Below are 60,948 nucleotides of genomic sequence, written 5' to 3' on the forward strand. Positions count from 1 at the left end.
TGCAATCCAAGGGACTCTCAAGAGTCTTCTCCAACACCACAGTTCAAAAGCATCAATTCTTCGGCACTCAGCCTTCTTCACAGTCCAACTCTCACATCCATACATGACCAAAGGAAAAACCATAGCCTTGACCAAACGGACCTTAGTTGGCAAAGTAATGTCTCTGCTTTTGAATATACTATCTAGGTTGGTCATAACTTTTCTTCCAAGGAGTAAGCGTCTTTTAATTTCATGGCTGCAGTCGCCATCTGCAGTGATTTTGGAGCCCCCCAAAATAAAGTCTGACACTGTTTCTACTGTTTCCCCATCTATTTCCCATGAAGTGATGGGACCAGATGCCATGATCTTAGTTTTCTGAATGTTGAGCTTTAAGCCAACTTTTTCACTCTCCTCTTTCACTTTCATCAAGAGGCTTTTTAGCTCCTCTTCACTTTCTGCCATAAGGGTGGTGTCATCTGCATATCTGAGGTTAGTGATATTTCTCCCGGCAATCTTGATTTCAGCTTGTGTTTCTTCCAGTCCAGCATTTCTCATGATGTACTCTGCATATAAGTAAAATAAGCAGGGTGACAATATACAGCCTTGACGTAGTCCTTTTCCTATTTGGAACCAGTCTGTTGTTCCATGTCCAGTTCTAACTGTTGCTTCCTGACCTGCATACAGGTTTCTCAAGAGGCAGGTCAGGTGGTCTGGTATTCCCATCTCTTTCAGAATTTTCCACAGTTTATTGTGATCCACACAGTCAAAGGCTTTGGCATAGTCAATAAAGCAGAAATAGATGTTTTTCTGGAACTCTCTTGCTTTTTTGATGATCCAGCAGATGTTGGCAATTTGATCTCTGGTTCCTCTGCCTTTTCTAAAGCCAGCTTGAACATCAGGGAGTTCACGGTTCACGTATTGCTGAAGTCTGGCTTGGAGAACTTTGAGCATTACTTTACTAGCGTGTGAGATGAGTGCAATTGTGCAGTAGTTTGAGCATTCTTTGGCATTGCCTTTCTTTGGAATTAGAATGAAAACTGACCTTTTCCAGTCCTGTGGCCACTACTGAGTTTTCCAAATTTGCTGGCATATTGAGTGCAACACTTTCACAGCATCATCTTTCAGGATTTGAAACAGCTCAACTGGAATTCTATCACCTCCACTAGCTTTGTTCGTAGTGATGCTTTCTAAGGCCCACTTGACTTCACATTCCAAGATGTCTGGCTCTAGATTAGTGATCACATCATCATGATTATCTGGGTCATGAAGATCTTTTTTGTACAGTTCTTCTGTGTATTCTTGCCACCTCTTCTTAATATCTTCTGCTTCTGTTAGGTCCAGGCCATTTCTGTCCTTCATCGAGCCCATCTTTGCATGAAATGTTCCCTTGGTATCTCTAATTTTCTTGAAGAGATCTCTAGTCTTTCCCATTCTGTTGTTTGTTTAGACAAGTGAAATATTGTTTTCATGATACAATTTTCCCATCAAGGGACAAGGAAGAAAATACATGTTAAACAACTTTAGGAAAATAATAAATATTAAAACAGCATAAAATGAATTTAAAAAATTTATATTGACATTGTATATTTTGATTTATAGATCTGCTTCTTGAGAGCCACCTTAATTGTTTGTATGCTTGATATTAGAGATTTTAAATATTAGCTTACTAAACCATGATTTCCAGGTATTTCCCTGCTAGGCTTTCAAAATTACATGTTTTTAACATCTAATATTTTTCAAAAGTTTTTCATAATTTTACTTTATTTTTTTTTTACCAATAAACAAGTTCTTTAGAAATGCTGCTTTAGGTTGGAGAGTCAAATATATGTTATAATTAGATAAGTGTCAATAGCGTAATGACTACTTGTTCCTTAATGTTTTTTATTCATACTCTTTCTAGAGCTTGACTAATCAGGCCACTGTAGTCAGTCTAATCAGACTAATCAGAATATCCTATTCTAGAGAATCATACCTAACAGACATCACATTGACAGGTTGTTGTCATACATATTTCGTCCAGATAACTAAGTTTGCTGTTTGTTGAATTTCACGGACATCTTTCATGCCAAAATATAAAGATAGATAGACTTTAAAAAATACATAATATTCTACTGAAATGAATATCATAATTGAATTAATCAATCCACTGTTGATGGGTCTTTAGTTTTTCCAGTGTTTCATTATTAAAAACAGTAATACGTATGCATGCCACACTTGGCATCTTACAACCTTAGAATAAGTTTCCAGATCACAGTTTATGTACACTTTACATTTTGTTAGATGTTCTCAATTTCTCTCTCAGAAGACTGCTCCATTGACAGTTCCACCAAGAGGAGAAGAGTTTTTTAGCTACTGCTTCAGCTTCTAGAAACCTGCAAAGTAAAATATTTAACAAAGGAACTCTTAAATATTCACTAGAGGGACATTTCTCATTCTTCATTTAGCAGAAAGACTCCCGGCCATTTCATTCAGACTCTATAGAGATTGCTTCAACTGATGCTTCTTTGTCATAATTAGACCCACACATTAACTTCCCAGGGAAACGGTAACCCACCTTACTTTTAAAAGCCTATGTAGCTCTAAAAGCTTTTCAACAGCCATAAGAAGAAAGTCCTTTTGATGGCAAACTTCAAAGCTTTGTTTTGGTTAAGGCTCTTTTCTTTTCTGTTGCAACCTCAGTGAAAAAATGGAATTCCTTTACTTGAAAACTCGATTTTCTGTCCTTAAAGGCACACTTCCATCAGCATCCCTGAATCCAACAGGATTGAGATGCTGCATTTATGATTAAGCCTGAGCCCTCTCCTCCTGTTTGGGAAGCTCTGCTGGCCACTGAAGGAAGGAGGAGGGGGAAGAATAGAAAAAGGTGTGTGAGGAAGAGGGAAAGGGGGTACCGCAACCAAAAAAGTAAGCTACTCAGAGCTTCTAAAGAACTAGGAGCTAAAGTGAAAGTGTTTGGTTGAGTCACAAATGGCATATCTGTGTGGCTGGAACAAGAGCCAGAACCCCAGATGGGTCAGTGAACCAGAAAGTCTAATGCGCCATGAAACTACCTTGTGCAGTGTCAGCTATCCCAGGCTCTGTCCAGTCAGCCAGAGCTCAGGGCAAGGAGAGGCTCAGCAACTTGCCCAAGACCACTTGTAAGCAGATCCCTGCTCCAGCCAGAGTCTCTCTAACTTTTGGGCCCACTGCGCTGCGTGGCGCCTACTATTTTATACAAGTGCCAAAACAACCTTGTAAAGTAGTTAGCATCAAGAGTGTTTATGCAAATGATCTAATTGTGATAAACTAGCTCACAGAGCAGAGGTCAGCAAAGCATGGCCCAGGGGCCAAATCCAGTGCTTCATTTGTTTTTCTAAATAAAGGTTTTGGGGGGAAGAGGAGTAGCCACACCCCTTTGCTGAGATGGTGTCTCTGCACGACAGAAAGGCAGCAGGGTTGGGTAGCTCCGAGAGAGACATGTGGCACCGCCACCCCCCATCCCCCTCCCCAGAAACTGGACAACATTCAAACTCCGTTTTATTAAATTAATAAAAAAACTGTGCCCCATTAAATCATCTCATTATGCCTGCTCCTTGTGTAACAGGATTCTGCAGTTTGAGACAGTATTTTGAGTATCCTTATGGATGAGTTAGAGTCATGGACAACAGTATAATTAGTCACTAATTCATAGTCTGTGGGGAAAGGTCACCCCAGCCAGTCACATGGAGGTCATACGTATGCCATGGTCTTGGAACTGAGAGGAGGTTGCTTAGGGGACTGTAGCAAACTTGCTGGGAGTTCTTTTTTTGAAAATATATATATATATATATTTATACACACATATATTTTAAATTTATCAAAGTACAGTTGATTTATAATGTTGTATTAATTTCTTCTGCACAGAAAAGTGATTCAGTTTTATATATTATAGTCTTTTGCATCTTCTGTTCCATTATGGTTTGTGGCAGGATATTGAATACAGTTCCCTGTGCCATACAGCACGACCTTGTAGTTTATCTATCCTATATATACTAGTTTGCATCTGCTAATCCCAAACTCCCAAACCTTCCCTCCCTTACCCTCTTCCTCCTTGGCAACCACACATCTGTTCTCTGTCTGTGAGTCTTGCTTTTGTTTTATAGGTACTTCGGCTGGTGTCGTAGTTTGGATTCCACGTGTAATATCATGTTGTGTTTGACTTTCTCTTTGTGCTTTACTTCACTTCGCATGATAGTCTCTAACTGCATGCACGCTGCTGCAAGTGGCATCACTCTGTGCTTTTTGTGGCTGAATCATATTCCATTGTGTGTGCACCACATCTTCTTTATCCATTCCTCTGTTGACGGGCATTTAGATTGTTTTCATGTCTGGGCTTCTGTGAACATAAGGGAGCATGGATCTCTTTTAATTATAGTTTTGTCTAGATATATATCCAGGAGTGGGATTTCTGGGTGTCTGGCAACTCTATTTTTAGTTTTTTGAGGAACCTCCAGGCTGTTCTCCATAGTAGTTGTATCAATTTGATTCCCACCAACAGCATAAAGGGTTCTCTTCTACACACCATCTCCAGCAGTGTTTGTAGATTTTTTGATGATGGCCATTCTGACTGGTGTGAGGTGATATTTCATTGTACCTTACTTCTACACTTTGAAATGTAGTTGGACAGCTAAGAATCACCAAGCATTTGAGAAAAATCTCTCATATGAAAGAGACAAACACAAACAACAGCCACAAAACTAAAAAAAAAAAAATCACAACCTGAAGAACAGCCATAGATTATGCAAGGAATATACATACTTTCATTAGTCTCTGGATGATCAGACAGGTTATTGCATCTCCAGGCAAGAATACTGGAGTAGGTTGCCATTTCCTTCTCCAGGGGATCTTCCCGACCCAGGGATCAAACCTGGGTTTCCCGCATTGGAGGCAGACGCTTTAACCTCTGAGCCACCGGGGAAGCCCAAGAATAGAATAGGATACGAAATAAATAATTAAGAGAAAAAGAATAACAAAAAAGGCAAAACAAAAAGAAAGAGCCCTTGGAAATTAAAAGTATGAAACCAGAAATGAAAAGTTCAATAAACAGGTTGAAAACATAGTTGGAGAGGTTTCCCAGGATTTAAGTATAAAGACAAAGAGATAACAAATAGAAAGTAAGACTCTAAAAGCAGAGGAGAAGTATGAAGACTCGATATAAATGAGAGGAGTTACAAAAATAAAGAATAGAACAGTGCAGGAGGAAAATCATGAAATAAATACAGAAAATGCCAACAACGGAAGTGCACAAGTCCTCAGTTTGAAAGGGCCCATTAGGCACCTCACCCACACAAAGAATAAAGCTAATCCTAGCTCAGTTTATAAAAACAGGAACAAAATAGAGAATTTTAAAATATTTTTTCCTTAGAGAAGGGGGAAGTTGAAGTTTTTTTTTTTTTTTTAACAAGGATCAGAAATCAAAAAAGCATTGGCTTTTTTCATAGTAACACTAGACGGTGGGAAGACAGCAGCCAAATTGTCAATATCTGAGGTTAGACCTGGTCCAACCAAGTCAATTAATTGTCAGCACAGAAAAAAAGATAACTTTAAGATACGCAAGGTCTCCAAAAAGTGAATCTCCACACATCCATTCTCTAAAGGCTACTGGAAGATGTGCTCTGTGGAAAGGAAAGAGTAAACTAAGAAAGAGTAAGACCAGGAAAGAAGGGTTTGTTGTGGGCTAGATTCACATGTTGACCTCCTAACCCCCAGAAGCTCAGAATATGTTTGTATCTGGAAGTAGGGCCTCTAAGGAGGTAATCAAAGGAAAATGAGGTCACATGGGTGGGACCTAATCCAGCATGATTGGTGTCCTGATTAGAGGAGGGGACAGACACGTACAGAGGGACAATCGAGGACACGGGGAGGAGACAGCTGTCTGCACATCTCAGGAGAACCACCCTCCCCACACCCTGATGTCTGACCTCTAGCCTTCACGACCGTGCGAAACTAATGTGCTGCTGTTCATGCCACCCAGTCTGTGGTGCTCTGTCATAGCAGCCCTAGAAACTACTGAAGGATCCAACATAGCAAGACAAAGGGAAAGCCCGGGATGCTGGTGAAGGAATGCCTGAAGAGGACGGCAGAGGCCTACAGAGAGCAAGTCACGGAGACGAGCAGCTCACAAGTTCCTGGAGAGACATCTCAAGAAGCAACAGACATCTGGGTGTTTACATACACAGAACACACAACTCAGAGGAAATTACCTGTAAGTACATTGAAAACTAAATAATCAATCAAAAGCAAAAAAGCAATCACCGATTCTTCAGAAAATAGAAGGTACAATAAAGGCGAGGCAGTCCTGGCTCATTACATGGCACACTTGAGATTAGCCCTGGGCTAGACTCAGTAATCCCATGCATGGAGGAGCCTGGTGGGCTGCAGTCCACGGGGTCGCTAGAGTCTGGCACGACTGAGCGACTTCACTTTCACTTTTCACTTTCATGCATTGGAGAAGGAAATGGCAACCCACTCCAGTGTTCTTGCCTGGAGAATCCCAGGGACAGAGGAGCCTGGTGGACTGCCGTCTATGGGGTTGCACAGAGTCGGACACGACTGAAGCGACTTAGCAGCAGCAGCCAGACTCAGTCATATAAATACTGGGTCAGACCCAAATGATTGCATTGACTCTTAGAGAAATCCCAGCATCTAAAAGTATGTGATAACCTTCTATGACATTTTCTAAAATTTCATTTTCACTTGTATCAATTATCCATACACAGAAGCTGTATACAGTTATAGGATAGACACTATCCAAGAATATTTGCTTAGTGGTGTGTCTGCTATCACATGGAGAGAGGCTGTCAGAAAATGAATCCAACACAAAGGAGAACCAAAAGATGGTAAGGGACAGTCCTCAAGATGCATTTAAAGCCCTAAAGCCAGCAGTGCAGAGAGTCAGTATCTTGGACTTCTTGCTTATGTGTGTGAATAAATTCTCCTTTTTTGTTTAAGCAAATCTGAATTGGATTTCTATCACTTGCCACCAAAAAGAGTTTAACAGCCTCATTGCAGAAAAATTTATTAAGCATCTATTATGTGCCAGGCACTCTACCAGTCATCAGAAGTAGAATGGTGAACATGCTTAATTTTTGCTCCTGTACTTACTTCCACAGTGTTAGCCAAACCTGAGATACAGCTGGTTTAGCAAAGGTATCAATCACAGTGACTTATCACAGATTCTTGGAGGATATAAAATCATTCCTTAGAAGCCAAGGAGATTCAAGAGTTCTTGTCATAGTTTGCAAATAAATGGCACAAATTCTTTCCACTGCCTCCCATCTGGAGGTGGAGTCTATTCTCCATCCCTTGAGGCTGGGACTTGGTGTGTGACTTGGTTTGGCCAGTATCTCATTAGTAGACGACATGCAAATATTTGAAAAGTGCTCGTGCATTGAGAATGCAGCCTCAGTGGGAAGCTGAGAGTCCGTAAGAGAGGCTCACCATTGTAGCTGCTCCAAGCGAGCCCACCTCCACTTAACGCTGACTACAGTCACAAGAAGAGCAGAAAACTTTAAAGCCATTAAGTTGTGGGGCAGATTGCTGCAAAGAGCAAAAATGAACTCATACAGTTCTGATGCTTATTTTATTCAGTTCAGTTCAGTTGCTCAGTCGTGTCCAACTCTTTGTGACCCCATGGACTGCAGCACCGCCAGGCTTCACTGTCCGTCACCAACTTCCGGAGTTTACTCAGACTCATGTCCATTGAGTTGGTGATGCCATCCAGCCATCTCATCCTCTATCATGCCCTTCTCCTCCCACCTTTAATCTTTCCCAGCATCAGGGTCTTTTCCAATGAGTCAGTTCTTCGCATCAAGTGGCTAAAGTATTGGAGTTTCAGCTTTAACATCAGTCCTTCCAGTGAACACCCAGGACTGATCTCCTTTAGGATGGACTGGTTGGATCTCCTTGCAGTCCAAGGGACTCTCAAGAGTCTTCTCCAACACCACAGTTCAAAAGCATCAATTCTTCGGTGCTCAGCTTTCTTTATAGTCCACCTCTCACATCCATACATGACCACTGGAAAAACCATAGCTTTGACTAGATGGACCTTTGTTGGCAAAGTAATGTATCTGCTTTACCATACATTTCAAAAATATACAAGCAGAACATTTCAATCATGTAACAATGCTATGACCCAGTGAACTGTTTAGGAATCAAGACCCTAGTGCCACTCCTGAGGATATAGGCAACAGGTGCTGAATTCTTTCACTCTGTTCATTGAAAGGTAGGGTTTATCTTTAGGATATTTCACTGAACACTCATATCTTAAAAAAATATAATGGCATTATTAAGATGCAGTTCACATACCATAAAATCAATCCCTTTAAGATGTATAATTTATGAAGGATTTCCATCTGTACTTCTGTATTTTTTTATGATGCTCTTGGTTTTGGTACCGGGGTGATTTGGCCTCCTAAAATAAACTGGGAAATATTCCTTATTTCTCTGTTTTCTAGAAAGTTATTATTAGGATGAGATGTTTGGATGGCATCACCGACTCAATGGACATGAGTTTGGGTAGGCTCCAGGAGTTGGTGTTGGAGAGGGAGGCCTGGCATGCTGCATCTCATGGGGTCGCAAAGATTTGGACACGACTGAGCGACTGAACTAAACTGAACTGATTATTAGGTTGAGGGTTCCTCCCCCCTTAAAATATTGATAGAATTCATCTGTGAAGACATTTGGACCTGGGCTTTTCTTTGTGGTAGGTTTCCCTGGTAGCTCAGCAGTAAAGAACCCGCCTGGGATGTAGGAGACGTGGGTTAGAACATCCCTGGGCTGGGAAGATCCACAGGAGGAGGGCATGGCAACCCACTCCATTATTCTTGTCTGGGAAATCCCCTGGACAGAGGAGCCTGGAAGGCTATAGTCCATGGGGTCACAAAGAGGCAGACACAGCTGAATGACTAACACTTTTGGTTTTTTTTTTCTTTGTGGCAATATTTGTATTTAGTGATTCAATTTTTTTTACCTCAATACATAGTTGTTCAGATTTTCAATTTTTTTTTAAGTTTGGTAATTAGTTCTCTGTAGGAATGCCTTCATTTTCATCTACCTTAAAAATTATTGGAATTATGATGCTCATAATACTTCTTTATAATCCTTTTCATTTCTATAATTTGTGTTTGTATTATCCTTTTTTCCATCAGTGTAGCTAATGGTTTATCAGTTTGATCTTTCAAAGAATCGGCATTTGGGTCCTTTTCTCTATGTTCTTATTTTTTTAATTCATTGATTTCTATTCTGATCTTCACTATTTCCTTGCTTCTCTATAATTTAGGCTTGATTCATTCCTTTTTTGCTATTTTCTTGAGGGGGAGCTTAGTGGAAATATAAACTGGTAATTTAAGTTTTTAAAAGACTATTAATTTCCTTCTAAGCACACTTTTAGTGTGCCATGTCACTTCAGTTGTATCCAACTCTTTGTGACCCTATGGACTGTAGCTCTCCAAACGCCTCTGTCCATGGGATTCTCCAAACAAGAATACTGGAGTGGGATTGCCATGCCCTCCTCCAGAGGATCTTCCCGACCCAGGGATGGAGCTCCATGTCTCCTGGGACTCTAGCACTGCAGGCAGAGTCTTTACTGCTAAGCTGCCAGGGAAGCCCAAACACACTGATAGAGGCAATTAAATCTGATTCCCTTAGATTTGATGTTTTTCTTTTAATTCAATTAATTAGATAATTTCTAACTAAATTAAAATTAGGTATTTTCTAATTTTCCCTGTGATTTCTTTTTTGGCCCGTATCTTATTTAGAAATATATTAATTTCTAACTATTTGGAGATTTCTCGGATTTCTTTTCTGTGGCTTTCTAATTTAATTTCTCCTTGTAGAAGGAGAACATATTCTGTATGTTCTTAATTCTTTTCAATTTGTTGACACGTGTTTTGTGACTACCATATGGTCTATTCTGGAGTGTCATTTGCACTTGAAAAGAATGTGTATTCTGACACTGTTGGATGGTCTTCTATAGTTGTCAAGTATTACAAGTTGGTTGATGTTTGTTGGTGCAAGTCAGATTTTCTATACCCTTGTTGATTTTATCTTGTCCAATCAATGGCTAAGATTAAATCTTCAACTGCAAATGGTCAATTTCTCCTTTCAGCTCTCATGATTTTTGTTTTACATTTGTTAAGCATTTCTTTCCTTTTAAAGGCTATATAGTGTTTCACTTTATGTATGTAGCACATTTTGTTTACCCATTCATCCACTAATGGACACCTGAGTTGCTTCCACCTTTGAGTGAAGTCGCTCAGTCGTGTCCAACTCTTTGCAGTCCCATGGACTGTTGCCTACCAGGCTTCGCCGTCCATGGGATTTTCCAGGAGTACTGGAAGAGTACTATAGTACTTTCCAAGAGTACTGGAGTGGGTTGCCATTTCCTTCTCCAGGGAATCTTCCTGACCCAGGGATTGAATCCGGGTCTCCTGCATTGCAGGCAGACACTTCACCCTCTGAGCCACCAAGGAAGCCCTCTACCTTTCGGCTATTGCAAATAATACCTCAAATATGGATTTACAAATCTCTCTCTCTCTGGTTTCATTTCTTTGGGGTATGTACTCAGAAGTGCAACTGCTGGATCAAGCGGTAGTTCTATGCTTAGTATTTTGAGGAACCACCGTGCTGTCTTCCATAGCAGATGCACTATTATATATTCCCTTCAGCCATCAAAGCCATGGGTTTTGACCTCCCACAGCAAATCGAGTCCATCCCCTCTGGGAGCAAAGCTGCTAGTTTTCTTGGCTAGCCCCACCTACACAAGTAAAATTTCAGTTCTGGGCCAACAGGGCAGCCTTGGGCAAGGTTACAGGTATCTACTCTTCCTACTAGAATCTTTAGCAGTTTTTCAAGAATAGCTGACTCTCAAATTGACTGTGTGTGATTTCCAATGCCCTGAAATGGTTGTGTTTGACAATTTTGTCCAAGTTATACTTGCTTTGTGTGCAGAGGAATTGTTGACCATAACATATAACCATAGCTGAAAGTCTATTCCAGTTTCTCTTCAAGTAGGAACCTGTATTAGTCAGGGCCTTTTGACATCATGTAAAGCAAATCCAACAGAATCAGTTAGGACTTTTAGAATTTTGAGTTACAGAAAACTCCCCAGTGTAAACTTGTTGAATCAACACAGGAAATTCTAAACAGTCTATAGGACTGTCTACAAGACAGGTTAAAGGGGTGAGGTTTGACAGTGCAGCTCTAATGGTGCAACAGGACACATTTGACAGTACTGACCTCATTTTCAGGCCCAACTGTTGCCTTTTCACCTAAACCTTTTCCCTCCAGATTTTCTTTTTGTAGGAGCAAAATAGTTGCCACCTGTCCAGACTTCACAAATGTACACCCTGCCAGAAGAGCAAGGAGGCTGCAGTTTACTAGAAGCCCCAACCCACGTCCCATTGAGTCTCATCAGGTTCTGATTGGGTTACCACCTCTGAAAGGCTCAGCTACCAAAGGGGATGATTACGCTGCATGGCTTAAATGGGAGGAATGACTCTCAAGAGGCAACCAACAAATATGTTCCATAACCACAGAGTAATTGCACTGGCTCACTTAGCTAGCTTCACATACTCAAAGCACTTCAAATGAGCTATACAAACCATGGCTTCTGAAGCTGAAGCCAGTCTGCCTAGTGCCAGTCCTGGTTCCTCTCCCCCTGTTCCCCAACCCCCCACTTTTTTTAGCCTTTCATTGCTGCTGCAAAAATGCCTCTTTTTAAAACTATTTACTTATGGCTGTGCTGGGTCTTCGTTGCTATGTGTGTGCTTCCTCTAGTTGCAGCAAGTGGAGACTAGTCCTCCCTGAGGTTCACAGGCTTCTCATTGCATTGGCTTCTCTTGTTGCTGCAAAGCACAGGCTCTAGGCATACAGGTGCAGTTCTGGTGCATGGGGTTGCCCCGAGGCATGTGGGATCTTTCCCAACCAGGGATTTAAACTGTGTCCCCTGCATTAGCAGGCAGGTTCTTAGCCACTGGACTACCAGTGAAATTGAGAAAGGTCATATTCTTTGTGAATAACATAACCATCAATAAGATGCTACCTTTCCTCCCTTTTGTGTGTCCATGTAGCAACTTCCAACAACGATTCAATAGCCAATATGGTCAGTGCCCATCCCTTGGCCCAATCAATGTTGCCAGAGGCAGAGTACTGTAATTGGAAAGATAAAATGCCCATCCCAGTGGACAGAGGACACCCTTCTGTTGCCAGAAGGGCAGTAAGAAAGCTTTTCAAAAAGTCAGAATACAATGGCTACCGCAGACCATCTTGGTCTGTTGTGGGCCAGTTGTGGGTCCTTCCTGGGCGTCAAGCCAAGGGGGCTGAACTTTTGAGTGGGAAATGCAGGGTACAAGGGAGGGATCTACCGTCAGACTTGAGGCGGGCTGATTTGGAACAGGATACGGTGGATCACAGAGGTCAGTCTAAATATGTAAAGTTGTAGGAAGAGGTGCACAGGCAGGAATGGAGGTGATAGGCAAGGGCCATCTATCCCCAATCTTGGGGCTTCCCCGGTGGCTCACATGGTAAAGAATCTGCCTGCAATGCGGGAGACCGGGGTTGGATCCCCGGGTCGGGAAGATCCCCTGGAGAAAGGAATTGACAACCCACTCCAGCATTCTTCCCTGGGGAATTCGATGGACAGGAGACATCCCCCAAGTCAACTGCCAAACTTTATAAGACAAGAACATTTGCAGGACAATTCTTGAAGCCTTTGTGAAGGGTTTCTGGAGGAAATGCAGTTATTTCCGTCTTCCTTCAGATCCAGTTCTGTGTGCACGCCTGCCGTGCGAAGGGCAGCTCTGACTCAAGAGCTCCTCGGTACAAGGTGCAAGGATCTAGAGAGACTCTCGTCTACCCCCGTTTAAGGAACGCTGAGGCCAAGGCCGACACGAAATTCTAGCAGGTTCCTCTTTAGAAGCCCGGGGCGCTTCCTTTGTCCAAATCCCCAGCAAAAGTCCCCACCCCAAGCCAGACTCCCCACCCAGCCCGGGATGAGCCCCACCCCGCGGCTGCTGGGCCCCACCCCGCGGCTGCTGGGCTGGCCTCCGGGCCGGTTTAACTGGTTGGGACTGAAACCCGCGGTGAAGACGGTCTGCGCCTCGGGAGCTAGGGAACAGGCTATGCGGAGCGTGGACAGGACAACTCCTGCCCTTCTCCGGTGTTCGGCCGACTCTGCCCGCAGCAGTCCTCCCGGAGCCCGCGCTGGAGAAGTACGCGACCACCCGGTCCCAGACCACCGAGAACTGCGCAGGCGCCGGCGGAGCTCAGGCGCGACGCGTTCTCTCGCGCGCTCCCGGGTCTCCCCCGCGGGCCACTGGGCCCGGCAGGCGTGATGCTTCCTGGCTGTTGTAGTGCGCCTCCCGCGGAGGGCCGCCTGAGGACTGGGCACTAGGTTTCCGAAGACTACTATTCCCAGCGTGCCCCGCGCGGGGGTCACGGGGCCCTTGCCCTCACGGCCCCGGCCGTCTGCGCTGGGAGGAGGAGCCGGGAAGCTGGCTGCGGCGGGTGGAGGGAGTGCGCATGCGCGGTGGGCCGGCTCGCCCGGTTCTGTCCCAATCATTGTAAACAGGCGGAGGCTGGGGCGGGGTGGGAATGGGGCCACCGAGGCCGGCCGGGGGCGCAGCGCAGGAAGCGGCCGCGGCGGCAGCGGCGTGAGAGCAAGGAGGCGGCGGCTGCGGCGCTGGCGGTCGCGCGGCGGCGGCGGCGCAGGTCAGTGGCGGGCGGCGGTCGCGTCGGGGCCCGGTGCCTGCAGCCGTCCGCGCGCCTCCCCGCGGCGTCTGTCAGGCAGCGGGCCGGGCTCTCGCGGCCGGGCGGCGAGGCGGGGGCGTGGCTGCCGGGGCGGCGGGGCCGGGCGCTGGTCGGCGGCTCCGGCCCGCGCAGCCCATTCCTCTGCTCGCCGGCCGGGGCTCTTGGGTCCGGGCGAGGAGGGTGGAAGCCGGGCCCTTCCCCGGGGCGCGGGCCTCGGATGGCGGAGAGGGACTCGGGGTTTTACGTAACCGCGGCCGGGATGCTGGAGGGTCTCCGGTGCGCGCCCGGCGCGGAGGGAGGCTGGTGGACGCGGGGGTGCTCCAGGGACGCCGACAAGTCCGAGCTGGGAATTCTTATCAGAACTCCTCATTAGGTGGGCTTGTGCCCACAGGCTCTTGTGGAGGTCAACTGTGGGGTGGCTTTCGGGTTTTGTTTCTTGTTCTAAACGTTGTGAGAGTGAAACAGGTTTCCCCGCATACCCCACACCCGAGCCTCCCTTAGTTCCTCACGCCCCTCGGGTTTGGGAGTCGTGACTCCAGAGCCTCCCCGCTGAGCAAGCAGAGCATCTTCTCCTAAGGCCTGGTTGAGTGCTCGAAGGTGATCAAGTGTTAACCCGAGCGGTTTTGACGGTGCGGGTGAAAGTGCTGTGGTTCGGACGCCGCGTTCACGTGGACGCGCCAGGTCAGGAGCCGGTCACCGCGGGCTGTGCGCCTGGAGCGGGCGGGTCTCCGCCCTGCGGCCCCGGTGTTGGTGCAGGTGCTCGGCGGAGAAGCGCTCACGTTCTCCGGAAGCCGCCGGCCACAGGCGGTTCGCTGGTCACGGAGTCTTGTCTGGAAATGAGAAAGGTAATCCATTTTCCGCCTTCCGAATTAGCTTGGCCACTTGGTAACTCCTTTCTGAGTGTCTTCCTAAGGACGAGTTAATTGCTGTCAGCTGTTTCGGCAGATGGTGCCGGCAGGAAGAAAGTTAGTTAGCAGAGGGGCTTCCACTTTTCAGAGTGACCCATAAAAGGAAGCGAGGTGGGCTAGCTAAACAGGAGCCGATGGGAAGTAATTTTTTAAACAGTATCTTGAAGCTGCGAGAGATAATTTATTATCTCTTTAAAATAGTATTGCTCCTTTTAGGTCTTCTAGGGACCATTTCTCCCTTGATTTAGAAAAATAGTGATATCAGAAAGTGCATAATAACTTTAGTTATGGTGTTTCCTTTACAAAGAGAGATTGGGCCCAAAATGTAACCCAAAAGTATGTTCTTTCTTTTTTGGAAGAAAATCTCCAATAGAAGCTTTTGTTAGTATATGTAGAGGAAATAAGTAAGAGTGCAGGTCATTTAGTTTAATTTCTGTGTAGCAGGTACTGTGAAGACTTACAGATGGATAAGGTAGTGCCCCTGCCTTCAGGATGCTAAGACTATCTCTTACTTGAACTTCCATGAAGACTGTGGTTTTGAGATTGCTTTGACTGGAGGAAGGCCAGGGGCACGGTGGGTATACAAGGGAGGTAGTGGTCAGTTTTAAAGGGGCAGGGAGGAGAGTGTGGAAGGGGGCAGTGGTAGGGAAAACTATGGGAAGGGCTGAGAACAGTGAGGAGACAGGCTCAGACAGGATGGGCATTTCGGTAGGAGGATCTGTTTGAGAAAAGCCAGGAGTCCAAACTTACAGAGTGAGTGTGGGATCTGCAGGTATGGCCCACAAGGGTGGAGGGTGGTGGCAAGCTGTGAAACCCAGGAGGTAGGCAGAGGCCAAATTAGGAAGTTTTGTAGACAGGTGAAGTAATTTCAGCTTTATCTTGAAGCAGACGGGAGTCACTGAGACAGGATAAAGAGGCCTAAGCCTCTCTCATAGGGACTAGAGTTACAGAATTACATTGTAACTCTTCCCTGTGTGTCAGGCCTTGTATTAGGTGTTTTAGACTTGATGTCCTTAAACTTGAAGAAGGCTTTGGCATGAAGGAGGCAAAAATTGCAGGAGAAGAGGTTAAGGCCAAGGGAAAGTTGAACCAGAGGACTGTGAGGGTGGAAAGTCGTTCTCTGCAGCTGTAGCATTGGGCTTATGGGATCAGTAGCAGAAGGTGAGGCTGCACAGATCGGTCCCCATGCCATCCTAAGGGTTCTCGAGGGCTTTTTCTCTTGGTAATAATAGAGCATATGGATTTTAACCAGGCAGGAGTCATAAGGTTTTCATTTTAGGACAATCACTCTGGTCTCATACAGATGTCAGAAGGGATGGAGGGAGGACAAGGCAGGATGTAGGAGGACGGTGAGCAGTTTTTGTAATATTTGAGGTGACAGATAAGGGCCTAAACTAAGGTAGGGTCAGTGGAGATGCAGCTGCTGCTAAGTCGTTTCAGTCATGTCCAACTCTGTGCGACCCCATAGATGGCAGTCTACCAGGCTCCCCCGTCCCTGGGATTCTCCAGGCAAGGATGCTGGAGTGGGTTGCCATTTCCTGCTCCAAAGCGTGAAAGTGAAGTGGCTCAGTCTTGTATGACTTGTAGCGATCCCGTGGACTACAGCCTACCAGGCTTCTCCGTCCATGGGATTTTCCAGGCAAGAGTACTGGAGTGGGGTGCCATCGCCTTCTCCGGTGGAGATGCAGAGGAGTAAGTTAATAGCACAAATACTAACAAGGTAGAATTAACAGGATTCAGTGAGAATTGGATTTGGGAAGTGAGAGAGAAATAGTAGGACAAAATAACTGGATTTTAATTTGGGTGATTGAATAGACAACAGGAAAGTACACTGAGACAGGGAATTCAGGAAGATCCGCAGATCTGTGGAGGAACAGTATTTTGGCTTTTGGATACATTGAGTAGGAGTTACCTATAGAACATGCAGGTAGAAATGCTACAGGGTCAGGTGTGTGGGTTTGGAGCACACGGGAGAGGTCTTGATAGAGTCATCAGGATCTATCATAGGTGGTACCTGAAGCTTTTCATTAGGTAACACGGCATAGGAAGAGTTTCCGCATGGAGAATAGTTGCATTTGAAGCCAAATTGAAGAAGAACTGAAATGGGAAATTCCCGTGTGTTTAGAAATGTCGAGAAATTGTGAGAAAATGGTTTAAAAGCCCAAATGGGGTCATTTCAGAAGGAAGCTGTACTTCACAACTGCCTCTCCAGAAAAAAAATAAAAAATAAAGGAAGCTATATGTTGCCTTTGAGAACTTGAGGAAAACTGGGTTGTTGGGAGTTTGTTGAGTTTGATAACTGAGAGCACTTTCATAGCATCCTACTTAGTGCTATCATCTGGGGAGGGAGCTGTTCGATTGAATTGAGAGGTGTAAATGGAAAGTCAGAGTGGAGAAAGCCAATGTAGGTTATTTCAAGTATAAACAAATTTTCAGCTGTTAAGAGAAGAATAGGAAAAAGTGTTACCAGAGGTTAATAAAGGGATAGGAAGGAGCTTTTAAAGACCTGAGCCTGCTTTTTCCTTGTTGTTCAGTCGCTGAGTCGTGTCTGACTTCGTGACCCCATGGACTGCAACATGCCATGCTTCCCTGTCCTTCTCTATTTCCCAGAATTTGCTCAAATTCATATCTGTTGAGTCAGTGATGCTAACTATCTCTTCCTCTGCTGCCCTCTTCTTTTGCCTTCAATCTTTCTGAGCATCAGGGTCTTTTTGAATGAAATGGCTCTTCTCTTCAGGTGGCTAAAGTATTGGAGCTTCAGTGTCAGTTCTTCCAATGAATATTCAGGGATGATTTCCTTTAGGATTGACTAGTTTGATCTCCTTGCTGTCCAAGGGACTCTCAAGAGTCTTCTCCAGCATCACAGTTCGAAAGCATCACTTCTTCAGCACTCAGCCTTCTTTGTGGTTTAACACTCACATTCGTACATGACTAATGGAAAAACTATGGCTTTGTCTATATGGACATTTGTCGGCAAAGTATGTATTTGCTTTTTAATACTCTGTCTAGGTTTGCCATAGCTGTTCTTCCAAGGAGCAAACGTCTTTTAATTTCATGGGTGCAGTCACCATCTGCAGTGATTTGGGAGCCCAGGAAAATAAAATCTGTCACTGCTTCCACTTTTTCCCTTTCTATTTGCTATGAAATGATGGGACCAGATGCCATGATCTTAACTTTTCATTCCAGTCCCAAAGAAGGGCAGTGACAAAGAGTGTTCAAACTACTATAAAAGTGTGCTCATTTCAGATGCTAGTAAGGTTGTGCTCAAAATCCTTCAAGCTAGGTAGACTTCAGCAGTACATGAATGGAGAACTTATAGATATACAAGCTAGGTTTAGAAAAGGCAGAGGATCACATTGCCAACATTCGTTGGATCGTAGAGAAAGCAAAGGAATTCCAGAAAAACATCTGCTTCCTCAACTACATGAAAGCCTTTGATTGCATAGATCACAAGAAACTGGAAAATTCTTAAAGAGAGATGGAAATGCCAGACCACCTTACCTGTCTCCTAAGAAACCTGTATGCAGGTCAAGAAGCAGTAATTAGAACCTTACATGGAACAACTGACTGGTTTAAAATTGGGAAAGGAGTACATAAGACCGTATATTGTCACCCTGCTTATTTAACTTACATGTAGAGTACATCATGCGAAATGTCAGGCTGGATGCATCACAAGCTGGAATCAAGATTGCCGGGAGAAATATCAACAACCTCAGATATGCAGATGATTCCACTTTAATGGCAGAAAGCAAAGAGGAACTAAAGAGCCTCTTGATGAGGGTGAAAGAGGAGCGTGAAATTGCTGGATTTTTCCTTATGGTACTTTTCTTGAGATATCCATATCATATAAAATTGATCCTTCTAAAGTGTACAATTCAATTTAAAGTGTTTTTAGTGTGTATAGGGGTGCAGTCACTCCTACAATCAATTTTAGGATCTTTCATTTCTGCTCTTCTTCATTATCAGCCACTCACCATTCTTCCTGCTCCCACTCACTAGCAACCGCTAATCTGCTTCTGCCCTGTGGGTTTGCCTGTTTCGGGCATTTCACGTGCATGGAATCATATATGTGATCATCTGTGACCAGGTTTTACTCAGCATCATGTTTTCAAGACCTGTCCATTTTGTAGCAGGTGTTGGGACTCCATTCCTCTTCATTGCTGAGAATATTCCACTGGCTGGAATATTCCACATTTTGTTTATTCATAAGTTGTTGAACGTTTATGTTCTTGCTGCGTTACGGCCATTTTGAATAGCGCTGATGTGAATAATCGTTTGCAGCGTTTTTTGCAGATACATGTTTTCATTGTTCCTGGGTACATACCTAAGAGTAGAATGGGCCAGATCATGTAGTGACTTTTATGTTGGAACAGTTTGAGGAACTTCTAAACTGTTTCCCAAAGCAGCTGCACCACTTCACTCTCCAGTGTAAAGATTCTCATTTCTCCATATCCTCACCAACACTTGTTATTTTCTGATTTTTGAAAATTTGAGCTATCCTGGTAAATGTGAATTGGTAACTTATTGTGGGTTTGATTTGCATTTATTTTGCTGGTGGCTGATGATGTTGAACTTCTTTTCATGTGCTTATTGGCCATTTGTATATTTTCTTTGGAGAAATCTTTATTCAGGTCCTTTTCCTAGCTTCGCTTTGGGTTGTCTTCTTGTTGAGTTGTGAGAGTTCCTTTGTATATTCTGGATGGTAGACCCTTATCAGTATATGCTCAGTTGTTTACTACTGTTTTGCGACCCGGTGGACCATAGCCCACCAAACTCCTGTCTGTGGAATTTTCCAGGCAAGAATCCTGGAGTGGGTTGCCATTTCCTCTTATAGGGGATCCTCCTAACCCAGTGATCGAACCCACATCTCCTGTGCCTCCGGCATTCCAGGAGCTGAGCCATCTGGGAAGCCCCTTATCAGTATATGTGACCTGCAAATCCTTTCTTCCATTCTCTGGGTAGTCTTTTTTACTTTCTTGATAATGCCCTCTGATCTACAGAAGTTTTAAATTTTGATGAAGTAGAATTTATCAGTGTTTTCTTTTGTTGCTTGTGATTTTGGCGTCATATCTGTGAATCCATTGCCAAATCCACAGGTGTGAAGATTTACACTGTGTTTTCCTCTAGGAGTTTTATAGTTTTAGTTCTTATATGTAGGCGTTGGTTCGTTTTGAGTGAATGTTTGTATATGGTCTGAGATAGGGCCTGTTTTTTGTATGTGGAAATCTAATTATCCCGTTCCTGTCTGTTGAAGAGACCATTTCTCCCCCATGGAGTAAAAATGGACGCATTTGTTGAAAATCAGTTGACCGTAGATGTTTGGGTTTGTTCTGGACTCTTCAGATTGATTCTGCGGGTCTGTATGCTTATCCCGATGCCAGTGCCACATTGTTTTGGTTATTCTAGTTATGTAATTGCTTTTGAATTATGAAGTGTGAGTCTTCCTCCTTTGTTTCTTCATTATTTTTGTGTGGGTATTCGAGGCCCATTGCAATTCCATACTGAGGCTCAGATTTCCATTTCTGTCATCTTAACAGTACTGAATTATCCCATTAAAAAGGAGTTTATTTAGGTCTACTCTAATTTCTCTCAGCAATGTTTTGTAGTTACAGTGTATGAGTCTTTCACCTCCTTGGTTACATTTATGCCTGTTTTATTCTCTTGGCTGCTAATGTCCAGTCATTAGCAGACCAGTAAGCTACCAGAACAGCTGTGTATCTCTTGGTAGTAGCTTCAGCACTCAGCCACTTGACAGCTTTGGTCTTAGCCTTTGTTTCTGTCTGTGCAGACGTCAAGATTATCCAGAGGTGAGTGGGGAGGGCTTTCTCGGGTGCGATGAGCTCAATGAGATCCACCTAAGACACTTCTTAATCGACTGGTTTAAAGACAAGGAGAGAATCTTGAAAGTAGTGAGAGAAGTGGCTCGTCACATACAAGGGATCCTCAGTGTCATCCTCAGCTGACTTCTCATCAGAAACCACGGGAGCCAGAAGGCAGTGGGATGACACAGTCACACTGCTGCAAGGAAACAGGATCAGCCAGGAATTCTGTGTCCTGAGCATGTGCCTGGCGCTGGGCATCCACGTTTCTCCTGATTTCCAGGAATTTGTTGCAGCAGTTCAAGGTCTTTGTTCCCTAGAACATCTCCCTGCTCAGCCTTTCTTCTCATGGTTTGGAGGGAGTGTTCACTCCAGCTGTTGCCTGTTGCTTCAGGGGGCAGCACTGCTAACACCTCTCTCTGGCTGCCCCCTAGCAGGCGTAGCCCTGGGCATGGGGGAAGTTCTGAGGTAACTGCATTTAGGTGAGATAAGGCTGGCTGCTTCTGCAGGTAGGTCTTCCAGAGACCCTGGAATAATAATTTCAGTTTGTGAATGAGGTTTGTTCTGCTGTGCCAGTGCTGGGAATGTGGGCTGTTATTTTCAAGGCTGCCACTGATCTGGGAAGCCTAGGATAGGATCAGAGTGAGTTAAATATCACAGAATCCTACGTTCTGACTAAGATTCAACTGTTTTTCCTGAATAAATGCTCCCTAAATTGCTGCAAGCTTCTGGTTAGTTTCCAGGGTTAACGTGGATTCTAACTGGTTTTAGTTGGCTCTTCTGAGGGTGAACTTTTGGAGCTCCTTAAGCTATCATTTTTGGAGAAGGAGATGGCAACCCACTTCAGTGTTCTTTCCTGGGACATCCCATGGACGGAGGAGCCTTGAGAGCTACAGTCCATAGAGTTGCAAAGAGTTGGATACAATTTAGCAACTGAGCACTCAGGCTATTGTTTTACCAACTTTCCTCCATCTGTTTATTTAGCACTCCATTCATTATTAGGCTGCCTCTGTTACTATAGTTCACCTGAGTCTTTTGTAGACAGCATATAGTTGGGTTAGTATTTTTCTCTGTTCTTTGCTTTTTTCCTAAAGAATTTGAGGTGCTTGTAGAGATGCAACATAATAAAGGTTTTTTGGCCATCAAAAACGGTGCTTTGCTTACTTTTGTCTATTTGGGGGACGGGGTTTAACAGTGGATTTGCTAGGTCGGAGTGTTAATTTTTGGTGGATGCTGCTGAATTGCCTTCTGAATGAGCCCGTTTACACTTCTTCCAGCAGCATGTGACTGTCTCACCACACCCTCCAGTGTTGGGTATCAGACCTGTTCCTCTTTAGAAAATCGGTGGGTGAAAAACAGAATCTTTAAATTCCGTTTTTGCATTTTAAAACTATTTGCTTCAGATTCAAATCCTCAATTGCTTTTTGTTTTTGTTTATTAGTTTGCAAAGTAATTGTCATGTCGAGTGCCAGTACTTTTTCTCCAGGTTTCTTCTTGGCTTCTTATATTTGTTTATGATTTTTTTTTAACAGTGCACTTATGATTTTCTGAATGTTATTAAAAATGGGAGTCAAGGAAAGAAAAAATAGTGAAATTCTTCCTTTTCTCACTTTTATGGGTGGAGGATATAGTTTATAAAATCTCAAGTTTTGTCCAGGAATTTAATATTCTTGCTTTTATGTAGTTATTATTGTTGCTGCTTACTGAGTACCTGCTGTAGACCACGAATACTGCTTTGTTTAATCTTGGCAGTGCTGTGGCAGGTCGGTGTCAATATTGACAGATAAGGAAACCCCTTATCTGTCTATGAAGGGTGATGGTACTTAGACCCGCAGCTGTGCCACATTCTCTCTCCCCATCAGGGTCTCTCCCGATTTCTTTACTGAGGACTGGGGGCCTGGATGAGCCATTAAGGATAACGCTGAAGAGATCACAACTTAATCTTTTCTGGTATATTCCTCCAGAGGCGTTTTATACACGTATGAGCAAAGAATGTATAAACATGTATGCCCTCTGTTCTAAACAATCCTAGTGTAAATTGTGGAATGAGGCTTTTATTTTACTGTACACCAGGCGCTAGGTCTGTTTCTTTGCAGTTGATCAGTTTGAATGAAGTCCATCAAACTGATCACCTTAAAGGGTTGTATAGATATTTAAATGTGAAGCTTTTGCCTTAAAAGTAATTAAAAACAAAAATACTAGCTGAACAACAAAAATACTAGGGGAACTTGTTTGGAGTTGCTTTCAGAGTATACCTTGATAAAATGAAGCATGATCATAATCAGTTGGAGGCTAAATTAAATCAAAAGCACTGCAAATTGAGAGCCAGATTTGGTATTTGTATATATTATGAAATGATCACCACAGTAAATCTAGTTAGCATTCATCATCACACACAGAAAAAATTTTTAAAAATCTAGATTTATTTTTGTCATGTTTATTGCTGTTTTAATTTATAATTCCCCAATGCTATATGATATGGAACATCTTTTCACGTGGTTATTTGTCATTTGTATCTTTTTTGGTGATGTTTCTGTTCTGGTCTTTTACCCATTTTTAAATTGTTTGTTTTCTTATTGCTGAGTTTTAAGAGTTCTTTGTGTATTTTGGATAATGGTCCTGTATCAGGTATGTCTTCTACAAATATTTTCTCCTAGTCTTCTCATTCTTGGTCTTCAGTTCAGTTTAATTGCTCAGTCGTGTCTGACTCTGCGACTCCATGAACCACAGCACGCCAGGCCTCCCTGTCCTTCACCAACTCCCGGAGTTCACTCAACTTCATGTCCATTGAGTCGGTGATGCCATCCAGCCATCTCATCCTCTGTCGTCCCCTTCTCCTCTCAGTCTAAGTCTCTTAATTTTTATGTTCATTCTCCTACTCTTCCTCCTTCCCCCCTCTTTTTCTTTAGTATTAGCTAAATAAAATACATTGTATGTCTATATTTTGAGACTTAATCAGAATAAGGTTTTATCAGTTTAGTTTTTCTGGGCTGGTGTCTTTTTTGTCTGTGATATTAACAGCCATTGATCGTTGCCAGTATCTATTTTTAAATTGCTGATTAAGTGGTGATAGTCTTTTATTTCTTTGTTTATTACATGGAAGATTTTGATAAAAGGAAACTTGGCTGAACTATACTTTGTATAGGAGGTTCAGAATAAATGCTCCCCCTCCTTTACTTGCCAGTTATTCCAAACAATTACAAGGTTCTTTAGTTCTCATATCCTCCGAAGTGATCAGTGAACTTTATTTTTAAATGTCCTCATGAACTCATGAATTTAAATATACTTGATACTTTAGTTCAGGGCAGTTATTAATGTTATTGGTTCTTTGGCCGGTGGGAGCATCTTCTAGTTGACTTCTGAGTCCTTTTGTCTTGATTCCAAGCATCTTTCATTTCTTTTATGACTTGATAGTTCAGCCTCATACATAACTTATGTATTTGACCTGGCGTCAGCCTAATGGAAATGTTTAATAGTATGTTAAATTATATTGTTAGGCTCACACAACTAAATACGTATTTATGTCCTAGCAACTTTCAGTTCAGTTCAGTTGCTCAGTCATGTCCAACTCTTTGAGACCCCATTGCCTGCAGCACACCAGGCTTCCCCGTCCATTACCAACTCCGGGGCTTGCCCAAACTTATGTCCATCAAGTCAGTGATGCCATCCAAACATCTCATCCTCTGTCATCCCCTTTTCCTCCTGCCTTCCAACTTTCCCAGCATCAGCATCTTTTCCAGTGAGTCATTTCTTTGCATCAGGTGGCCAAAGTATTGGAGCTTCAACTTCAGCAGCAGTCCTTGCAGTAAATATTCAGGGTTGATTTCTTTTAGAATTGACTGGTTTGATCTCCTTGTAGTTCAAGGGACTCTGAAGAGTCTTCTCCAATACCACAGTTTAAAAGCATCAATTCTTCGGCACTCAGCTTTCTTTATAATCCAACTCTCACATCCATACATAACTACAGGGAAACCATAGCTTTGACTAGACGGACCTTTGCCTTTTCTAATTCAGGTTGAACATCTAGAAGATCACGGTTCATGTATTGTTGAAGCCTGGCTTGGAGAATTTTGAGCATTACTTTGCTAGTGTGTGAGATGAGTGCAATTGTGTGGTAATTTGAACATATCTTTGGCATTGCCTTTCTTTGGGAGTGGAATGAAAATTGACCTTTTCCAGTCCTGTGGCCACTGCTGAGTTTTCCAAATTTGCTGGCATATTGAGTGCAGCACTTTCACAGCATTGCCTTTTAGGATTTGAAATAGCTCAAGTGGGATTGCATCATCTCCACTAGCTTTGTTCCTAGTGATACTTCCTAAGGCCCACATGACAGGCAACTTAGCCATTTGAAAAAACATAATACACATAAGCTGAAAGAGAAAATAATTTTTATCTTAAATAACTAAAATTAGTGGTCTGTGTGTGTCCCTTGAGCACTGTGCTGCTTATGATACTTTGCAATCAGACTAAACATCACAACCCTTATTTCTTGTTCTCTGTTGATTTTTTAAAAACCCTTAGAAAACTCTGCTTTATGAAGGTATGCTGTTGAAGGGAATGTGCAGTTGAGTGTTGAAAGCCACCATCTTTTCTGGTAGCTGTGCAGTGTCTGACAGGTGCCGAGTAGCACTGTGCTTCCCTCAGTTTGAGCTACCCCAGACCCGTGGAGTTTGCTCGTAGTGCCCTGGGTCCCTCTGCGCACTGTCGGGCAACAATGGACTAGATGCTTTTACCCACTTTCTATTGTAATCGATGGCGTGCATTTTAAAAATCATTAAATGAGGCTTATTGGGCTCCCCTGTTTCCAAGCCAAGTTCTGATTTAAGATTTACTTGAGATTAGATCATGTGATTATGAGATATGGCAGGAAAGATACCACCTGTCTTCCAGCCAAAGGATATACTGTTACTTTAAAAATGTGCTGTTTTACTGTTAAGTTCCAAATGATATTTATTATGTTTTTTAAAATTTAATTTTTATTGGAGTCTAGTTCCTTCACAGTGTTGCGTTTCTGCTGTACAGCGAAGGGAATTGGCTGTACGTATACACATACCCCCTCTTTTTTGGATTTCCTTCCCACTTAGGTCACAGGGGTTGTTTTATAAGAAAATTTTCTTTTTGGTCCTCGGTGTTTGTGACTGCTGATGATATAGCACTTTGGATTTTGTGTAAAGGCAGTGGACTTTTCTCTCCATACTTTTACATACATGCCCTTTGATTTGGACAGCTGTGTGCAGAGCTGAACTGTGTCCTCCCCGGCCTTTCAGCCCAGGCAGAGGTGGAATTATTTCTGGCTGCTAGATACTGTATGTTCTGGCTGCTCGTTTCCTGACACCTGGAGTTCTGAACATCAGAGTTTTTATGTTCACCTAAATAATGGGCACAGTCTGTGCTTTGCAGATTTGTGTTTCATCCAGAGGTTGATTTCGTATTGCGTTATATCAGTTTCCTAAAATGTGAATTTTTCTCTTTTCTTGTTAACAGTCATGTAATAGTTATTGTCAACCTTAAAAAGACATTCGCACGTTCGTATTCATTATCATGAACTTTGGAATTTCACATCTTTTAAACTGATTTTGATAACATATATCTTAGAGATTTTTATTAGTTACTCATTTACTTTGGGCTGTGCTGGTCTTCGTTGCTGTTCATGGACTTTATGTAGTTGCAGCAAATGGGGGCTGCCTGCCAGTGGTGCCTGCACTTCTCATTGCAGTGGCTTCTCCTGTTGTGGAGCACAGACCGTGGCTCCCGGGCTCTAGAGCCCAGGCTCAGGAGTTACGGCACACAGGCTTAGTTGCTCTGCAGCATGTTAAGTCTTCCAGGTCAGGGATCAAACCCGTGTCCCCTGCTTTGGACACTGGACTACCAGGGAAGCCCTCTTAGGCATATTTTAATCAGCGACACTGAGAATGTTGAGAAGCTGAGTGGAAAACATAAATCACTGTGTCTCAGTGAATTTCTCTATGGCATATGGGACACTAATTAAAAGTTTTTTGGCTAAGCCCCTGGGGGTTGGGGAGAAATTAAAATAAAGGTTAAGTTTGATGATATATAAGACAACTACAGAAAAGAAACAGTAACTCGAGTAAAATGTCTATTAAAGTACTTGTTGTTTAGTCACTCAGTCGTGCCCAATTGTTTGCGACCCCACCAGGCTCATCTGTCCTCACAGACCTGAACAAAAGTTGGAAGTTTGGAAAGGACCAATTACATAACAATCCAGAGGGCTGACAGTTGGTCTGTGGGGGTGTGCGTGGTTCTGTACCTCTGGATACTGCTGTGCGGCACGGGCACAGCCTGTGAACCTCGCTCGTCTTAGCATGGCAGGGACTTCGCTGTGGACAATAGGAAACTCCCTAAGCCTTATCTGCTTGGTCTGAAGGATTTATTTGCCTCATCTCAGCTTGTAAACTTGGTTTTGTTTTTTTTCTTGAACAGTAATATTCATGTCTTAAGAGAAATCCTTTAATGAGTAGAGTTCCTTATGGCCAATAAAATTTTGTGTAAGTGAGAAGTGTGGTTACTGGGCCTCAGCGGATTGTAGAATAGCCTGATTGACACAGAGTGCCTGCCTTCTTTCTGGGAGTCTGGGACTTCAATACCCGCTCCATAGAGAAAGCCGCTATGACCGGGCTCCTCGGGGACCTTGGGCTGACGGAGGAGCAGCCAGAAACCCCTGGTGCTTCATATGTGTCCCTGTGTCTCCCCTGCCAGGGGGCCCTTGGCATACGCCTGGTTCCTCTGGACTCAGCCCCTTGTCCTTTGCTTTTTCTGCTCTGTATCCTTTCTCTGTAATAAATCTTAGCCTGAGTGTGATTGTGTGCTTACTGATTTGAGTCCTCCTAGTGAATCGCTGACCCCGGGGTGGCCTTGGGGACTCCAGGCAAAATGCTGGTCCCCACCTTGCCCCCGCCCCCCACCCCCGAGTTTTATAGCTGAAGCTTTCCTTTCACCTATTTCTTTTGGTGTTTATTTCCTTTACCTAAGTAATACCCTTAAACTGCTGTTTTTGAAGATGGCAGTTCTGAATGTCCTCTGTTACCTAGGCGTTAGGTGGATGAGGATTTGGGTCTCTGAGACCCTCCCCCGGGTTCGCTGCCCCCAGCCCTCCAGCATAGTCATGCCCTGCGCAGTGTTTGGTTCCATCAGTCAGCATCCATCGTTTTCATTGTGATTATTACAGAAGCATTGTGTAATCCTGCGCCAGGCAGAGGACTACGGTTTCATTTTCCCATCTGCCTTTTTTCTTAAAGTTAGTGGTCATCTCTTACTGTTATTTGTTTTTTACTCTGTTCTTATGATGGATTTGTTCCCAGAGCTCCAGTCTTGTTCTTCTTTTCTTCACAAGCAGATGTCTTGGAGCCCTTCTTCCTCTGGGTCACAGGGACTGTGTCGCCAGCTGGCCACCGGCCTGCTCTTCCTGGGCTCCTTGCTGCCCATTGGGTAGCGTCTCAGGCTGCCAAGTCTCTAGGGCAAGTGTACAGGGAATACAGTCCTCGCCGCTGTGTGTCTGGAGTATCTTTATTCTACCTGTACGCTCGGGTGGTTGTTGAAACTGGTTTTCTTATCAGAATTTTGAATATGTTTGTTTATTGTCTGTAAATTTCCAGTGTCCTATTGGCAAATCAGTTGTGATCTTTTGTAGTTTGCTTGTCCTGTTCCTGCCCGCTAGGAGTCCTTCAGAATCATCTCTCTGTCCCTTGCGCCCTGAGACCTCATGGGGTGCTCTGGTGGGTCTCTGCATGTATGGTGCTGGGTGCTTAGTGGCCGCTTGTGATCTGGATGCTCTTTAATTCTGAGAAAATTTGAAGAACAAGAATGTGTTTTGCTTGCGCATGTGCTTATGGAGTTGGCCATCCCCAGACAGTAGGTTAATGGGGGTCGGCGCTCAGTGTGTTCTAATGAGCCAGTATCTGGATTCCCTTGTAGAGATTTAGGTTAGAGACTTTTAATTTACAGATTGTTTTTAAAAACCGTAAAAACAAGGAAAAGCTGCTTCCAGTGACTTTTAGGCTGTATTTAATAAAAATCCATTTATAAATACTGGACTTGTGTAACTTGTGAACTAGTTAAGCAAGCTGTTAGTTTTTTGGAAGAGGCCCTTGTCTGTGTAGATATTATCAAGTTTAATGAATCATGGGAGTTATTTTCAAAACCTCATTTCAGGAGACTTCAGTTTAGCAGTCGGTCTTTCCTGCTGATACTGCTTTGTCCTTTGGCGTGGGTGAGTGGTTCCTCTTACGTGTGCTGGTTAACACTGGTACGTGAGCAGCGGAGACTGTTTGAACAGTGTATATCCTGGTTCTTTAGAGGAGCGAAGCTTTTTAAGTCTTTATTAAGTTTGAGTCTGATTTTGTGAAACTTAATTTTGGCTTTACCCCAGTTAAAACTGTCATAACTATTCTTTTTACATGAAATATTTAATTTCAAAGGTATAATTTGGGGGGATTCTAAAGTAAATTTCTAGATGTATGGAAATACTTTTAATAGTTTTTGTTAGTTATTACAGAAGTCACATATTTTCCCTTAAATTATCTCTGGAGAGAGATTTTTTCCAGATAGCCAAAGGCTTTCATTTGGGAAAGACTGGAAATAGAAATTCCTATTGCAGTGATTTTGGGTGTAGGGGGCTGGGAGGGGATGTCAACTATTAGGGTGAGAGTTGCAACATTTGAGGAGAGTTCATATTTTTAATGTCTCATGATCATCTCTGCATAGCATCTGTGTTTTTTTTTTCCCAAATCTATGAGATTTTATTGAGGTATAATTTATAATTCAGTGATAGGCACAGTTTAATGGTTTTTTTGTGTGTGTGTGACCCCCATGGGTAGATAGATCTAGAGGGCATTTTGCTAAGTAAGATAAGCCAGACAGAGAAAAACAGATACCATATGATCTCACTTATGTGTAGAATCTGAAAAATAAGACAGAATGAAAATAGACTCATAGATACAGAGAGCAAATGTGTGGTTGCCAGAAGGGAAGGAGGTGGAGGGTTAAATAGATGAAGGGGATCAGGAGGTGCAGGTTATTAAAAGAAAAGCCTCGAAATGTAACGTGCAGTGTAAGGAATGTGGAATAATGTTGAAATAACTTTGTGTGGGGACAGGTAGTTACTAGGCTCACCACTGGTCCTCATTTCAAAATGGACGTAAATATTAGAGCACTAGTACACCCGAGACTAACACGATCGTGTGTGTCAGCAAATGTGTGTGTGTGTGTAGCCCTCATGCCTGTCAGGACATGGAACACAGCCATCAGCCTGGAGGGTTCTCTCTAGCTGCTCTGTACTCTGTCCCTGCCTCTTCCCCAAACCCCAGGACCACAGTTGTAGATTCTTGTGATGGAGATGAGCTTACCTCTTCCAGAGCTGCATATGAATAGTCATACACTATGTAATCTCAGGTGTCTGCAGTGCTGTCCTGAAGTTCATCTGTTTTGTTGTATGGATGACTAGTTTGTTCATTTCAAAAAAAGCTAGTATTCCATTGTGTGAATATATTTCTGCTTGTTTATCCAGGCTTGTTAATGGCAATGTGTTTCTGTTTTTTATCTGTTATGAATACAGTTACTCTGATCATGTGAGTATGTGTGAATATGTTTCCATTTCTCTGGGGTAAATACTCAGGAGTGGAATTGCTGGGTCATATGGTAAAAGTTTAACTAGATACTGCCAAATAGTAATACTTTTCCAAAGTGGTTAAATGTTACATTCCCACCAACAGTGCATTAAATTTCTAGTGCCACACATCCTCACCAGCATTGGGAATTATAGTTCTGTTTGCACTTCAGCCATTCTGGATGGTGTCTGTTGATAGCTCATTGTGGTTTGAATTTCCATTTCTTTGATGTTTAGTGATGTGGAGGTTTTTTCATGGGCTTATTGACCAGTCATAGATTTTCTTTTCTAAATTGTTTGCTTGATTTTGCCCAGTTTTGTTTTGGGTTATTGTTGAACTGTAGAAGTTCTGTATATATCCTGGGTTTAAGTCTTTTGTGAGACACACATACACACACACACACTGTAAGTGTATTCTCCACGTCTTGGCCTTGACTCTTAATTTTCTTCTTACTATCTTTTGATGAGTGAAGTTTTTGCTTTTGATAAAAAGTCTAGTTTGTGGACTTTTAATTCAGTAGTTAATTGCTTTCTGGTCCTGTCTGGGAAATTCTTCCTCCAAGGGCTCACAAATGTGTTCTATTTAGAAGTTTTAAGTTGTTAGCAGTGAAGTTTTGTGTCTAGTTTGTCATACACACTTCGTGGTGATGCGATGGAGGGCTGACCTCTCTTGCCCCCATGGTTACTCTGCACCCCTTGCTGAAGACTTTCCTTGTCCATGAATTCCTTTGGAGCCTTTGTTGACAGGCAGTTGACTGTGTATATGCGTGCCTCTGCGGAGTTTCTGTTTTGTTCACTAACCTGTCCACCCTTGCTCCAGCGCCACACTGTCATGGTTACGTCTCTGTGCTGGAGGAGACCGCAGAGTAGACTCTGTTCCAGGCTTCTGTCTGGAAGGACCGCCCCCTTCTGGTCCTTCAGCTGAGAGGGCTGGCTTTTGTCATTGCTGGGTTTCTGGCATCTTTTGCTGCAAGTCTGCGATGCAGAGGCAGAAAGCGCCCTCTGGGATCAGTGTTGGTCCTCGTATCTCGAGGCCCCGTCCTGTCTGCCTTCTTTGCCTGTCAGTGTGCGGTCTTTTTCTTAGCTGTGCTGACATCTTTCTTAAATGTTGACAAGTTTACATCACTTGTCCTTTTGCCTCAGAAGTAGGAATTTCTTTTTCCCCCCTCACCTTTGGCTGTTTATGCTGAAGTGCCTGTGGGCCTTTCAAGGCCTGTCTCTCTGCCCACTTACTCAGGACGCTGAGGGGTGCTGTGGCTCCCTGAGCTCAGGATTGTCCCTGCACCTCCGTTCCGGCCTCGCTCCATCCTGTGCGCCAGTGGCCGCTCCTCCCAGCCATGCGTGGCTGAGTCAGGGCAGCAGCTGTTCCTCTGGAGTGGTTTTCGCAAAATCATCTCTTCAGTGTGTCAGGAAGAGGACTCTTCCTGGTCAGTCCAGTGTGCAGGACCTGCGTATGGGGCCATCTTGCCCAGTAATTAGCAAGAGTACAGAGTAAGGGGCAGTCCAGACCCACCTGCGTTCTGTGATTCGTGGTCCTGCCCTCATGCCTCTCAGCCCCAGCGTTGTCGCTTCTGGACTTGAACTTGGTGGTGACCTCCTCAGCTCGCACCAGCTGGCTTTCAGTTCAGAACCATCTTGTCTTTCCATGTCTTTTCTGTTGCTTCTTCATGAATCTGCTCCCATCAGACCCGTCTTCTTGCTGTTCTCATAACAAGCCCCACGTTTCTGCTTGTGTCATTAGTATGCTGCTCCTCCTGGCATAAGTGTGCTCTCGTGTGTGTGTGTGTACACGTGTACACAGAGGGCACTTCAGCAGAAAGAACGTGTGTTTCCGTCCCAGTTTTACCTCTTGCTGTGTGGAGTAGGATAAGTGACTTCACTTCTCTGAGCCTTAGTTCTACAGTTTGTAAACCTGGAAAAACACTTTTCTCACAGGACGTGTCAGGTGATGTGAAAGTTCCTGAAGCCACAGAACTCAAATAAAATGTGTGTTTCCTTTCTTTGTTTCTGTAATTGAAAGTTGAGGCTGAGGGCCAGGTCATTTCTCCTCATCTTTGTGTCATCAGCGGGACACAGCATGTTGAGAACACTGAAGAGACTTGTTAGTGGGTTTAGTTGGTTAAGGAAACGTCTGGCTACTTCCTGTGCAGCCTGTGCTGTGTTAAATGTTCAGTTCAGCTCAGTCGTGTCCGACTCTTTGCGACCCCATGAATTGCAGCACGCCAGGCCTCTCTGTCCATCACCAGCTCCCGGAGTTCACTCAGACTCACGTCCATCGAGTCAGTGATCCCATCCAGCCATCTCATCCTCTGTCATCCCCTTCTCCTCCTGCCCCCAATCCCTCCCAGCATCAGAGTCTTTTCCAGTGAGTCGACTCTTCGCATGAGGTTGGGCTTGCTAATTACTGGGCAAGGTGGCCCCATGCACAGGTCCTTAAGGCCCAGTGCGGTGCCCAGGTGTGCTCCTTGATTCTGTAGCTCGGGAGGCGGGCACGGCTTAGCCTGGGCCGTGTGAGGCATGAGTGGGGATTCCTGGAGAAAGGGGTGCTGGTACTTGATCCTTTTTTTAACAGCTTTATTTAGGTGTAATTTGCATACCATAAGATTTCACCCACTTAAAATGTCAATTTACAGTTTGTAACCATCACCACAATCCAAATCTAGACTGTTGCCGTCACTCCAGAAAGATTCCTTGTGCCCATCTGCGGGCCTTATGCGGAAAGACAGGTATGAGTGGGCCGAGCAGGACTCCTGGGAGGAAGGAGGGTTCCAGCGCGGAGGAGACAGCGCAGGGAGGCGTGCGGCCCGGGCCAGGGGCAAGCTGCTCCTGCCTGCTCCCGGGGTTTCGCTCTCCGCTCTTCAGACCTCAGTTTCCCCACCTGTGATACATAACCGATAGGCTGGTGGCATCTTAGCTCCCTTTAAACTCTCATTCCTTCAGTTAAGAAAAGAATGTATTTAAAAAAAAAACCAGCCGTCAGGACCCATGAAGTAAAACCAGAGAATTGGAGTGATAGCGAGGCTCACAGTTCCTTTGATGAAATTTCTCGTTTAATGTTTTTCCTGCTTAGGCAAGTAGTAGTGTATACTGTCGTGGTAGAAAACTGATGAAACGTAAACAAGTGAAAAGATCACTTATAACCTTTTAATTCAGAGATAATTGTTCCCAAGGTCCCCTTGTTCTCACATTTTCTGTGTGCTTGTATATTTAAAAGTCGATACTGTGCTGTGAATTGCTTTCCTCAGACTATTAAATATCGTCAGAAACATTTTTATGAGACTTAAAAAATCATGAAAAACGTGATAATAGCAGTAAAGTGATAGATGGCATGGTAAGGCTCAAAATAAAAGGAAATCTTTCTCTCCCTCCTCTTTTACAGCTTCAGAGACTTAACAATGGTTTACTATGTCAGAGATGGCTTGTGTGTGACTTTACATTCCGTTATTTGGATCAAGCCTAATTTAACGTGTCTTTTATTGATAGCCATTTAGATTTTGCTGTCTTTGCTTTCACAGTGCTAATATGATTATTTTCATGTGCCTATCTTTGAATGCTTATAAAGGGATGTCTGAAGGATAAGTTCCTAAAAAGAGGAATTCTTAGATCAAAGAGAGCACATTTAAAATTTTGCTAGATTTTGCCAAGTTGCTTTTCAGAAAAGACTGTGCTGGTTTATACTTCAGCTGTTGGTGGGTATTCTCCCTTAGTGGATATTCACACCCTTACCAGCACTTGGTATATTATAGACCTTTTTTGTTCTTTGCCAGTCTGATGTTATAAAAATTCTAACTTACTGTCTTATGTTCTTAAACATTGCAATTGTACTTGAATGTTATTTTCATGTGGATATTAGTCATTTTCCTGTGAACTGCTTCACATTCTTGCTGTGTTGAAATTTTCATTGATTTGTGAGAACTCTGCTTTTTAGAAAAGTTCGCTCTCATATTTTACACTTTTTTTTTCACATTTGCTTGTCTTTTGACTTTGTTTATGGTCAGATTTATCAGTTACCACTTGTGTTTGTGTGTTTTTAAAATTTCAAAATCACCTTCACTTCAGTTCAGTTCAGTCGCTCAGTCGTGTCCGACTCTTTGCGACCCCATGAATTGCAGCATGCCAGGCCTCCCCGTCCGTCACCAACTCCCGGCGTTCACTCAGACTCACATCCATCGAGTCGGTGATGCCATCCAGCCATCTCATCCTCTGTCGTCCCCTTCTCCTCCTGCCCCCAATCCCTCCCAGCATCAGTCTTTTCCAGTGAGTCAACTCTTCGCATCAGGTGGCCAAAGTACTGGAGTTTCAGCTTTAGCATCATTCCTTCCAAAGAACACCCAGGACTGATCTCCTTTAGAATGGACTTGTTGGATCTCCTTGCAGTCCAAGGGACTCAAAAGTCTTCTCCAACACCACAGTTCAAAAGCATAAATTCTTCAGCACTCAGCTTTCTTCACAGTCCAACTCTCACATCCATACATGACTACTGGGAAAACCATAGCCTTGACTAGACGAACCTTTGTTGGCAAAGTAATGTCTCTGCTTTCCAATATGTTATCTAGGTTGGTCATAACTTTCCTTTCAAGGAGTTAGCGTCTTTTAATTTCATGGCTGCAACCACCGTCTGCAGTGATTTTGGAGCCCAAAAAATTAAGTCTGACACTGTTTCCCCATCTATTTCCCATGAAGTGATGGGACCAGATGCCATGATCTTCATTTTCTGAATGTTGAGCTTTAAGCCAAGTTTTTCACTCTCCTTTTTCACTTTCATCAAGAGGCTTTTTAGTTCCTCTTCACTTTGTGCCTTAAATCAGTGCAAAGAGAAACAAGTGATTCTGGTAGCTTTTCAGATGAATATTATAAAAACATTAAAGAGGAATAAGAACTAACGCAATTCACTTTTGAGCGTGGTACTTAAACTGTGTACCGTTGTGTAGTGAAGAAGAAAAATGTGAATAGATCTTGAGCTTTTCTTACATTTGTACCTTTTTATTATTTCTTTAAAAATTTTTATTATTGAAATATAGCTGGATTACAAAGTTGTGTTAATTATTGCTGTGCAGCACCGTGGTTCAGTTATACACATATACACACACATATATATTCTTTTTCATACTTTCCGTTCTGGTTTATCACATGATATTGAGTATAGTTCCTGTGCTGCACAGTAGAACCTTGTTATTTATCCACATTTGTCCTTTGTGATGTCCATTCTAGCAAAACTGTTTTGTGTATAGTTTAGGAATGAGCAAGTGAGGTTCTCCCTTGTTAGCTGTATCAACACGTGGATTGTCTACTGCAGTGTGTAACTGCAGCTAATGATCTGAACCTGTGTGAGTCAGTACATCTGTCACTGTTTTGTAAATTTTACTAATGACACTGAACTATTCATGTGTAGTTACATAGAGTCTTGTTATTCATGGTTGTTTGGTCATAACTTAAGAAAAATTAAGGTTTCTGTTGGATAGCAATCAAAATGAAACCTCTTACAGCGGTGGGCTCTTTTTAGGAGAAACTCTGTCCTGCCTTGATGTCCTATGTCCTTTCATTTGGTTAATTTTCCTCACACTTGAAGATCCAGTGCTTTCAGCTTTTTGAGAACTGACGTGCATGTGTGAGGCACGAATGCAACTCAAGATGACAAAACCAGCGACGGTTCTTGAGGGGGGTTTGCCGAGCTGTGTGTCTGTCTGCTGCCCCTGGGCGCTGGTGGCCACTAGGTGATTGTGATGCTCTGTCTCCCGCAGGTGTGATGGATAGGTGACCGAGAAGCCCTGCTCGCTGTCATCAGGGAGGCAGCATGACCGAGTGCTTCCTGCCCCCCACCAGCAGCCCCAGTGAGCACCGCAGGGTGGAGCATGGCGGTGGGCTTACCCGCACCCCCAGCTCCGAGGAGATCAGCCCCACCAAGTTTCCCGGGCTGTACCGCACGGGCGAGCCCTCACCCCCCCACGACAGCCTCCACGAGCCTCCCGATGTAGTGTCTGACGATGAGAAGGACCATGGGAAGAAGAAAGGAAAGTTCAAGAAAAAGGAAAAAAGGAGTAAGTGCCGTTTCCTCTGTGCTGTGGCTTTATTCTAGATAAATATCTGCTCTAGCCACGTGTGCCTGCCATCCTATATCCAGGGACTCCTGCTTTATATTTTCTTTTCAGGGTCTCAGTTTTTGTATTTTAGGGTCTTACTGTCGCAGTGGTAAAGTTTTCTGGTGGAGGTTTCTTAAGTTGGTTTTTTAAAATAATGTATGAAAAATAATTGTTGAAATTTTGTGCTTATGGAGTCTCACTGTCTTGGTGAGGTTGTGTAGGCCAGTTGGGGCACATGGTAAAAGATAGTGTATTTGTTTTCTTAAGCAGATGCCACGACACACCCATATGGGATTCCTGTTCTGTAGGGAGGATGATAGCTTTCTATTATTGGGTTGGCCAAAAAGTTCAGGTTTTCCTGTACAATGTTACAGAAAAACTCAAATGAACTTTTTGGCCACCCCAATATCATGTTCTTTTGCCATTCTGGTTGGTGTGGAGTTCGTGGTATTTTAACTAGAGGGAAATTTATGCAGTACCTTTAATCTCTGTTATAGAATTTCTATTATAGAATCTCTATTATTAATTTCTATTTTAGCTTGTAAGATATTAGGGTAAAGAAAAGAACAGGAGAGTTTTAGATGTTTTAAAAAAAACCCAAAAAACAAGGAAGCCAAACTAGGGCAGCCCTGATATTGAGTAGCTGTCAGTGTGAAACCCAGGCTTCTGACTTGGGCATGGCTGACACTCGAGGTTAGGGGTTTCCTGGTTGGGCCTCCCCAGAGGAAGCTCCATCCCTGCTGGTGCCCCAGAAGGAACTTACCAGCCAGAGACCTGGGAGCCAGATGCGGTGGGGAGGAAAAGAGCACCTACACAGTCCTGCATCTCCAATTGTGACTGGAGATGGCTTCAGATTCCAGGCACCAAATAGAAAAACCTAAGCTGAGAAAAGTGTAGGTTAGAGGATGTTCTTCCGACTGTGCAGGAATGTTGTGTGTGATGGTGGGATTCTTTCCAAATAATTTGAAATATAAATGATTATTTACAGTAATTTGGTTTGTAAAAGTTCCTCTTGCACATATGTATAAAATAAAACCTGTTGCAAGGGTAACTAGCTCTGGTCACGTTGCCCTCTTGTGGTTGAGGGATGTCATAGCAACACCGTTCAGCCGAGATGAGTGGCTGGGAAAACAGGAGGGCTGGGCCACAGGTGGAAAGCTAGGTCGCCAAGGCCAGGTGACTCTTCTTTGGTCCTGTTTTAAACATAAAAAACGGACAGTGTGACATTCAGCAGACTGTGACTCACGCTTCCTGCGTTTCTTTGGCAGCTGAAGGCTATGCTGCCTTTCAGGAAGATAGTTCGGGGGAAGAAGCTGAAAGTCCTTCCAAAATGAAGAGGTCCAAGGGGATCCATGTCTTCAAGAAGCCCAGCTTTTCTAAAAAGAAAGAGAAGGATTTTAAAATAAAAGAGAAACCCAAAGAGGAAAAACATAAAGAAGAAAAGCACAAAGAGGAGAAGCATAAAGAGAAGAAGTCGAAAGACTTGACAGCAGCCGACGTGGTTAAACAGTGGAAGGAGAAGAAGAAGAAGAAGAAGCCGATTCAGGAGACAGAGGTGCCTCAGCTGGATGTCCCGAGTCTCAGGCCCATCTTCGGGGTCCCGCTGGCCGACGCGGTGGAGAGGACCATGATGTACGACGGCGTGCGGCTGCCCGCGGTCTTCCGGGAGTGCGTGGACTACGTGGAGAAGCACGGCATGAAGTGCGAGGGCATCTACAGGGTGTCAGGTGAGGGCCGCGCTGCTTGCTGCCGGTCGGCTTGCCTCTGTGTTTCACAGGAAGGCGCAGAAGACTTGGGAGCAAGATTGTGACCTGGGTCCTAAGCCTCATTCATGTCCTTGGTCCTTCCAGTTGAACAAAGGCTCCACACTGTGTCCGTGTGTGTATGTGTGTGTGTGCGCGCATGCTGCCTTTTTACTCGATCCCCACACCCCCATTAGGAGGGCTCACAGTGGGTTGATTGTGCAGTGCCTGGCGTGTGTGGCCAGCACCCTTCACCTGGGTGCCCCCGAGAGGCTGGGTGCTGGGAGGAGGTCAGCGGGGAGGACGGGCATCTGGCGTCTGCGTCCAGGATGTGTCTTGGCCACGAGACACCGTGACTGACGCTGTCTTGTGAGTTTTTCCTCAGTCCAGCTGAGGGATGGGCTGTTCTTGCTAAGTGTTTAGACCCCAGGGGTGGATTCCTCTAGGACAGCTGTGGCTCTGACATAATGTTAGTGAAGTCTACGTTCCATTTTCCTACATTCCGTGTGTGTGAAAACTAACATCTCGTACTTGGCAGGAGTGTGATTCCTATTGGGTGTCTAAAGTTGAACCAGACACGTGTGGTCCAAAATTGAGACTCTGTTCTTACAAAGCGGTGTGGCTTTGATGTTGGTGCAGGATGCAAGTCCTACCTGTGCGACACCCGTGCTGTCGCTCCTCACCTCCCCATGACTGAGGCTGTAACATGCATTGTTGCTCATGCATATTCATGATGAGTTAGATCATACACATTTAGAATAAAGAGACTAGATTTAGTTTTTCCATTTAATTGGTTCATGCACATTTCTTGAAGGTAATTTGATATGCCCTTTCTTTGTTAAGAAAGAGCAGGCATGTTTGATAACTGGGGAGACTGTTATGTAGCCCACAGATAACATGTCGTTTAAGAGTGTTTTGGCTAATATGCTGCTATTTTATAGAAAATAAGAAAATGAATTAGGCACTGAGTTTTAACTTATAACTTCTTAGTTACATAAAATAAACATATTTAACTGAATGTAAAACTTGCCTTTTAAGAAAAATTAATGATGGATTTTTAAAGATCTACACAAGACTAACGTAGCTGCTTCTCGCTCGTGATTCTGATAGGCATGAGGAAATTTCATTTTAGGTGAAAGCTTCTCTGAAGGTTCCTACAGCGTGTTCAGAGGGCTCTCTGAACTTGGTCCTGATTTTCTATGTTTGTATTCTTTTGCCACTGGAGGTGTGGGATGTCTGCTCTGTTCGGCACTGAGCTGCACCCCTGGTCCTTGGCTCCTTGGAGAGCAAGCACCCGCTTTGATCAGTTCTGTGTTTATCTGTGAGGCTCTGGCAGAACACTGCACTCAGCATTCGGGACTGCAGAACCATGACTGTGACTTTTCTTTTCGAATGCTAGTAGTATTGCTTTTTCATGGATAACTTTGATTCACACTTATTCATGTCCAAGTTCTAGTTTTAGAACGAATCTCTTGTCATCTGCTGTTTCTGTACTTGAGACTTTGAAGTGTTCAGTTTTTAAAAGGAAAGCATTTTGGTAACAATTTCTGAGTAACATACTAAACACATACTCTAATTGTTCACTTGTGCCATTTTCTGGGCAGGCACTGCTGGGGCAAAATTACACATCTACAAGGTATTCATGAGAGAGGAGGTCATCAGGAATTTCAATTAAAGTTATCACTCACCATATTTTATTCAAAAAAGTAAGAAAATAGGAATTATTTTCTAACTTTTCCACCTCAAAATGAAGATTATAGCAAAATAAAATCCATATTATTATTTTCCTATTTGGAATTGCTGGGGGGGTTTTTTGTCAGTGCTGGATTAAGTTACTGATTTACTGTGATGCCATTAAAAGGGTTTGTAATGTTTACCATTACAATGTCAGCCTCAATTCATGGCTTGTTTTTAATAACTGGCCTAAAGTTTTTTTTTAATTGAAGTATAGTTGATGTACAGTTTCTTTAAGTTTCAGAGATACAACAGTGGTTCGCTACTTTTAAAGGTTATACTCCATTCATAGTTGTTGTGAAACACTGGCCGTGTTCCCTGTGCTGTACTGTGGAGTGTGTTTACTTTGCACATTGAGTTTGTGCCTCTTAGTTCCCCACCTCTAACTTAGCCCTCAGGCTTCCTCTCCCCTCTGGTGACCACTGACTTGTTCTCTATGTCTGAGTCTGTTTCTTTTTTGTTACTTTCGCTGCTTTGTTTGTTTAGATTCCAGAAAGGAAGTACTTGTCTTTCTCTGACTTATTTCATGTAGCTTAACACCCTCCAGGTTAAGCCATGCTGTTGCCAGTGGCAGGATTTCATTCTTGTTTGTAGCTGAGTAGCATTCTGTTGTGTGTAGTGTCACACCTTGGCCTGAAGTTTCAAGTATTGAAGACAGCTGAAGCTACTTTGTGCTCTCACGAGTGAGCACTCAGTGTCACTGAATTCTGTCTTAAATGCAGATTGGAGTCAAGACTTACATACTTAGTATCTTAAAAACATTTATGTGTATTTCTTTCTCACCAGTAAGAAAAGCAAAACAATTTGATTTTAGTAACCCAGATTTCACTTTTTTTTTGGTTCTAGCCCTGTTTTAGATTAAGAAAACATGTAAAGAATTTAAATGTAGAAATTAGATATTAGGTATTATTAGAAATTAGGTATTTATTGGGGAATAATTTTCAGACACTTTGTTTAGATGGTGAGCTCACCTTTTCCATTTGATACAGTTTTTATTTATAAAAAAGTACTCACCCACACCTTTTTGCAGCGTGCTTGTGTGTACTGAGTTGTATTTTATATTGTCAGTTTTGTGACTGGTTAGAAAAAGCAGTTGGCCACTCATATAGAGGAAGGCTTATGCTCGAATTATAGTTTAACTTTTGCCTACGTAATCTTTAAAAACATATTTTCCCTTAATTGATTGGCATATTTGCTTAATGTTTCTGTGTTTGCTGTGATATTTGTTCTGAATATTGTTTTTCCATTGTCATTTAGCGTTTGGGTAAATTCGTCCTCAGAGTGTAGCCTTCTCTCTTATTTACGGAGGAATTGTGTGAACAATATGCAGACAAACAGTTAACATGCCAGGTTGGCTCTTTTCCCATCTCCCCCAGGGGTGATGGTGGGCATGCTGGGGAAGAAAGCTGTGTATTTGATTTTTTTTTCCTTGACACTTTTATTTGTTCTGAATTTGAATGTTCTCAGGAATTAAATCCAAGGTGGATGAGCTGAAAGCAGCCTACGACAGAGAGGAGTCTCCAAACTTGGAAGAGTATGAGCCGAACACGGTGGCCAGTTTGCTAAAGCAGTACCTGCGGGACCTGCCTGAGAACCTGCTGACCAAGGAGCTCCTGCCTCGCTTCGAGGAGGCGTGTGGCCGGAGCTCGGAGGCCGAGAAGGTGCAGGAGTTCCAGCGCCTGCTGGAAGAGCTGCCCGAGTGCAGCCGCCTTCTCATCTCTTGGCTCATCGTGCACATGGACCATGTTATTGCCAAGGAACTGGAAACAAAAATGAACATCCAGAACATTTCCATAGTGCTCAGCCCCACTGTCCAGGTACACGGCCTTCCTGGCACACATGTGGGCCCTTGGGGTTGGGGCGAGGGCGCTTCCTGTGCCGAGTCATACACCAAGCAGTGGACCAGGGACAGTGGGCAAGGGCCTGGCCTGAGTGTTGCTGTTTTCTTTCACAGTGTGGATGGTGTTGATGTGAAAGGTGGTAAGCATGTTGACCTTTTAGCTGTGCCTGTGAAATCTGAGTATTGTTCAGGTTTGGGTGTAGGTCTATAAGCAGCTCCTGATGACAGTGACCTGTCCTTAGTGGAGGAGGAGCCTGGGTACCTGCAGTCCCAGTTCATCTGCAGAGTTTTAAAGATTTCAGTTACTCCATCAAATAGCATTACTGCTCAGTCATGTCACACAGACATACAGACTCAGGCCCAGGGGGGCCTAACATTATTCATTTGGTCAGGAACATAACCTGAAGGTTTCAGTCATGAAGCTTATATAAAGTATTTTAAAGAATCTTAACCTGGGGAGGCATTTCAAGGAGGTGGGTGGTGATTCTTTGTAACATAAATTCCTGGTCTTCGTTTCCTGCTGCTCACTTGGTGCTGGCATAGAATGTGTGGTGAGTTCCTTTATTGGAGTTACTGATATTTCACTCTGGCCAGAAATAGAGGGCAGAATAATGAGGGGTTATAGTTTTTGTTTTAAGCCCTCTTGGTGAATACACCAGGTCACTTGTTGGTCATTGTTACAGCACACTGTTACGTATAACAGTGTTTTTTCTTTCACTGAAGATTCCTTCATTGCTCATTGCTTATAGCTTGGAAACAAGATGTTCCTTAAATTTCCTGTTAGTTAAGTTTCAGAATTTGGTAAATGTTACATTATTACTTAGTATTTCTATAATAGGGATGGTGGTGTCACAGAAGATGCACGTGTGTCGTCAGAGTAAGTTAGGTAGGAAACAGTTTCTTTTACTAGCTATTTAGCCACCTAACATCCTGGTGTCTTAGCATCTGAGCTTTGGAGTTTCCTGGAAGGTATTTGTCCCTGGAGTTGGGGTTCCCATGCTCAGCCCAGCTCTGTAGCCACAGGCTCGCCTGTTCCTCAGTTGATCCAGTCGCGTGTGTTAGAATGCCTCATAGTAACTGGAAAATAAAGAACGTAGGATTTAAAAAATCAGTTAATGCTCTAGTGCTGCTGCTGCTAAGTCGCTTCAGTCGTGTCCGACTCTGTGCGAACCCATAGATAGCAGCCCACCAGGCTCTGCCGTCCCTGGGATTCTCCAGTCAAGAGCACTGGAATGGGTTGCCATTGCCTTCTCCAATGCATGAAAGTGAAAAGTGAAAGTGAAGTCGCTCAGTCGTGTCCAACCCTCAGCGACTCCATAGACTGCAGCCTTCCAGTCTCTTCTGTCCGTGGGATTTTCCAGGCAAGAGTACTGGAGTGGGTTGCCATTGCCTTCTCCGGCTCTAGTGCTAAAACAGAATAAATCAATGATAATCAGCCTCTGCATCCCTTTCTTGGCTTTTCCCCCAGTCCCTCATAGTGCTGAGTCTACCACTTAATCCGTACTTTCTCATTCTCTTCTTTAAATTGGCCATTAAGTAGCAAAGCATGTCTTGTGACTCCTGAGGATTAAAGGAGGTACTTAGGCAATAGACACAAATGAAATGAAATGATTTTAATATTTTTCTTGTAAATCCTTTTTTTTTTTAGATTAGCAATCGTGTTCTCTATGTATTTTTCACACACGTGCAAGAGCTCTTTGGAAATGTGACACTGAAGCAAGTGACGAAGCCCCTGAGATGGTCTAACATGGCCACGATGCCCACACTGCCCGAGACGCAGGAGAGCATCAAGGAGGAGATCCGGAGACAGGTGTGTGCCTGCCACCCTCCGGCCCCCGAGCTGCCCTCGCGCTGACCCTGCGGGAGATGGGTGCTGACGGCCCATGAGTCCCTGGCCCTTGAGCACTTCTGTGTGTGTGTAGCTTTCGGGCATGTTCTTCATGGCACACCAAGGCCAGAACTTCCCATGTGATGCTGATTCATGCTTATTAAGTCAGGATATCATGGTACACAGAGCACAGGTTTGGAAATCAAAAGACCTGGCTTGAAATTCTTGCTCTGCTCCTGAGTGACCAAATGAGGCACATTGCTTAACCTCCTTAAGGCTTGGGGATTGCATTTAAAAGTAAGTCCTCTTCTAGGTTTGATCAGAAGATGACGTTAAATGAAATAATGTGTTAAAAATGTTCAGCAAGGTGCCAGGTATGTTTTAAGCAGTCCAAAAATGTTGCCTTATCTGAACAAGGCTGCATTTATTGGCCTTATTTTACAGATGAGAATAATGAAAGTTGGCAGAGGTAAATAACTTACTCTGTATCACCTGGTTTATTACCAAGTTTTACAACCAGGATTTAACCCCAGATCCTGTGCTTTCCTGAAATAGCGCTGGTCAGTTGTGTGTGCTTGGCAAGCCCAGTAAGAAACTCAAGACTAAGACATTTACTTACATTTGATTATTATTGCATCTTTTGTTCGCATGTAACACATCAGATCCCTGCTTGCTTTTCTTCCCTGTCCCTTCCAAGTTCCTGTTTCTTAGTAGTTGATACTGTTGGGGGAAGGGATGTGAATTGACTGCTGGGAACCAATGTGTGCTGATGGATTAGAACCTAGTGCTCAGGCAGAAAAACTATGGAGGATTTTTCAGTCATAGCCTTGAAAACACAATCTGTGCCATTATGTCATTTCTTTAATGACAACTGAAAAGTAGTCGATTTTGCATCTTTAGAAATGGCATGTGGGTTTAAGATGATAAGACGTGAAATCCTATTCAGTGTGTGGTGTATTACTTTCTAGGAGTTTCTTTTGAATTGTTTACATCGAGATCTACAGGGCGGGATAAAGGATTTATCGAAAGAGGAGAGATTATGGGAAGTACAAAGAATTCTGACAGCCCTCAAGAGAAAACTGAGAGAAGCTAAAAGACAAGTGAGTAAATTTATTATTTTGGTATATCATGTTTATGATGAAGTGTAAAAAGAATGCATTAAAATCTTTTATATACTATTCTAAGTTATTTTTTTTAAGTATGTCAACAAATCCCTTTTGAAGGGAAGTTCCCTGATGGGAGATTTGTTCACGTTTCCAGTTCTGGACTATTGATCCTTCAGCTTGGTATCAGGGAAGTGTTTCCTTTAATTTAGGAAGTTGAGTTTTTTAATTACACTGTTTGACTAAAAGATGTCAGTTTTGTTGTTTTCTGGCTTGGTTGGACCTGTAAACAGGTTTCCAGGGTGAGAAGCAGTCCAGTGGTGATATATTTCAAAGGCTGCAGGGGAACTGGAGGCCTTACACATGGAGGTATCAAAGGTCAGGAGGGGTTTTCTTTTCCTGGAAACAGGCAGGTGACACGTTCTGCTCGATGAGCTTGGGGTTTGCAAGCCAGACTGTTGGTCTCCCTCTGGCTCAGTGTGTTGCTTGGCGCTGGGACTCTGTGAGTGTTCTGGCCAGTCTGAGGTTGAGGTCCCACATCTTTGGCCCCTCCTACACCCATGTGCAGATTCTATGCCAGGGTCCAAGAGCACTTCCGAGGGACACAAGTTGGCATCTGTCTGATGGACCTCGTGGTGCGTGGTGGTCACAGCTGTGCTTCTGCTGAGAGACCGGACAGTGCAATGCTCTGGCTCGAGGGCTGGCGGGCTGCATGGGCGTGGCAGTGGCTTTGTCAGAGAGGAGGCAGCAACAAGGTGTCTGCCATGCACTCCAGGACCTGCAGATGCCCTCTGTGCATTTTCCTTTCTCCTTTTCCTCTGCCTACCAGATTATCTATCTTTTGCTTACAATGCCTGTTTTTAATTACTGCCTTCATGACTTGGCCTGGAATCAGGTTTTAGTGACAGACCAACCAGGCCTTGTGTGGTCATTGTCCACTGTGTGGTGTCACCCATCAGCCTTTAACACAGGGTCTTGACCCAGGTGGGTGTGGCTTCCTTTCTCTCGCTTCTGCATCTCTCTTGGATAAAGGAACTGTGACAAAACAAACCAGAGCCAAGACAGAATGGGATGGCTTACCTCTGCTTTGCTAGTTTCTTGAAGCTGTCTTCATGTCTGCTTATTAATTCACAGAATGCTCCAAAGGTTCTATCAAGTTGATTTCAACTTTGAGGAATACATGACTTTTAAAGATTCATTCTATTAACAGACTAAAAATAAGAAAAATGATAAGATCATAACAAAAGTATGTAGCGGAATTTGATATTTATTTCTTGATAAAAACTCTTATCTTTTCAGCCTGATAAACAGCATTTACAGAAAAAAATCTGTGATTTACATTGTACTTCATGGTAAAAGTCTGAATGTTTTCTTCTGGAATTGATTGGGTATACAGGCAAGGATTTCTGCTTTTACTGCTCCTGTTCAACATTGTACTAGAGGTGTTTTAGCCAGTGCGGCAAAACAAGGAAAAAAAAAAAAAGGCATACGCATTGGAGAGAAATTAGTCTTTATACACAGATCATGGGATCGTCTCTGTATAAAATCTTAAGGAATCTGTACAAATTGAATATGTGAGTTTAGCAATGCTGTAACATACAAGATCAGATATACATGTCTGTTGTATTTCTGTATGTTTGCAATGAACTATGGGATCAGTTCAGTTCAGTCACTCAGTCGTGTCCAACTCTTTGCGACCCCATGAATCGCAGCACGCCAGGCCTCCCTGTCCATCACCAACTCCCGGAGTTCACTCAGACTCACATGCATTGAGTCAGTGATGCCATCCAGCCATCTCATCCTCTGTCGTCCCCTTCTCCTCTTGCCCCCAATCCCTCCCAGCATCAGTGTCTTTTCCAATGAGTCAACTCTTCCCATGAGGTGGCCAAAGTACTGGAGTTTCAGCTTTAGCATCATTTCTTCCAAAGAACACCCAGGGCTGATCTCCTTTAGAATGGACTGGTTGGATCTCTTTGCAGTCCAAGGGACTCTCAAGTCTCCCCTCCAACACCATAGTTCAAACGCATCAATTCTTCGGCACTCAGCTTTCTTCACAGTCCAACTCTCACATCCATACATGACCACAGGAAAAACCATAGCCTTGACTAGACGAACCTTTGTTGGCAAAGTAATGTCTCTGCTTTTCAACATGCTATCTAGGTTGGTCATAACTTTTCTTCCAAGGAGTAAGCATCTTTTAATTTCATGGCTGCAGTCACCATCTGCAGTGATTTTGGAGCCCAAAAAAATAAAGTCTGACACTGTTTCCCCATCTATTTCCCATGAAGTGATGGGACCAGATGCCATGATCTTAGTTTTCTGAATGTTGAGCTTTAAGCCAACATTTTCACTCTCCTCTTTCACTCTCATCAAGAGGCTTTTTAGTTCCTCTTCACTTTCTGCCATAAGGGTGGTGTCATCTGCATATCTGAGGTTATTGATATTTCTCCCGGCAGTCTTGATTCCAGCTTGTGCTTCTTCCAGCCCAGCGTTTCTCATGATGTACTCTGCATATAAGTTAAATAAGCAGGGTGACAATATACAGCCTTGACGTACTCCTTTTCCTATTTGGAACCAGTCTGTTGTTCCATGTCCAGTTCTAACTGTTGCTTCCTGACCTGCATAGAGGTTTCTCAAGAGGCAGGTTAGGTGGTCTCGTATTCCCATCTCTTTCAGAATTTTGACTGTGTGATCCACACAGTCAAAGGCTTTGGCATAGTCAATAAAGCAGAAATAGATATTTTTCTGGAACTCTCTTGCTTTTTTGATGATCCAGCAGATGTTGGCAATTTGATCTCTGGTTCCTCTGCCTTTTCTAAATCCAGCTTAAACATCAGGGAGTTCATAGTTCACATATTGCTGAAGCCTGGCTTGGAGAATTTTAAGCATTACCTTACTAGCATGTGAGATGAGTGCAATTGTGCGGTAGTTTGAGCATTCTTTGGCATTGCCTTTCTTTGGGATTGGAATGAAAACTGACCTTTTCCAGTCCTGTGGCCACTGCTGAGCTTTCCAAATTTGCTGGCATATTGAGTGCAGCACTTTCACAGCATCATCTTTTAGGATTTGAAATAGCTCAACTGGAATTCCATCACCTCCACTAGCTTTGTTCGTAGTGATGCTTTCTAAGGCCCACTTGACTTCACATTCCAGGATGTCTGGCTCTAGGTGAGTGATCACACCATCGTGATTATCTTGGTCGTGAAGATCTTTTTTGTACAGTTCTTCTGTGTATTCTTGCCACCTCTTCTTAATATCTTCTGCTTCTGTTAGGTCCATACCATTTCTGTCCTTTATTGAGCCCATCTTTGCATGACATGTTCCCTTGGTATCTCTAATTTTCTTGAAGAGATCTCTAGTCTGGCTCTAGGTGAGTGATCACACCATCATGATTATCTTGGTCGTGAAGATCTTTTTTGTATAGTTCTTCTGTGTGTTCTTGCCACCTCTTCTTAATATCTTCTGCTTCTGTGAGGTCCATACCATTTCTGTCCTTTATTGAGCCCATCTTTGTGTGAAATGTTCCCTTGGTATCTCTAATTTTCTTGAAGAGATCTCTAGTCTTTCCCATTCTGTTGTTTTCCTCTATTTCTTTGCATTGATCGCTGAGGAAGGCTTTCTTATTTCTCCTTGCTATTCTTTGGAACTCTGCATTCAGATGCTTATATCTTTCCTTTTCTCCTTTGCTTTTTGCCTCTCTTCTTTTCACAGCTATTTGTAAGGTCTCCCCAGACAGCCATTTTGCTTTTTTGCATTTTTTTTCCATGGGGATGGAATTGATCCCTGTCTCCTGTACAGTGTCATGAACCTAGTCCATAGTTCATCAGGCACTCTATCTACCAGATCTAGGCCCTTAAATCTATTTCTCACTTCTACTGTATAATCATAAGGGATTTGTTTAGGTCATACCTGAATGGTCTAGTGGTTTTCCCTACTTTCTTCAATTTAAGTCTGAATTTGGCAATAAGGAGCTCATGATCTGAGCCACAGTCAGCTCCTGGTCTTGTTTTTGTTGATTGTATAGAGCGTCTCCATCTTTGGCTGCAAAGAATATAATCAATCTCATTTTTGTTAATTGTATAGAGCTTCTCCATCTTTGGCTGCATAGAATATAATCAATCTGATCAATCAATATAATCAAAGAATATAATCAACCAGTATATATAATCAATATATTTCAATCTGTTGACCATCTGTGGATGTCCATGTGTAGAGTCTTCTCTTGTGTTGTTGGAAGAGGGTGTTTGCTATGACCAGTGCGTTCTCTTGGCAAAATTCTATTAGCCTTTGCCCTGCTTCATTCCATATTCCAAGGCCAAATTTGCCTGTTACTCCAGGTGTTTCTTGACTTCCTACTTTGCATTCCAGTCCCCTATAATGAAAAGGACATCTTTTTGGGTGTTAGTTCTAAAAGGTCTTGTAGGTCTTCATAGAACCGTTCAACATCAGCTGCTTCAGTGTTACTGGTTGGGGCATAGACTTGGATTACTGTAATATTGAATGGTTTGCCTTGGAAATGAACAGAGATCATTCTGTTGTTTTTGAGATTGCATCCAAGTACTGCATTTCAGACTCTTGTTGACCATGATGGCTACTCCATTTCTTCTGAGGGATTCCTGTCCGCAGTAGTAGATACAGTGGTCATCTGAATTAAATTCACCCATTCCAGTCCATTTTAGTTTGCTGATTCCTAGAATGTCGACATTCACTCTTGCCATCTCCTGTTTGACCACTTCCAATTTGCCTTGATTCATGGACCTGACATTCCAGGTTCCTATGCAGTATTGCTCTTTACAGCATCAGACCTTGCTTCTATCACCAGTCACATCCACAGCTGGGTATTGTTTTTGCTTTGGCTCCATCCCTTCATTCTTTCTGGAGTTATTTCTCCACCTACAGACCTGGGGAGTTCCTCTTTCAGTATCCTATCATTTTGCCTTTTCATACTGTTCATGGGGTTCTCAAGGCAAGAATACTGAAGTGGTTTGCCATTCCCTTCTCCAGTGGACCACATTCTGTCAGACCTCTCCACCATGAACCGCCCATCTTGGGTGGCCCCATGGGCATGGCTTAGTTTCATTGAGTTAGACAAGGCTGTGGTCCTAGTGTGATTAGATTGACTAGTTTTCTGTGATTATGGTTTCAGTGTGTCTGCCCTCTGATGCCCTCTTGCAACACCTACCATCTTACTTGGGTTTCTCTTACCTTGGACATGGGGTATCTCTTCATGGCTGCTCCAGCAAAGCACAGCCACTGCTCCTTACCTTGGGCTAGGGGTATCTCCTCACCACCACCCCTCCTGACCGTGAACGTGGAATAGCTCCTCTAGGCCCTCCTGTGCCCGCGCAGCCACTGCTCCTTGGACGTGGGGTTGCTCCTCCCAGCCACTGCCCCTGGCCTCAGGCATGGGGTAGCTCCTCCTGGCCGCCGCTCCTCAGGCATGGGGTCCTCCCGGCTGCTGCCCCTGACCTCAGTGTGGGGTAGCTCCTCTCTCCTGCGCTTGTACGCCGTCACAGCCGCCCACGCTCTTTGGGGATAGTGAACTATGGGATAGTGCACCTAAAAAAAGAAGACATAAATAAATTAGAAATATGTTTATATCACAATATTGTTAAGATGTTAGATTTTCCCAAGTTGATCTGTGGATTCAACTCCAATCAAAATTTAAACAGGTGATTTTGGTAGAAATTAATAAGCTTTTCTAAAATCTCTGTGAAAAAAAAAACTATGAGGAAATATAAATGACCTAACCATTTTGAAAAAGGACTACATTGGAAGACTCACATCACCTGATGAAGATTTTCTGTAAAGCTACAGTGATCAATAGTCAGTATTCGATAAGAATGGGCATGCAGAATAGAAAGTCCAGAAACAGATCAACACATGTGTGGGCAGGTAATTTTCAACAAAGATGCTAAGACAGTTGACTAGGGAAGTTTTTTCTTTTCAACAAATGGTGCTGTAACAACTGGATATCTATATGCGGAGACAGCACTGGCGCCCCACTCCAGTACTCCTGGAAGATCCCATGGACGGAGGAGCCTGGTAGGAGTCCTGGTAGGAGGAGTCGGATACTACTGAGCGACTTCACTTTCACTTTTCACTTTCATGCATTGGAGAAGGAAATGGCAACCCACTCCAGTGTTCTTGCCTGGAGAATCTCAGGGACGGGGGAGCCTGGTGAGCTGCCGTCTATGGGGTCGCACAGAGTCAGACACGACTGAAGCGACTTAGCAGCAGCATGCCAAAAAAGAGAGCTTTTTTTCCCTCTTTCCATGCAACATATATAGAAATAAGTGTTAATGAATCGTAGACTGACTTAATAAACAGAGAAGATCTTACTGACTGGCTTAGGCGGTAATTTTTTTTTAATTGAAGTATAGTTGATTTACAGTGTTGTTTTAATTACAGCAAAGTGAATCAGCCATGCACACGCAGATACACATTCTTCTTCGTATTCTTCTACATTATGGTTTTTCACAGGATGTTGGATAGCGTTCCCTGTGCTGTGCAGTAGGGCCTTGTTGTTCATCCATTGTGTGTATAGTAGTTGGCATCTGCTAACCCCAGCCTCCCAGTCTATTCCTCCCCCGTGCTCCCATTCCCTTGGCAACCACAGGTCTGTTCTCTGTGTCTGTGAGTCTTTTGCTGTTTCATAAATAAGTTTGAGTCATTTTAGATCCCACATATAAGGGGACTGACTTTGCTTAATATGATCAGTTCTAGTTGCATCTATGTTGGTGCAAATGGCATTACTGCTTTTAAATGGCTGAATAGTGTTCCATTGTATGTGTTTATATATAGATATATGTATACATATCTTTTTTATTCATCTGTCAGTGGACATTTAGGTTGTTTGCATGTCTTGGCTATTGTGAATAGTGTGCTGTGAACATGAGGGGTGCACGTATCTTTTTGAATTATAGTTTTATCTGGATATAGGCCCAGGAGTGGGCTTACTGGATTGTATGACAACTCTGTTTTTTGGTATTTTGAGGAAACTCTGCACTGTTTTCCATAGTGGCTGTACCAACTTAAATTCCTACCAAAAGTGTAAGAAGTTTCCCTTTTCTCCACACCCTCTCCAGCATTTATTATTTGTAGACTTTTTAATGATGGCCATGCTAACCAGTGTGAGGTGATACCTCATTTTAGTTTTGACTTGCATTTCTGTAATTAGCAATGATGATTTCATCTTTTCATTTGCTTGTTGGCCATCTGTATGTCTTCTTTGGAGAAATGTCTATTTGGGTCTTTTGCCCATTTTTTGATTGGGTTTTTAAAAAATTTTTGTTATCGAGTTGTATGAGCTGTTTGAGTGATTTCTTAAATAGAATACAAAAATTCATGAACTATAAAAGAAAAATTTAGTAAACTATATTTTATCAAAACATATTCTTCAAATGACACTGTTAAAAAGATGAACATGCAGGCAGAGGCTGTGACATATTTGCAAAAAACAGATACTTGATAAAGTTCTTGAACTGGAATATATTAAAAACTCTTTAGACTTAATAAGACAAACCAATTTTTTAAGTTGTATTTTTTTAGGGTAGTTTTAGGTTGACAGCCAAACTGAGGGAAAGGTACAGAGAATTCATACTCCTTTACCCCATATGCTTAGCCTCCATCATTATTAATATCCCCCTCCAGAGTGTATGATTATTACAATAAAAATTCAATTTTAAAAAGGCAAAAGTTTGAACAGCACTTTACTGAAGATCTTTACCAAAGCATATATATGGATGATAAAGAAGCATATGTGAAGATCGTTTGTCATTGAGGAGGTACAGATCAGCCACAGTGAGAAACCACTGCACACCAGCCAGAATGACTCGTATTAAAAATACCAAGTGTTGACAGGAACGTAGAGCAGCTGGAGCTCTGCTTTACTGATCTTGACTGTTTCAGTCATTTTGGAAAACAGTTTGGCAGTTTCAGAGTTAAGCATCAGATTATCATCTGGCCCAGCAATCCCACTCCTAAGTGTTTATCTAACAGAAGAAGGCATGTTCCCTCACAGAGCAGATACTTAATGGTTTTTATAGGTCTGATTAGTAGCTCAAAAGTAGAAAGGACTGAAATGTTCACCAGGTGGTGAACGGATAAACAGACTGGGGTACATTCATATCCTTGCATATTACTCAGCAAACTACTGATACAGCATAGATGAGTTGTGAAATTTAACGTGGCAGGAAAAAGACTGCTTACTGATTAATTCAGATTATATGAAACATAAAAGAAGGTGAGACCAGAGCAATGGAAAGCAGGTTAGTGGTTTCCAGGGGCAACAGGTGGCAGAGGAGTCCAAGGGTACTTTGTGGTGTTGGAGATATTCAGTGTTGTGATAGACAGTGGCTACTTGACTGTGTACTATTGGCAAGACCAACTAACTGTAGGCTTAAAGTAGACCCCCTCCAAAAAGGAAGGATCACGGAAGACAGTTTATATGGGAGGGTTCCAGAAATGCTGAGCACGTTTGCTAAAACTGAACATTTTCCTCCAGTGCATCCACAGCGTGAGATCCACACATTACTGTCAAGGCCCAGTTAGCAGATGCCCCCGTCTGGAGGTTCTGCTGGCTGTGTCACTCTTAGTTTTTCAGTTATAGAAGCTGGGGAGGAAATTTCAGGAACGAGGACAGTGTGAGTTTGTCGAATGTGTTACAATGGGCTGACCAGTGCTTTCATTTCTCTTGTTGGATAGGAATGTGAAACCAAGATTGCACAAGAAATAGCCAGTCTTTCAAAAGAGGATGTTTCCAAAGAAGAAATGAATGAAAACGAGGAAGTCATAAATATTCTTCTTGCTCAGGTAAGTGTAACTCCTGTATTTTGCAAGATATTTAAAAAAAAAAAAGAAAAAAATATATATTTAAGGTATAAACATGATTTGATGCACCTCCACCCAGTGAAATGATTGCTACAGTCAGTTACCCTCTCAGTTACCTTCTGTGATGAGAGCACCTGAAAGATGCTCTCGTGGCATAATCCACCATTTAGTACAGTGTCGTCATCATCACTGCCTCTCTAGACAGGCCTTCAACACAAATGCAGCTGTATTTTTTTTTTACCAGTACCTCCCTATTTTACTCACCCTCCAAGGGCTGGTAACCAGTGTTGTATTCTCCGCTGCTGTGAGTTCAACTTTTTCTTTGATTCCACAAATAATCAGTGAAATCGTATGGTATTTGTCTTTTTCTGTCTGGCTTATTTCACTTATTATCATGTCTGCCAGGTTCATCTGTGCTATTAAATGCCAGGATCTCCTTCTTATGTCAGAATATATTCGTTACATATATGTGTATGTTTATGTTTTCTGTGTTTGTATATTTATGTGGGCATGTGTATACTTATGTATTATGAGTATGTGCGTGTCACATTGTTACCCATTCATCCATCAGTCATCGGGCTGTTTTCAGATATTGACTGATGTGAATGATGCTGCAGTGAACATCTCTCTTCAGTGTCCTGTTTACAGTTACACATTCAGAAGCTGGGTTGCTAGAACTGTGATAGCTCTGCTTTGTATTTTTGAGGAACCTCCGTGTTGTCTTCCGCAGTCGCTGTACCAATTTACATTCCCACTAACAGTGGACAAGGGTTCCTTTTCTCCACATTCTCACCAACACTTGTTACCTCTTGTGTTTTTGATAAAAGCCATTCTGACAGGTGTGAGGTGATATTTCATGGTGGTTTTCATTTGCGTTTCCCTGATGATGAGTGACAGTGATCTGTTGGCCATTTCAATGTCTTCTTTTGAGAAATGTCAATATAAGTTCTTTGCCCGTTTTTTAATTGGGTTGTTTTCTTGCTATAGAGTTGTCCGAATTCTTCTTGTATATACTGACCCCTCATCTGATGTAAGGTTTGCAGTATTTTCTCTCCTTCCGTAGCCTGTCTCTTCACTCCATTTTCTTTGCTGTGTGGAAGCTTTTTAGTTTGATGCAGTCCCCTTTGTCTGCTGTATATCTGTGCTTTTTAGGTCATATCTAAAATTCTTGCTCAGACCAGTGTTAAGAAACTCTCCCTGTGTTTTCTTGTAATAATTTTATGATTTCAGGTCTTATATTTAAGTCTTTAGTCCATTTTGAGGTGACTGATGTGTGTGTAGTGAGAGAAGGTAAGAGTTCAGTTTCATTTTTTTGCCTGTGGAAAACCAGTTTCTCAACATCATGTATTAAAGAGACTGTTCTTTTTCCATTGTTTATTAGCGTCCTTGTCAAAGATCAGTTGACTGTGAATGTGTGGATTTATTTCTGGACTCTGTTCTGCTCCATTGGTCTATATGTATGTTTTTATGCCAGTACTGGACTGTCTCGGTTGTGGGGTGATGCCTCCAACTTTGTTCTTTTGTTTAAGATTGCTTTGGCTAAAAAAAAAAAAAAGATGTTTGCTTTGGTTCTTACAATCTTTTAATGTTCTGAATGAATTTTAGGATTATTTTTTCTGTTTCTGTGGGAAACCTCAAAACCCCACTGGAATTTTGATAGAGATTCCCGTGAATGTGTAGATCACTTTGGTAGTATGGAAATTTTAACAATATTATTTCTTCTAATCTATGAATATGAGTTACCTTTCATTTTATCTTTAGTGTCTTCAGTTTCTTTCATCAGTATTTTATAGTTTTCAGTATATAGATATTTTACCTCTGTTTAATGGATTTGTTTTCTTAATTTCTTTTTTGGATAGTAGTGTATAGAAATGCAACTGATTTTTGTATGTTGATTTTGTATCCTGCAACTTTCCTAAATGTATTACTTCTAACAGTTGTTTGATGGACTCTATGGTTTTCTGTGTATAAGATCATGTTGTCTGTAAACAGACAATTTTACTTCTTTACAATTTGGACACCTTTGTTCCTGCTCCGTTACTCCGGCTGGTACTTCGGTACTGCATAACCAGAAGTGGTGAGACTGGGCCTCTTGTCCTCTCTCTGATCTTAGAAGAAGTACTTGCAGCCTTTCACTGGGGTACCAGGTTATCTGTAGTAGGCCTGTCATATCAGCTGTATCATGTCAAGGTATTCCTTCTATAGTCACTTCGTTGAGTTTTTATTGTGAAAGGATGTTGAATCGTTTCAAGTGCTTCTTTGAATCTTGTGAGATACAATTTTTATCCTTCATGTTGTTAGTGTGCTGTATCACATTCATTGATTTGTGTTGAACCATCCTTGTATCCCAGAGATAACTAAAGTCCTACACTTTTCAGTCCTTTTCTGTCACTTCCTTTTCTGTCATGCCTGCCAGGGATGTGTAACTCTCCTCCCCTGAAGAGAGAGTGAGGTCCCAGATGCATCTTTATTTCAGAGTTTTCATCCTGGTGTTTCTTGGAACATTAGCTTTCATAAAAAGGATGAACATCTGTGTTTAGAAACGCTGGGGACTGTGAGGAGCACAGCTCTGAGAGAGGTTTCTTATGCACACTGGAGACTTCTGTGGGTTTCTTATGCACACTGGAGACTGGGCCATTGGACTTTAAAGTGAACTTGACCACAGCGCCTTTCACGTTTGATCGCAGGTTCTTATCCTCACGCCACCTGTTAGTTTGGAAAGAAATGTAGGCCTTGGCTGCTTCCAGCTCATTTCTATAGCTTTCCATCTCTGTTCTCTCCCAAGTTTTGTCTGCTGTGGTTCTTTTCTTTGGTTTGGTGGGGCTAGCTAGATCCTGGACAGATGTCAGTTTTAGAAATGCATATTCTGTTAAATTATCCCTGGGGACATGGGATGAGGAAGACAGTGGCTTGTGTTGAGGAGGAAAGATTTCTTCTGGGAACACTTTTCCATCACCAGCTCTGCTTTCAATGATACTGACAAGCTGCACGTCGCCGGGGCCTTTCTTGCCTGGTGACACTGTTGAAGGCCCCTGTGGCCCTCAGACAGACTCTCTGTGAGGTGTTCAGAAAGGCGGGGGTAGAATCAGTCCCTAGTACTCTGCTGTGTGCCTGCTGGCTGGCCTCTTGTGGATCCTTTGCATAACAAGGATCCCTAAGTACCGTTTTATGTCTTGAGGAAAATCTAGTCATTCCTCCCAAGCAAGTTAGTCTACCTTTGCTCAAAGCTTTTCATGAAATTAGGGAAACTGGGTATTTTAGGGGTGTGCATTACAAGCTTTCCTATAACGTGTGTGTTAACGTGTGTGTATGAAGTGTGAAGTGTTAGTTGCTCAGTCCTGTCCAACTCCCAACTCTTACAATCCCATGGACTGTAGCCTGCCAGGCTCCTCTGTCCGTGGGATTTCCCAGGCAAGAATACTGGAGTGGGTTGCCATTTCCTTCTCTAGGGATGCAACCCGGGTCTCCTGCATTGCAGGCAGATTCTTTACTACCAGAGAAGCCCCAGTGTTGTGTGTATGGGTGTAAACAGTTCAGGGTGACAGAGGAGACCCCAGAAGAGCGACCTTTCTTAGACTTTCAGAGGTGCTCACCAGTGTCACTGCTTTAGGAGAATGAGATCCTGACTGAGCAGGAGGAGCTCCTAGCCATGGAGCAGTTCTTGCGCCGACAGATTGCCTCGGAGAAGGAAGAGATCGAGCGCCTCCGGGCGGAGATCGCCGAGATCCAGAGGTGAGGGCAGGGGTCAGGGCTCAACTTGGACTCTGGGGAGAGCAGGACAGTCCAGCCTCAGCCCTTCCTGTGACGGGGCCAGGCAGAGCGCCCCCTTCCATACCTTCTGTATTACCTCTGAGGTGGGCCTTGTCCCGAGTGGACCCGCTAGAAAGCTGGGCAGCCTGGAAGGAGACCACCAGCCTGTCTGTGCGGGTGGGTCACGCGCTCCCCGCCCTGTCCTGTCCCCGCACAGCCGCCAACAGCACGGCCGCAGTGAGACCGAGGAGTACTCGTCGGACAGCGAGAGCGAGAGCGAGGACGAGGACGAACTGCAGCTCATCCTGCAGGACCTGCAGCGGCAGAACGAGGAGCTGGAGGTGCGCATGCGCGGGGCCGCTGCCCTCGGGAGCTCTGGGGTCCACGTTGTGCTTATCGGACTCGCTCCTCGCCTCACACGGGGCCTGTGGGCCTGGGCTGCTGTCGCTCCTTCTGGCAGGGGCTCCAACACAACACAGAATCCCACCCGGGACGCCCCACCCGGGGTTGCTGGCCTCGAGCCATTTGGGGGGCCGGGAGACAGGCCCCGGGCAGCAGCTCGCTCTGCCCCACAGTTTACAGATCGTGTTAGTGCTGAGCAGGAAAACACCCCCGGGAAGGAGGGAGCCCCCTGGGTCCAGAGATGGGGAGGGGCCCTGCCCAGAGGGAGGCAGATCTGCTGGCCGTGGGCAGTGGCTCAGGCTTTTTGGGGTCGCGACTCCTCCTTGACCGGCCGCTGCGTCTGTCCCTGCAGATCAAGAACAACCACCTGAACCAGGCCATTCACGAGGAGCGCGAGGCCATCATCGAGCTGCGGGTGCAGCTTCGCCTGCTCCAGCTGCAGCGTGCGCGCCCCGAACCCCTGGCCGAGCCCGAGCCCGGTGCCCGAGAGCCGCCCCCGCCCACCAAGGAGCAGGCGCGGCCGTCGCCCGGCAGGGAGCGAAAGGAGACGCCCATCTGAGAGCCGGCCAGGGCGCGCGGGCCTCCAGAGACACGGCTGGTCGGCACACCGGTGTCCCAGACGTGTCCCAGATGGTCGGCTTCTTGGAAGAGTCATTTCCTTTGTTAACTTAAATAACTATTTTAACCCTTGAGTGGCTTCTTTTTAAACCAAAAATCGTCTTTCTTTGCTTTTTTATTACGGCAGAATCAGGATTTTTCTCTCGTTCATGGGGGAGCCACACGGGGCCGCCCTGCCCGCCACGTCCCCAGGATCTCGCTGCCGCCACTCGCCCGTGCCTTCACACCTCTGCGGTGCGGGTCCTGGGGGCCTCCTTCCTGACCGGCCGGCCCCTCCACCCCTCTCAGCCCCGCCCGAGTCACCCCGGTGGCCTCGGTCATGGGAGGACCAGGGCGTCCACACAGCATGTTTCTTCGACCTTCCATTAGGACAGAGCGCCGTAGTTGGCTTGTTCGGGCCCGAATGTAAGCGTGTCTTTGCCTGCATAAGCCATATCGATGGGTAGCCTCGCGCTCACACAGGATTGCAGTCGGTGTCTACACAGGCTCGGTGAACTGCTGCTGGACGCCCGGTGGGCCAGGCTGAGTACTAGGAATCGGACTTCCTCGGGAGTCAGCCGTGGTCCTGACCACCCCCTCCCCCCACGACCTTGGTTACCCGTGGCATCCGGCTCACAGGCACCGGGGTCCAGTGCTGCTGGGTCCAAGTAAGTGGCTCCGAGAGGCTCTGGACTGTGAAGACAAACCCACACGTCCCGGTGATGGAAACACCCCCTGAGGGCGCATCCTCTTCTCCTGGTTAGTATTTATTTCAGCACCTGGTTAACTGCGGTTTTTTATTCTCTACCTATTGCACTGTTGTGACTTGTTGGCCATTATTTGATTTTTGTACGAAAAAAAAGCTTTGTTATAGAAATCAGCATACTATTTTTTTAAACCTGGAGAGAAGATATTATGGTGACTGAAAATATGGTCAGGTGTCAAATATAAATGTATAAAAGCCTTCTTGCTGTCCTGTCGGTCATGTTACATTTATTTTATATTTGCTGGCAATACTGAAGGTTTCTTTTTTGTTTGTGTAAACTCTTAATTTCTATCATGGTGTCATGAATTTTTAAAATCAGTATTTCATTACAGTTGTCTCAGCGTTGGTAAACTAATTTTTGCCAGGACCATTATTGATTAAGCAAATAAATTCAACAGCCATTTGAGGGAGAAAAAAAGCTTCTTGTTTTCTGTGCCCGTTCTTCCTTTGAAATACCTGAGTGCACTGAAGCTGGTCTGATGTGCCTTCAAGGTCTGCTTGTGAGCAGGACGTTTTGTGCTAACTCACTTTGTGTCCCTCCCCACCCCCGCTGGTGCTGAGCAGCTGTCTGGACTGGATCTGCAGTGGCTTGTGTGAGTGATGCCTGGTCAGCTGGCCCAGTTGGGCAGGAAGGTGGGTTTGGCCAGGTTACTGTCTTGTAGGTGATGGCAGGGGTCTGTCTGTCCAGTGGGTCATCTCTTTGGTGCAGGTCACGTGATTCCAGGCTGATGGTTTCAGGCTCGGGTTCTAGGGGAGCCGACACTGATGGTCTCAAGTTTGGTGAGAGCCGGGCTTCCTTTAGGCGACTCTGTTTTGGGCCTGCTAACTTACCTTTTAATCAGACTCTCAGCCTGAGAATCCTGATTGAGATTTAAGGCACTGGAGCTCCTCTCAACTGCCGCACTGGAACTCGCACAGATTTTGCTAAATTTGTGGCATTCACAGGTCCTGACCTTGGTTCACAGTCTTTAAGTTGGTGGTTCTTTCTGCTCCTTTTCTGTTGTTGCTCCAGTCTTAGGGAGATCTTGGTCTGCTTGCTGGTGAGTGCTACAAACACACATTAAGGCTTTCCCAGCAGGATCATCACCAGTGAATGTCTGGGGCCCTGAGACCTACACCAAAGTCATGTAAGTCAGGAAAGAGCCTGCTGAAGACACTGCTTTCTGCAGCCCAGCAGCTTGTTCAGTGACCTCAGGGAGCCGAGTTTCCGCTTCCCCAGGGCTGTTATCCAGACGCAGCAAGCAGTGTTGGCCAGAGTGGACACCTCAGTGCTCAGCTAAAGGTAATCAATCGCACAGTTTTCTGGAGTCAAGAACAACTCTGGCCAGTCAGGGTTTTGTTGGGCAGCTCTTGCTTTATCAGCAGCATCTGCAGTGTCTGGAAGAGTTTAGGAGCGGTCCCTGACCACAGCCTCTTGCACCTTCTAGCCAGGGCAGTGGAGAGCTGCCAAGGGTAGGGATTTTTGAATCACGAATGCCTTGTGCTAACTGTGGCTTAGTCTGAGCCTCAGGAGGGGAAATGCCAGGATCTGCAGGCTGCATGGGTGGTTTTGTGCTGGTGCCCCTTTCTCCGCCCAGCACCTAGATGCAGTATTCCCTCAGCTTGGGAGTTGCCAACCAGAGGTGGAGAAATAGACCCAGGGTCTTGATATGATCGAGAGAAGGGTGAGTTTGCTCCAGAGCAACTGTCGCTCTGGGCATCAGGGCAGAGTTTGTGATGGACAGAACTACAGGATCTTCAGATGTGTGTCAGACCCTGTTGTATGATAGCCTGAGACAATAGCATTCCCTTTCCAGGCTGGAGGAAGGTTCACAGAAGGTGAGTAGAAGACCCAGAGAGGCCTTCCTGGGGTAGCAGTTGGGAAAAGGAGCATCAGAGAGGGAAGGAGGAGTGGAGAGAAATGTTCTCAGTCCTCTTGGGAGGGGGCATCTTACCATGATGTCAGCCACTTCTCTTCCTGGTTGGTTTGATTTGTGATCTCCAGCATTTGCACAGGACCAGATGTCTGGTGGGGCCTTCTTCAGTTGTGAAATACACAGCTGAGGTTCCACACCTTGTAACTTGGCAGTGGTGTTAGTGGTCAAGAGCCTTTTGTAGGATGCTTTCCATAAATCTGCTCTTTCCAAAAGCATATGTGTAAAACAGTAACTGTCTGTAAAGGACAAAAGACTTAAAAATG

The 60,948-nt window shown here is 43.9% G+C and overlaps 1 protein-coding gene across 2 annotated transcripts; it reads left to right on the forward strand.

Annotated features, from left to right (window-relative positions):
- The first annotated feature begins 13,092 nt into the window (after positions 1-13,092).
- RALBP1 (ralA binding protein 1) lies at positions 13,093-59,186 on the forward strand. Of its 2 annotated transcripts, none has more exons than XM_068993604.1 (10): positions 13,093-13,208; positions 35,837-36,133; positions 37,444-37,902; positions 41,119-41,468; positions 43,140-43,301; positions 44,288-44,419; positions 53,129-53,236; positions 56,865-56,986; positions 57,222-57,345; positions 57,759-59,186. In XM_068993604.1, the coding sequence occupies exons 2-10, from the start codon at positions 35,890-35,892 to the stop codon at positions 57,963-57,965; spliced, it is 1,908 nt and encodes a 635-aa protein (XP_068849705.1). In that variant the 5' UTR covers positions 13,093-13,208; positions 35,837-35,889; the 3' UTR covers positions 57,966-59,186. The 2 variants fall into 2 exon arrangements, with proteins under 2 accessions (XP_068849705.1, XP_068849706.1); XM_068993605.1 differs by lacking the exon at positions 13,093-13,208 and adding an exon at positions 13,675-13,707.
- Positions 59,187-60,948: the final 1,762 nt, after the last annotated feature.

Source organism: Capricornis sumatraensis, chromosome 21 (genome assembly GCF_032405125.1).
Source record: "Capricornis sumatraensis isolate serow.1 chromosome 21, serow.2, whole genome shotgun sequence".
NCBI lineage: Eukaryota > Metazoa > Chordata > Mammalia > Artiodactyla > Bovidae > Capricornis > Capricornis sumatraensis.

Excerpts from the sequence above, each read along its gene's own strand:
- RALBP1 (XM_068993604.1), top strand. The coding sequence starts at position 35,890 with ATGACCGAGTGCTTCCTGCCCCCCACCAGCAGCCCCAGTGAGCACCGC. Across the intron at positions 43,302-44,287 it reads AGGAGGAGATCCGGAGACAG|GAGTTTCTTTTGAATTGTTT; the intron begins GTGTGTGCCTGC and ends ATTACTTTCTAG. Across the intron at positions 53,237-56,864 it reads TAAATATTCTTCTTGCTCAG|GAGAATGAGATCCTGACTGA; the intron begins GTAAGTGTAACT and ends TCACTGCTTTAG.